This window comes from Heloderma suspectum, chromosome 4, assembly GCF_057233095.1.
Source record: "Heloderma suspectum isolate Gila_16-S chromosome 4, 16-S_ref, whole genome shotgun sequence".
Classification (NCBI taxonomy): domain Eukaryota; kingdom Metazoa; phylum Chordata; class Lepidosauria; order Squamata; family Helodermatidae; genus Heloderma; species Heloderma suspectum.
This window is the reverse complement of record NC_139461.1, coordinates 118290568-118362656: the sequence shown is the minus strand read 5'-3', so window position 1 is coordinate 118362656 and position 72089 is coordinate 118290568.

The window sequence follows — 72089 nt, the reverse complement described above, 5'->3', positions numbered from 1 at the left end:
CGGGCCCTCTAACTTTTCATGAGCTAAAGGGACACCTGTGAGCAAGGGGGATGATGTCATTTGTGATGCTACTGACAGAGATGCCCCAGAAGGGTGGACTGCCTCCCATGGTGATGCACTGCCCAGGCGAGCGTGTGAAGATGAGGTGTACGCCTCAATGGCACCCAGGCGGGCTGGACCCGGGGCCGCCGTGCTCGGGTCCCCTTCCAATAAAGGTGGATGATGTTGATTGCACTACTGAATGTAGCTCAGGTCGCCACCGACAGGGATGCCTCAGGAGGGTGGACCACCCCAGGCAGTGGTGTGCTGCCAAGGTGAGCCTACGAGACAAGGTGGAGACCAAAATGGCATCCAGACGTGCTGCAATGGGAAGCAATAGTAAACATTGTGTCAGCTGTTGTGTCTGATTGGGCTGCACTGCCGTGGCTTTGCTGGGCACAGCTGGGGGAGATCCCAGAAGTATGTACTGCGGCTTCCAGACGTGTGAGAATTGTTAGGGATGTACGAAAGTTACTTACCTTTCCGCGGATTATGTTTATGGGAGGGGGAGGCGTTCCGTCCCTCCTCCCAGAATCCTTGAAGGGGGAGAGGCGATCCGTTCCTCACCCCCGTAATCCTTGAACGGCCGGCTGTGCTCCGTGGTGGCTCCACGGAGCAGCCGGCCAGGCCCAGGACAGAGCTGTCCGCAGCTGGATTTCCGGCTGCAGAGGGCTCTGGGTAAAACAAAACAAAACCGCGTACGCAAATGGCGGTGGCTATGGCTGCCGCCATTTGCATTCCTTATTTTTGGCCGTCTTAGTCTACGTAAATATTTACATAGACTATGACGGCAAAAATAAAGGGGAACACAAATAGCGCCCGCTACGCTATTTGAGTTCCCCTTTATTTTCACTGTAATAGTCTACATAAATATTTACGTAGACTAAGACGGCCAAGAATAAGGAATACAAATGGCGGTGGCCGTAGCCGCCGCCATTTGCGTACGCGTGGTTTTTTTTTAACCCAGCCGTGATAGGCTACGTAAATCTTTATGTAGCCTATCATGTCTCTGTAAAAAAACCCCAAAAAACTCCAGACTGCAAATGGTGGCGGCAGCAGCCGGTCAGAAGACCAGCCGCCAAAGCCGCTGCCTCTGGAGCCACCACCGCCCGGAACATCCGCCCCAGGTAAGTATCGTCCTGGGGGGATCACGGGTGGGCGTGTGGGTGGCAGGCCATTCCACCACAGATTTTGGGGGGCTGAATGCACTGGCATTCAGCCTCGCCGAGATCCGTGGCGGAATTCTCTGGCATCCCTAGAATTGATGCCAGAACTGGGCCCTGATCAACCTCGGACTCAGAATCGTGCCGATGTTGAGGACCTCCGTGGGAATTGCGGAGCTTCCTAATGCTTCTCCTTTTCCGCCCACCCGCCCCTTCTCCAGGAGCATGATGTCCCCCCCAAAAAGGGAGGGGGGCCAAGACAGCTACAGGGGAAACTGCCCAGATGGGGAGAGACATTTCAGACCAGGACAGAACTGGCTGAGATTCGAGATCAGACAAGAGCAAGCACACACAATCCTCTGCTGGCTGGTGGAATGCAAGGCCCAAGATGCAGGCTGCCGACCCAGGCTCACAGGCTGGGAAGAGATGCCTATAGGGCTTACATGTATTTATACATTTATATCCCACCTTTCTTCTATCAAAAAACAGAACTCAAGGAGGCAACATGTGGTCCCCAGGTGGTAGGGATGGTGGAGAATTCTGCCACCGATTTCAGTGAGGCCGAATGCACTTGCATTCGGCCCCCTGAAATCCGTGGCAGAATGGCCTGCCCCCCCCACGGATTCCCCCCAGGACAAGACTTACCTGGGGCGGATGTTCCAGACGGCGGCGGCTCCAGCGGCAGCTTCGGCGGCGGCTGGTCTTTCAACCAGCTGCCGCGGCCACCATTTGCATTCTGGTCTTTGCCGTGATAGGCTACGTAAGTCTTTATGTAGCCTATCACGGCAAGCCAATCAAAAAAAAAAAAAAGTGTATGCAAAGGGCGGCAGCTACGGCGGCCGCCATTGCGTTCCTTGTTTTTCGCTGTTTTAGTCTACGTAAATATTCACGTAGACTATTACGGTGAAAACAAAGGGGAACGCAAATAGTGCCCAGTATGCTATTTGCGTTCCCCTTTTTTTTCACTGTAATAGTCTATGTAAATATTTACATAGACTAAAACGGCGAAAAATAAGGAACGCAAATGGCGGCCGCCGTAGCCACCGCCATTTGCGTACGCGGTTTTTTGTTTTTTGTTTTTACCCAGATGTGATAGACTACGTAAAGACTTACCTAGCCTATCACGGCTCCCTGACTGGACGCAAATGGCGGTCGCTACGGTGGCCACCATTTGTGTCTGCACCAGCCAGTCCGCAGCTGGAAATCTGGCTACGGATGGCCCTGGCCTGGCCAGCTGCTCCGTGGAGCCACCACAGAGCAGAACCGGCCATCGAGGATTCTGGGAGGGATGACCGGATCTCCTCTCCCCCCCATCGAGGATTCCAGGGGGAGGGGTGGAGCACCTCCCCCCCACCATGAACACAATCCGCGAAAAGGTAAGTGACTTTCAGACATCTCTACCAGGTGGTCTCCCCTTCATGCAGGGGCCAAGGCCAAACCTGCTTCGCTTCATAAGGTGGAGGCCACATGTGCCTTGAATATGCCCAGGGCTGATAAATGTCCAAGAGGCCCAGAAGCCCTTTTAAGGGGTACTGGCCAGTGATTGCCCCCACCCAACAGTACAACCTGTGGGCCAAGGGCCCGAAGAAAACTTGGTACAAGGAGAAAAGGTCCCTCTCCTCACCCCCCTATTGAGTAAGTACCACCATCCCCTCCCCGGCCTTTGGGAGGACTCCCCTGGACACACTCCGCCCAGCAGCAAGCCCAGGCAGCAGGGTAAACTCTGGCTTCAGCAGGCCCAGGGGCTGCAGCGTTGCAAGCCAGCAATGACCGGGACAGGCCGAATCCGTGCGCTGCATGGCCACAGCTTGAGGGCAAGCAGCAGATACGGGAGAGGGCGTGAGCGTGCACAAGGCACGGTGCACCCACGGACGGCCTGACAGGCGCCGCCTGGGCCTCCCGCAGCCAGCAACAGGGATGCAGCCCAGCACCACAACTGCCACTGGAGAAGGGAAGCGGCAGTGCACAGGGGCGAGGAGGGGGCGCAAGGAGGCACGCTGCCCCGGACAAGCGCACGCGCCCCCTGAGAGAGCATTGCATACCGGCGGCCGTGACAACAGGCCAGCCTGGCCTGGCTGCCGAACCAGCCGCGTCTATGGGGCAGACGGCGGCGTGAGGGAGCCCGCTCAACAGGCCCAGGGGAACAAAAAGGAGTGGGTGCACACGCGGCTCAGCACGACCATGGACAGCCCGATAGGCGCCACCCAGGCCAGCCGTGGCCGGCCACAGGAGCACAGCCTGACAGGCACTGCCTGGGCCGGCGGCAGCCAGCAATGGGGACACACCTGGCACCACAACTGCCACCAGGGAAGGCAAGCGGCAGCACACAAGGGCGAGGAGGGGCCGCGAGAAGGCACACCACCCCGGGCGAGCACATGTGCCCCCCGAGGGAGCGCTGCGAGCTGGCAGCCATGACAATGGCCTGGCCAGCTGCCATGCCCGCCATGACCCTGAGGCAGGCGGTGGTGCAGAGGAAGCCTGACCAACAGGCCCCGGACAGATGAAAAAAGGGGGGAGGTGGGCAAGGACGTCCCCTCGCCGACTCCTCCTCAGTCAACTCTCCCTCGCACTGGCAGCCGCAAGAGTGAAAGCGTTTCTGTTGGGAGGGGTGCAGAGCTTAAGAGGGCCCTGCCTCCCCCCCCCCGCTTGGTGGTGCCACTGAGGGATACCCAATGGCACAAAGCCACCCCTTCTCTCCCCACCCGCCCGCAACGCCCCCCCTTTTGCCAGACAAGCTGGCGCTGGGGTTAGGGCATTTCTTGGAGCCAGTGTAGAGGGATGGTGAGATGGAGACCTGAATATGAGAGTACAGCTCTTGTTCCCACTAGAGCACTGTTATATCTTCCTCCCTCCTCACACCATCTAGGCAATGCTTAAGTTAAAAATGTCAGGGAACAAGCTTACGTAAAATTTATAGACTGACTTCAGAACCCTTCCTCCAATAACAACAAAGAGTCTTGTGGTACCATAAAACAAGACTCTTAATTGTTTGTGTTACAATAGACTAACATGGCTACCTCCCTGGAAATTGTTACAATTAGGGATATGAGAACCCACTCCAGCACAGATTCTTTGGGTGCCTGCAGAAGCATGGCCCCCACTCGCCCCCCCCAGACCCATGCTCAGGCCTCCCACAAGCTCGGCGAGTTGCCCGGACTCACTGCGATCCCATCCGGTGAGCACCTGCCATTTTCCTGCCTTTGTTGTCAGCACAAAAAGGAAGTTTTAAAAAATGTGCATATTTAAATATGTGCAGTTTGGGGTCAGGAAAGCTTAATATGAGCAATATTAGAGCCATTATACCTCTAAAGGCAAAACTGAAGTACTTTGGCCACATCATGAGAAGACAGGATACCCTGGAGAAGATGCTGATGCTAGGGAAAGCGGAAGGCAAAAGGAAGAGGGGCCGACCAAGGGCAAGGTGGATGGATGGTATTCTGGAGGTGACGGACTCGACCTTGGGGGAGCTGGGGGTGGCGATGGCCAACAGCAAGCTCTGTCGTGGGCTGGTCCATGAAGTCACGAAGAGTCAGAAGTGACTGACCAAATAAACAACAATACTTCTAATATTGCACACATTAAGCATTCCTGGCCCCCAAACTGCATGTATTTAAATATGCACATTTTTAAAAACTTCCTTTTTGCACAGACAACAAAGGTGGGAAAATGGCAAGTGCTCACTGGACCAGTCGCTGTGAGTCCAGGAGGGTGCGAGCGGGGGGAGAGCAAGGGCAGTTTCTCGGTGGATGCAGTCCAGGGTCATGGGGGGGGTGATGGACTCCTGGACCCAGTCGGGCACCCGCAACATCCCTAGTTACAATAGAACTCTCCTTTCATATATGATTGTTGGCTGTGATTACTCCATGGTAAGGGAAAGGCACTGCATATGTCCATAGACACTCTTTTTATTAATACTATGCCGTTCAGCACTGAGCCATTGTATGGAAAAGACTTGTGGAGCTCTGCTACATTGCCAGTTGCCACATTTCATATTTAATTGCCAGTAGTGACAGGGCAACTGGATCTTTGTATCCCTACAATATTGTACAAGCACTCCTTGTTATTTAGCCTTATCCAGGAGTGACCCTGTTTTGCTAAACAGGTATCAGAAAATGTAAAGCAAAGATAAGAAGGGAACAAACAGAAGGTAAGGAGGAGAAGTCCTCTCTTTATCTACGTGTTGGGGAAACAGTGGTCTCTACCATTTGCATTGAAAAATGATCACTCAGAATTTGTCACATCAACATTAACATCCTTCAATCATGGCATCATTTTTACCCACTCACAGCTGACGCAGAAGGAAGCAAATGGATGGCAGTTGGTTTTGGACAAAAGAAAGTACTTCCTCCCACAACATGGAATGAACATATGGGATTTGCTGCCATAGGTTGTGGTGATGGTTACTGGTCTAGTTGACTCTTTTAAAAGGTTAGACACATTAATAGAGGATAGGTCTATCAATGGCTATTAGGCATAATAGTAAAGTGGAATGTCCATGCTCAGAGATAGTGGTATATCTCTGAATAGCCATGGGGGAAATCCTTCATGGCTACTTTGGGCTTCCAGGGCATCTGGCTGAAAATAGAAATGGAGACAGTCTTTGAATTTGGGGGGTCCACCATCATTTGAGAAGTCACACCTAATTTCTGTTCTTTCCCAGGTCATGGTCTCAGTCAGATGTGGTTCCAGTGCAAGGTGGAGGCTGGATTCTACCCAGGCAAAGTCCAATTTCCATTAAAGCAAAATAAATTCTCGAATATATTTTCTCAGGGCTGGGGCTCACCATCAGCAGTGGCAACAATACAACTTCTTTCTTTTTTTCCTAAGGTTTTGTTTTGTTTTGTTGTGGTGGCCGCCATTTTGCAGGCTGGTCACCATTTTGCATCCTGCACAATGCCCTGTACCTAGGGATGTACGAAATTTCTGCCACGGATCTTGGGGAGGCCGAATGCCAGCGCATTCAGCCCCCCGAAATCAGTGGCGGAATGGCCCGCCACCCCCTCACCCCCCCCCCAGGATGGGACTTACCTTGGGCGGATCTTCCTGGCGGTAGCGGCTCTGGCGGCGGCTCTGGCGGCGGCTCCGGCGGCAGTGCGGCGGCAGCAGCGGTGGCCGGTCTTCCGACCGGCTGCCGCCATCGCCATTTCCAGGTTTAAAAAAAAAACGTGACAGGCTACGTAAAGATTTACGTAGCCTATCATGGCTAGATTTTAAAAAGACACCATGATAGGCTACGTAAATGTTTACGTAGCCTATAACGGCTGACTTAAACAAAAAACAAAAAACGCACGTACGCAAATGGCGGCGGCCATGGCCGCCGCCATTTGAGTTCCTTATTTTGGCACCTCTTAGTCTACGTAAACATTTACATAGACTAAGATGGCGAAAATAAGGGGAACGCAAATAGCGTAGTGTCTATGCTATTTGCGTTCCCCTTATTTTCGCCGTCTTAGTCTACGTAAATGTTTACGTAGACTAAGAGGTGCCAAAATAAGGAACGCAAATGGCGGTGGCCATGGCCGCCACCATTTGCGTACGCGCATTTTTGTTTTTTTTAAAAAATCAGCCGTGATAGGCTACGTAAACATTTACGTAGCCTATCACGGCTGACTGCAGGGACGCAAACAGCAGCGGCTACAGCTAGCCAGTGGCCGGATGTCCGGCTGCTGGTGGAGCCGGCCGGCTGCTCCGCAGAATCACTGCGGAGCACAGCCAGCCAGCCAGGATTCCGGGGGGGGGGAGGAATGGAGCGCCTCGCCCTCCGGCGAGGATTCTGGGGGGAGGGACGGAATGCCTCCCCCCCAACCATCAACATAATCCCCGAAAGGTAAGTGATTTTCATACATCCCTACCTGTACCTAGCATCATTCTTGGGCATTGTGGGGGGAAAGTGGCAATTGCCACACAAAAAATCGTGGACAAGTTTTGGAGAAAATTCTGCAAAATAGCATTCTCTTTATGAGGAAGGAGGGGGCTGAGAAAAAAGAAAAAGCTCAGGAAAAAATGTCTTCAGAGAACTTTTGGCTCAGCTCTTCTAAGGAGTAAGTTTCATTGAACACAATAAAACATACTTTGGAGTAAATACGTATAGGGTTGAATTGTAAATGGACAGTGTGATGACTTATTTATTTATTATTTGAAACATTTCTTGGCTGCCTTTTGGGGCAGAAGCCCTCCCAAGACAGCTTGTAAAAATAAAAACAGTTAAAATATTAAAAGCAATACAAACATAAAAACAATAAAAACAACAATAAATGCCAACATAAAACTAGCAACAATTATCATGGCAGTAACAGCAACAACAGCAGTCATACCAAGAGAAGGCCATGGTAAAATAATATGTTTTTAAGGTCTTCTTTAAAGCCTACAATGACGGACTTACCCCAGGATATAGAAGGGCAGAATTGCGAAAATTCACTGCATTGTTTCCCATATTTTGGGGTTAGTTGGTTGCATGCTTCTCCAATGCACACCAACTACTCTAGTCTTGTGTGGCAACAATACATTTTATGCTGCCCCTTTGAGGACAAAAGGAGAGTTTATACTGTCTCTCTCCTCTTTGCATGAAGACAGCTGCTGTGAGCAGGATCCCAAGTTTATCCGCACTGGTTTATTCTTGCCATGGGCTTAAATGTAAACTTGTTAATGAACTGTAGTTCTGTATTTCACACACTACCTCCTCAGTTAGCATTTATGAGTTAGGCAGACAGCAAGAGAATGGCATATATTGCCATGCTGCAGATGTTGTGAAAGCAAAAGAATTTCTGGAGTAAGTCTTGAGGGAAAACAAAAACAGGCAGTTACAAGCCTGACAGATTTGAAAACAAACAAACAAACAAACAAACAAACAGAGAAAACCAAGTATGGTTACTATGAAGAACGAAAGTGAATCAAGGCTGACAGATCAAGTCCCAACATGAAACTTGATTTAATTCTAAATGGTCATGATGATCTGATCTGATATATCCTTTGTCTACAAAAGGGAAGGAAAAAGCAGAGAGAGAGAATGTATGTGAGGAGGATGGACATTTGTGTCCTGATGCAACTAGGGGCGTAGGCCTCTAGAAGCCCGCTTCTGTTCTAGTTTGCTATGGGGCTTCCAGGGGATTCTGGAGTACAGTGGTAGTACCGGCTGGAAAGGTTGGATGGGATGCCTAGGGATGGCACGGATGCCCAACTGGGTCTGCGAGTCCATCAGGCTCCCCCCCACCTACACTCCTGGACTGTGCCTGCTGAGCCTCTGGCCTCGCTCGCCCCCTCTCGCGCCCTCCCAGACATTCCCTGCACTGACCCTGGATCCTGTCCATGAGCGCCCGCCATTTTGCCAAGCTGATTTTTATGGAAAAAGATTGTTAAACGTGCCTATTTAAATATACACAAATTAGGGCTGGGAAAGCTTGATCTATGCAATATTAGAGGCATAAATGGCTCATTTATGCCTCTAATATTGCATAGATCAAGCTTTCCCAGCCTTAATTTGTGCATATTTAAATAGGCACATGTTTAATTACCTCCTGTTTTCCATAAAGATCAGCCCTTGTTTTATCATCATCCACAGCATGCCCTTGGTTCTTTTATCCTTACAACAACACTGTGAGGTAGGCTGGGCTGAGACAGTGACTGGCCCAATCTCACCTTTGTGGCTGAGTGGAGATTTGAATCCAGGTCTTCCCATTTTTTGTCTGCTCTCTCTCACATGCACATAAGTAACAGGGGAGTGGTGGGGTGGGTAGTCATGAAGTAAGTAACTAGAGGCCATGGTAACCTCTGTAGGACAGGGTGAGCAGAAAGTGGATGGTGACCTATGAGTAGATCTCTGAATGATACACAGTAGATCTGCAAATCTTTCTGACTCCTAATTGTTTAACAATAGCAACAAGAAAAAGGCTCCACCCCACCACTGAATTAGGCTGCTGAAATGAGGAAGGCTTGCGGGCAGGGAAGCAGGAGTGGATTTTTGTGTGAACGGACTGTGAACTCAGTTCTGATACTAAAAACAAATTCTTGGTCTGAGCCATGCGCACCATTTGTCTAGGTGTGTGTCTCCCTTGAGCCATTTTTTTGCACCTAATTCAACTTGACAAACCTTGAAGTTCTAGTAAAAAGCAACAAAAAAGTAGATTCTGGTAGGCGGAAGTCAACATACCCCTGGTGTAGGATCCATTTCCAGAATTAATTTAGAAGTTCCCCTAGTTCAATTGGAATTCAGGAGGAGTGAAATGCAGAATAGAGAAAATCCATGAAACGATGGAACCTTGGGGGGGGGGTGTATGTCGGGGGGGTCTATTAATCCATTGTTGTTGTTGCTTGTAGGAACTTACAGTTTAACAACACAGGGAGGGTATGGAGACCACATAAATGTTTTTTTAAGGTGGCAGAACTCAAGCTGATCAGGGTTGCCTATTTTTCTGGAATTTTTACTTCTGCGTATTTCATGAGCACATGATAAAGTTATAAACTATGACATTTAGCATTGTTGAAATGAGTTTATCACAATCATATGTACCCTTGAATAAAAAAGACAGCAATCTCAGAACTATTACCTGATAAGAGTAAAAATGATAGAACATCAATTGGACTTGACTTCTTGTTTTGCCTGATTTGGGGTGCGGGGTGCAGCCACCTTGGCAAATCTTAGGGGTCTCTCTTTCTCTCTCTTTCTCCCCCTCCCTCCCACACACACACTTCTGGGGTCTATAAAGAGGTGGGGAGGGAGCGGTGAAAGTAATGGAAGAGATTATGATGAGAAAATCAAAGTACATCTACTCAGGCTTTGTTTCAGTTGAAGACTAAAAAAATGTTAAGCCAAATGCATATGTGGAAGGACAACATTCCTGTAAATGCAGATTGGTACCCATTATTACCATGTAAACCAACAATAAAAACACCCCAAGCTATAGCTTACAAGGTGTATAATTCTTGATAGAAAACTGGTTTTTCCCAAAGCTGGATGCCAATTCATAGGATGGTCCAAATGTGCCCTCCAAAATGTGTTTTAGCCATCTGAAAATCACTCTTAATATTATGTTAAGAGTGGTATTAACCACGTTTCTAGTTGAAATTTAGTGACGGCTCCCAAACAATTTCTGAGCCAGCCATATCTACAGCCCCTCCCCAGTGAACCAGAGATGTCTGTTAACTTTCTTTGAAAAAATAAACAAGAAGGGACTCAGCAGTAAGTTTATGGAAGTGAAACACTCCTGTGGCTTCCAAGAGTTTCCTGGCCATTGAGAGAGTTTTTATTGTGCTGTTTGTGATGATGGAGAGGAAATGTACAACCACATAGTGTCTGGAAATTAAAAATAGCTCTATAAATGGATAAGACAAAGCTACTTATATCAAATAAATCCACTTTGAAAGCTGCAGGAAGAATATTACAATAAAATTTACAGACAAAACACTTCATTCGAGGTGAAAGTCATGATTCTTTGCTCAAAACGCCAGGTGCCAGTTTGCAGGAAATTATTTTAGAACATGAGGGGGTGGGAGAAATCTAATTTAATACTCAAGTTTCCAAAGTGTAAGGAGTTGTGCCTTGTTGCTCATCCAAATGTTAGATGCAAGGAAGAAATACCTGACAATTAATTGCTTCAGACATTCTCTAAGCTATCCTGGGAAAATATCATCATTTACCAGAAGATTGTGGAAATTAGGAAGAAATCTGATGATTGACCAAGAGTCCTGAGATTTATCAAAGAGCTTGAAATTTCGGGTGATGGTTGAAGGCTTTCAGGGCCCTTTTTAATATGTGTCTGGGAACACATATGCGGACCCTTTAAATATTACATAGGATGGGAGCCTTTTTACCATAAATAACTGTCACACCTCTGGAATAATGCTTATACAATGCAATCATAGGGATGGGGCCAATTTTGTTGGTCACCAACAACTCCCATGAAGCTAGGGTGACATTTAAAGAGGCTGTCATGTTCCCTTGCCTCCCCCTCCCCACTTCCTCATGCACACACACAAGAAGAGAGGCTTCAGTCTCATGTAGGGATGGCGGAGAATTCCGCCATGGATTTCAGTGAGGCCAAATGCACTGGCATTCAGCCCCCCAAAATCCATGGTGGAACGGCCTCCCACCCCCGCCCCCCCATGGAATCCCCCCGGGACGAAGGTTACCTGGGGCTCCGGTGGCGGCGGAGGCAGCGGTGGTGGTGGTGGAGGGGACAGCAGCTGGTCTTTCGACCGGCTGCCACAGCCACCATTTCCATCCTGCACTTTGCCGTGATAGGCTGTGTAAGTATTTACGTAGCCTATCATGGCAAGCAAAAGAAAGAAAGAAAATGCATAGCAAATGGCGGCGGCTACGGTGGCCGTCATTTGCGTTCCCTTTTTTTTGCTGTTTTAGCCTACGTAAATATTTACATAAGCAATTACAGTGGAAAAAAAGGAAACGCAAATAGCGTAGTGAGCGCTATTTGCATTCGTTCTTTTTCTTGCCGTAATAACTTACGTAAATATTTACATAGGCTAAAACGGCGGGGGGAAAAAAGGAATGCAAATGGCGCCCACTATGCTATTTGCATTCCCCTTTTTTTCCACCGTAATAGCTTACGTAAATATTTACGTAGGCTAAAACAGTGAAAAAAAGGGAACGCAAATGGCGGCCGCCGTAGCCACCGCCATTTGCGTATGTGGTTGTTGTTGTTTTTTCCGGAAGGATGCCCAGCGGCTGGATTTCCGGCTGCGGGCGGCCCCAGCTGGCGGCTCCGCGGAATCTCCGTGGAGCAGAGTCAGCCGGGTCAGAATTTCGGGGGGAGGTGCAGATCGCCTCCCCCCCACCGTGAATCGCCCCATCGAAAAGGTAAGTGACTTTCATACATCCCTAGTCTCATGCCTTTAATTCACCATCGACAGGTTCATTACAGATGCAAATACTCGAAGACTCTCAAGCTACAAAGGAATGGCAATATGGGATCCAAATGGGAGCTACAATGTTGCCAGCAGTTTGAAACACAACTTGCTGGCTAGAATAACTTAAGGAGGGATGCCTCACCCTTCCAGTGATGCTCCCCTACATCAACCCTCATGCATCGCCAATCAGAACGACCATCTGAGCTCCACCCCTAACTTTTCCCTCTTAGCTCTGTGCTGCAGCCTAGCATCCCTCAGGTCACACCCTGCGCTCTCCTCCACGCACTAGAGGAGGGAAAGAGGGGGGCTTCAGGCCCGGGGGGGGGCTTCAGCTAGCAACCTGAGAAGCATGCCTATCCATATTTGAACTCGCTCGGGAGATGCCTCCCCCAGTTCTGGCTGTTTCCCTTCTGAATCTGAACTGCTAACTATCTCCATATGCTCAGAATCAATTCTGACAGAACCTTAATGGAAAACATGAAAGATGTAATCCCAGTATGTGCATATACAGTGTTCCCACAAGGGATATTGTAGTTTGTGATGCATAGGTTTGGCCACTGACAAAAGCAGGGGTGGGCAATTTGTGGCCCTCCAGATGTTGAGGCCTACAACTCCCATGATCCTTCACCATTGGCTATGCTGGCTAGGGCTGATGGGAGTGGTACGCCAAAACATCTGGAGGACCACAAGTTCCTCAGGACTAAAGGCTTGTGGTGGTTCTTCAGATTTCCAAGTAAAGTAAACATCAGAATTTTGTGGAATTTCCATTGTTGCCACAATCCCACATTTCCCACTACAAAAAGTTCAATCCATTCCTGTTTTTTATTAGTGGATACATGTGTGAAACTTTTGCTGAAGTCTTTTAAAAACAACTACGGAATGTTGTCACAGGGCTTATACACATGCCCATTTATTTTAAATAATTTTGGGGGTTGAACATGCTATAATTTCCTCTAATGGCACTACCCTTTAATGTACACAGGTTTTTTTTAAAAAAATGGAACATTTTGTACTTTCTTGCTTATGTCTTATTCTTCTCCTTAAAGTGATTTTTTTTCTCTCCTTCTGATGAAGTTCCTCTTCTCATGAAGACATATCTATGTCTGTCATTCCATTTTCCAGCCAAGTAGAACTGACATTCTTCTCAAGCTAATTGATTTAGAGCCACTGAAGTAAATGACAGGAAAATTACTTTAATCCAAATATTTCATTTTAAACTGAACTGTGGCTCAAGCTCTTTACCTATTTATATTTTAGGGATAGTTCTCACAGAATCATTCCACCACTCAGCAAACTGCTCCCAGATTACAGCTGTGGTTGAAAGGGATGTAATGACAGCCAGCCCACACGGGGATATAATGACAGCCGGCCCACACAGCCAACTCCACCAACACAAGGAGAGAATAATGTTACACCCCACCCCCCAGTAAGAACTTCCATTAAGCTTGTAAAAACTCTTTTGCCTTCTGTTCAAATTCCTCAGATGTCTTGCCTGAGGAGAAACACCCCATTTTACTTTAAGTGCCTTTAAGGCCAGTGTTGGTGAACATCAGGCCCATGGGCCAAATCAGGCCCTCTTGGGGTCTAATTTGTCCCTACAGGGTTCCTCAGGGGGCAACACCCCCCTCCCCTGGCCCAATCCCCTTCCACTGACTCCATCCCAGTTTCCCAAGTCTCTGATTTGTTTGTGGTTTCCTAGCTTTTGCCCAGTTTTTCCTCCATTCTACAAGATTGAAGACCCTCTCCTAAGGCTTAGTAACGAGCAGTAAGAGCTTTAAGCTAAAATATGCTGGTATTTTTTTTTAATTTTGGCCCCACCCTGTTTGCCTTTGGCCCTGCCCCTTTTTGCCTTTGGCTCCACCCACCACTCGAAGGTGCCCTCCAACAGCGTCTCCAAAATTGAATTCAAGCACAGCCCTCAATTCAAGAGGGTTCCACACTTCTGTTTTTTGTTGTTGTTGTTCAGTCGTTCAGTCATGTCCGACTCTTCATGACCCCAAGGACCACAGCACGCCAGGCCTTCCTGTCCTGCGCTCTCTCCCTGAGCGTGCTCAAGTCCATATTCATTGCATCGGTGATGCTATCTAGCCATCTCATCCTCTGCCGTCCCCTTCTCCTTTTGCCTTCAATCTTTCCCAGCATCAGGGTCTTTTCCAGGGAGTTTTCTCTTCACATTAGGTGGCCAAAATATTTGAGCTTCAGCTTCAGTATCTGTCCTTCCAATGAGCACTCAGGGTTGATTTCCTTTAGGATTGACTGATTTGACCTCCTTGCAGTCCAGGGGACTCGTAAGAGTCTTCTCCAGCACCACAGTTTGAAGGCATCAATTCTTCGGCGCTCAGCCTTCCTTATAGTCCAGGCGGCAGCACAGCAGCGGTGGCAGAAGGTGCAGTGGTGCGGCGGCGGCAGTGGAAGGTGCAGCGGTGGGGGTGGTGGAAGGTGTGGCGGCAGGTGCGGCGGCGGGGGCAGGGATGGCGGGGGCGGCGGGGGCAGAGGCGGGGGTGGAGGGTACGGCGGTGGAAGGTGCGGCAGCAGGGGCAGCAGGGGCGGCGGCGGTGAGTCCAGAGGAAGGTGTGGCAGCTGGGGCGGCGGGGGCGGCAGGGGCGGCGGGGGCGGCAGGGGCGGCGGGGGCGGCAGGGGTGGTGGTGTCAGGGGCAGCGGTGGGGGTGGCAGTTGCGGCGACGGCGGGGGCAGCAGCAGTGGCGGGGGTGGGCGCGGCAGCAGCTGGTCTCCTGGCTGGGCGCAGCGTACGCAAATGGCGGCAGCTATGGCGGCCGCCATTTGCATTCGCTATTTTTAGCCGTTCTAGCCTACGTAAATATTTACATAGGCTAGAACAGCGAAAAATAGCGAACGCAAATGGCGGCCGCTGTAGCAGCCGCCATTTGCATACGCGTTTTTTTTTTACTTTGCCGTGATAGGCTACGTAAATATTTATGTAGCCTATCACAGTTAACTACAGGGACGCAAATGGCAGTAGCTACGGCCGCTGCCATTTGTGTCCCTTTTGCCCAGCGACCGGATGTCCGGCTGCGGGTGGAGCCAGCTGGCGGCTCCGCAGAATCCCCGCAGAGTGGAACTGGCCGGGCAAGACTCCGGGGGGAGGGACGGAGCACCTCTCCCCCTGTCGAGGATTCCAGGGGGAGGGACAGAGCACTTCCCCCCCACCACAAAGCAGATCCACGAAACAGTAAGTGACTTTCGTACATCCCCAGTTGTAGGTCTTCATAAAACCGAACAACCTCAACTTCTTCGGCCTCACCAGAATGGGTAGGCATCTCACTGAGAAATGTAACTAGTTGCTAGGGATGTCAGAGAATTCTGCCACGGATCTCAGTGAGGCCGAATGCCAGTGCATTCGGCCGCCTGAAATCTGTGGCGGAATGGCTTGCCACCCCCCCGCCCCCCTTTGGATCCGCCCCTGGGATGAGACTTAACTGGAGCGGATCTTCCGACCGGCTGCCGCCGCCGCCATTTCCAGGCTTGTGTGAGAAAAAAAAAAGACGTGATAGGCTATGTAAAGATTTACGTAGCCTATCATGGCTAGGTTTAAAAAAAAAAGAAAAAAAAGACGTGATAGGCTACATAAATCTTTACGTAGCCTATCATGGTTGGGGGTGGGGTTTAAAAAAAAATGCGCACGCAAATGGCGGCGGCTATGGCCGCCGCCATTTGCGTTCCTTCTTTTTACTGTCTTAATCTGCGTAAATATTTACATAGACTATGACAGCGAAAATAAAGGGGAATGCAAATAGCGTAGCAGGCACTATTTGCATCCACTTTTGATTCACCGTTTTAGCCTACATAAAAATTTATGTAGGCTAAAACGGTGAATGAAAAAGGGACGCAAATAGCGCCCACTATGCTATTTGCGTTCCCCTCGATTTTCACCGTCATAGTCTACGTAAATATTTATGTAGATTAAGACGGCCAAAAAGAAGGAATGCAAATGGCGGCAGCCATAGCCACCTCCATTTGTGTATGCGGTTGCTGTTGTTGTTGTTGTTTTTTACCCAGAGCCCTCCGCGGCTGGAAATCCGGCTGCGGACGGCTCTGGCCTGGCCTGGCCGGGCCGGACCTGGCCAGCTGCTCCGCAGAGCTGCCGTGGAGCACAGCCGGCCGTTCGAGGATTCCGGGGGGAGGAACGGAGTGCCTCCCCCCCCCAGCCAGGATTCCGGGGGGAGGGACGGAATGCCTCCCCCCCACCATCAACATAATCCACGAAAAGTAAGTCACTTTCGTACATCCCTACTAGTTGCACTGAATTTCTTTTGGCATCCTTGTTTCACTGGACCAGGAACCCTGAAGTTCACTTCGGATGGCAACTCTTACCAGTAGCTAGTTGACTTGTCATTATGTCTCCTATAACCTTGGAGGGCCTCAACATACAGCCCAGGTATCTGCTACCATTGCAGAAGCCTTAAGAGCTCTTCACAAAGCAGTGTTAGTACCTTGCAACTTCACTCTCTCCCTTGACAGGGGTTGACATAGGAACCTTTAATCTTTTCTGGACCCTGCATTCTGCAGTCCACTGAGGCTCTGGTAGGTGGCTTTTGTCTGGAGCAGTGTCACGGTTCACTGATGCCTCCACAGTTCACTCTGCAGTTCACTGATGCCATTAAACATGTCTGGTTTTGGCTTGCATTGCAGTGTGTTTTTAAAAAGTAATGATGTTACCAATACAAAATATCTGTTTGTCAACAGGATTTCTCTGTTCATAGAATCATAGAATAGTAGGGTTGGAAGGGGCCTACAAGACCTTCCCCCACTTCTCCCTCCCCATATTTTAGAGAGATTCTATATGTTCACAAATCATAATCCACTTAAACCATCTGATTTGCACTGCAGCCAACTTAAGCCCATGGAGATTTGCAACTACAAATGGGACTAAGCAGTATTATTCAGTACAAGTAGGCCTGTTTGAATGAACCATGGATTGCCTGACATTCTATCTGGGATTTAGGGATTAAGGCTAGTCCCTGTTTGACCTGCATCAATTAGTATGAAGTTGTTTACAATTTTTTTGTTGGCTGCTTGGCATTTTAGATAGTTGTTCAGCATGACGAGGAGAGACCCTGACACAGAGCAGTAACTACCTACACATTAATATAACACAGACCAGATCTTCAGGAAATATCAATAAGCCATATGCATTTTAAAATCATCTTTGTTTATGTATGTGTTTACTTAGAAATGTCATAAGTTGTTTTTCAATACCATGTTTCTTAAGGTGGAAAAGACAAATAAAAGCAAGTGCAATCTAAAACCACCCATAAAACCATAAAAAGGGATGGTAAGTACTAAACCAAAAGGTACATTAATCACGCGCACGCGCACACACACACACAAGATGTCCAAATAGATAAGTCATCATTTTAAAAGGTCAGGATCTTGGATCTGCTAAATCCCAGCAGGCAGTTTTTCCCAGAATTTGGGGACCATCCCAAAAACACCGCCTCTGCAAAGATAACCAACCTAAAGATGATGGAACTGGCAAACACTTATATTTGTTCAAGATCTGTGTGGAAAGAGGCACTCCCTCAGGTAGCCTATGGCCAGATCATGAAGGGCTTTAATGGGTAAGCACCATCACCTCAAATTTAGCCCAAAAGAAATAGGTAACCCGGGGAACTGATACAAAAATGGGTTTTAAATGTTTCCTGCAGGCAACACAAAATTGTTTTTGTGCTGCTTCACTGTAGGATTCTATGATGGGTAGATCTTAGACGTTATTGCTAATTTGGTTCTTCTTAGATAGTACCAGCTGGAGAGACTGCACATTTACATCTTTGGATTTTGTACCTAGTGCCCCCTGCTATGCCTGAGACAGAGTGCTCCATAGCTGTGAATTCCTTGCTGCCACACTGCCAACTATATTATAAAGCCTGACTATCTCTAAGGAGATTATTTTCTGTAGCAAAATATACTCTCCTGCCCCAGCCCACAGTGCTGTCTGGAGAACAGAGAGGATCCTAAGAACTTAGAAGATTCCTACTTTACATGCAGTTATTGATTACTTAGAAAGTCATTCATGAATTAAGTCTTTAGAAGTATTTGGTACCTAAGGACTTCCTCACTTGCTCAATATTGTACTCCTACATTTTTTCTCAGTACTCAGTTTGCAGGCAATGGTCTTCCCAGCTCTTCTTCACAAGGTTCATTCTTTACTATAGGCTATAGCCACTACAGAAAAAAAAAAATGTTGAATATAAAGCTATGTTTCTTTCTACCAATCCAAAGTTTGTAAATCCAAGTCGTTGGTGGTGGTGGTGATGTGTGTTTGAGCCTTTCTTTTGTGTGTGTGTGTGTGGTCTGAATTGATCTGATGTGTCTTTTTAAGGAGCTCGCCCAAGGCTACACAAAGTCTTGGTGTCAACCAGAATTAGACCTTGGAAATGTGTTGTGTTCAGTCTGTCACACCAAGCTGCTTCTCATACTGTTTTTCTGACTCTGTATGCCATGGGCCAGATTACAAATTGATCTTTAAAACCAATAAAAATCATAGAGACACTGGAAACCGAAATACCTTGCTTGTACAATGACTGGTCAAATCCATGACTTTTTCTTTTTTTTAGGCTTGAAGAATTGTTCACAAAGAACAACACCAACCCATTTCACCCTGTGCTTGCATGTGGCATTTGTAAAGTTAAAATAGTCATAGCTGTCACTAGTCTCAGTATGATCACCATATACAAAAACCACGTGAGACTATAAGCATTTTTTGGTTGGAGAGTACCTGCTACATATAAGGATGGCTTTACTTGTTACAGTAATAGCAGCAGTAACAAGCACATCCCAAATATATGCATTGAAAGATCACTAAATAAAAGAGTCTTTTCCTAAAGGCTTACAGGCTCAGAAGCAACATGGGCTATACAACATGTTGGACAGCAATATATATTTTTAATTATTTGTGACATTTATATCGCCCCTTCCCTCCAAGGAGTCCAAGCCAGCACACACAATCCTCCTCTCCATTTTATCCTCACAACAACCCTGTGAGATAGGTTAGGCTGAGAGTCAGTGACTGGTCCAAAGTCACCCAGTGAGCTGCATGGCTGAGTAAGGACTAAAATCTCAGGCTCCTGAGTCCCAGCCCAACACTCCACACTGGCGAGTTTGTAGTTTGGGGGTGAATCCACACAAACTGCCATTCTCTCTGAGCACAGTGAAACAGAGAGGCATACTTCTCCCACACCACACATGTGCTAAAATGTGTAATGTTATTGGAATGAATGTGAGTTTGAATTCTGGTGAGATGGAAGCACTGTGGGTAGGTGGGTCATGGGACCAGGACGTAGATCAGTTGCCTGCTCTTCTGGATGGAGATGTGCTCCCTTTGAAGGAACAGGTGTGTAGTTTGGGGTGCTCACAGATCCATCTTCACCGCTGGAGGATCAAGTGGCCTCAGTGCATAGCAGTGCCCTTTACCAGCTTCGGCTGGTACACCATCTATGGCTTTTCTGGGCTGTGATAGCTTGGCCACAGTGGTTCAGGCACTGGTAACCCCCAGCTTCGATTATTTTATGCACTCTGTGTGGGGCTACCCTTGGGCTTGGTCCAGAAGCTGCAGCTAGGGATGTTGAAGAAATCTGCTATGGAACCAAACAAGTTTGGATTTTCATGATTCTGACCCACAGATTCTGCAGCGAATGGCTTTTCCCCGTCAGACAGATTCCGCTGACTTGCGGACCGATTTTTCTAACTTTCCCGAAAGTTGTGCAAATTTTGTTGTAGAAAAATACACATTAAAAAAAAAAACGGCAAATATGCACCTTTCCTCCATAGGGTAAAGCGTGAAAATGCACATTTTGATGAATCTGTGCATTTTTGTGCATGCAAAAATGCAAAATTGTACATTTGCGTAAATTTGGGGAAAATCCGATTCCGCCGATGGGTGGAGGATGGAATGAAAGGCGCCTGACAATCCGCAAAACACAGACAAAACAGATTTCACACAGCCCTAGGTGCAGCTGGTGCAGACAGCAGAATGCAGCCACAGTGATGCTAACAGGGGCCTCTTCCTGACAGCATGTTACAGCTTTGCTCAAAGAGCTGCACTGGCTGTGACCAAGCTACTGGACCAAGTTTAAGGTTTTGTTGTTAACATACAAAGCCCTAAACAACTTGGGACCAGGTTACTTTAGGGATTGCTTTATCCCTTATCTCCCTCCCTGACCTTTGTGATCCTCAAAAGGAGCACTTTTGCTGGTGACTCAAGGTCTGGAAGTTCACCTTAGGGACTCTAGTAATAGAGCATTTAGAACTGTAGCTCCTGCCCTCTGGAACACATTTCCCAGGGACATCAGACAGGCACCAGTGGTTATTTTAGCATTATATTTTAGTCTGGATGTTGTCATTATATTCGCCACTTTGGGAAATGAATAAATAAATACCATTTAGCAGATGTGTCTCCATGGGTGTTCATATGGCATTTTGAGAAGAAGAGTTCATCTGTTTTACAGGGCCAGACTCATTGCATCTCACCATATTCGTTATGTCAAGCACCTATTTTTTCCACCCATGATTCTGGGCTACAAACAGCAATAGTGAACAGCAGTCATTTGATGTGTAAGACCACCTGAAGAAACAGTATCATTGCATATCATCTCATGAGAACAGTAGTATTATTTTTAGGGATGGATGGGTACCCCCCCGTCCAGGTTCTCCGGGTGCCCACCCAGCCACTGCCCCTCTTGTGCACACCCAGACCCACATTTGACCTCCCCGCCGCTCAGCAAGCCACCCACACTCACCTGGGCCCCGTTCTTGAGCTCCATGACTGTCATTTGGGTGGGGTGGCGATCACAAAAATGCGTATATTTAGATATATGCAAAATGGGACCATGGATAGAAAGATTAACAGTAATATATGCAAGGTAACAGTAAACGCCTGTAATTTCGCATATACGAGCTACTCATGGACCCATTTTGCGTATATCTAACTATGTGCATTTTCTCAATCGCCATTTTTGCTCAGCTGGCTTGCCAAGCAACTGGGGCAGGGGGTCGAGCAGGGGCAGAGGCTCAGTGATCATGGCTCGGTGGTGCAGGCGGGGGGTTTCTGCCATATTCCCAGATGGAATCAGATGCCCGCACCATCCCTAATTATTTTATTTCAATTTGTTTCATGGCCTATTCTAAAGGCTCAGGGGAAAGAAAGCATTTAAAGTTAGACTTCAGTCAATTGAAACATTGATTTTGGACTCCTGGCTCACATCCTTGCCTACGGGAGAATTATGCTGCCATTGTACAGAGAGAGAAAGAGAGATGAGAACAGGCAGAACAGAGCGCAAGAGGGTGCTTTTTTGTTATTGTTAAATGCCTTTGTTGTTGTCTGTACAACAGCACCTTGTTATTCAGTAGTATCTGCCATGTATCTGCTTGTGCCTGGAGAAGCGCATCCTTTCTGGATCTTTCTTGAAGTGTGCAGCCTGTAGGGGAAACATACGGCGCTTGGAAGCCACTGTCGTGGTATTGCATAAATAACTATGCACATTTCACAATTTTGATAGCACTGAAACTAGTAATAGCAGCACCAGGATAACTTCTAATTATCATAATTAAATAACAATAATGCTTTCCACTAAGTTTATGGATGCTACTTTGAGGGGGGGGGGGAAACATACATCAGGCCAATTTGGGTCTTTGAGTCCATGTTCAGTACCTGTGTTTATTGCTTCCTCCCTAAGTTCTGGGGTTTCAATCCCCACCCCACCCACAGTCCCTGTGAACTCTTGCCAGCCACTGCCTCTTCCGCTACCTGGTGCTCTCTCCTGTTTTCCTGGGGCTTCCTGGCCCTTACCATCTCACCACAGCATATTTCTCCCATATGATTACTGTTTGCATAAGCAACATAGCCACAAGGCCAATGTTTAGAAGGGCCATTTCTGTGGGGGGCAAACAGGGCAGCCCCTTGAGCAGCAAATTCTGGGGGCACCAAACACCCTTCTGAAGGTGGTGCTGGCAGCTGGGTGGTTGTGGTGGTGATGGCAGCAAGTGGCAGCACTCGGGGTCCTCCTAGCCAGTGCCAGGAGCTGCAGCTTCACCCCTCTCTGTTGGCAGGAGGACGATGCATGCAGTGCTGGTCCAATGCTTATTTCTGAAGGGTTCTCAGAGCATTGCCTTGCCCAGCACTCCAGACAGCCACCCTCGGCACTCTCCCACTGGGTTGGGGCTGTTTTTTAATGGAAGGAGTCAACCATAGTCAGATCAGACACAGAAAGGCTGTAGCTCAGTGGCAGAGCACACGTTTTGCATGCAGAAGGCCCCGGGTTCAATCCCTGGCATCTCCTGGTGGGTTTGGGAAAGACTCCTGCCTGAAACCTTGGAATGCTATTGCCAGTCAGTGTAGGCTATGCTGAGCTAAATGGGCCGGTGGTCTAACTTGGCAGAAGGCAGCTTCCCATGTCCCTGAGGTAGCCACTCATCATGCTCCTCTCACCATGCCTGGGATTCATTTTAAGCAGAAGAAAAGCTTCTGAATAGCAGCAGCAGCTTTTTCAAATAATAGTTGTGTGCTGACTACAAGAGCCTTCAGAACAGGAGCAGGAAGAAGAAGCAGCTCATCACACCTCTCTTCTTTTAAGGTTGACGGCACACTGTCCTTCCCATAGTTATGCCCATTGTTGTTGCAATGCCTGTATGATTGGATAATTGAGTTGTCTTCACTGGGGAAGCAATAAGATTAAAATTAAGACTATGAATCGGTAGTATTCAAAGCACCATAAGGGCATGTGCTGCTGGGTGGCAGTTGTTCTTAAACCATCACATGTAATATGTTGTAATTTGCAAAAATCCAGCCACTTTGTCTCAGGGTACCTTAAGCATTTTGTATAATCACCTTGGCAAATAATGCACATGCAGAAAGCACAGGGAATAGCCTTTGATATGTTGGTTTTCATTTACAAGTGTGATTTTGCAATGAGCTGAACTTTTGAAATGAGCTACCTATTAAATATTTACATTATTCTAACAGCCAGAAGAGCCACCTATTAAGACTGGGGCTGTTTTGAGCTGTAAATTGTGCAAACAGCAGTAGTCCTCTAGGACTTGCTGACTAAAAGATAGTCCAATAAAGCAGTGGTTCCTAGGGACACAGCAGTTCCTCTTTCACAGCCACCAGGGAGACAGAATTGTAGCCATTTCATATTCTCCACAGGAAAACCAAACCAAACTGGCATGTGTGTGTGTGTGTGTGTGTGCGCGCGCACGCGCGTGCATGCTTGCATGCGTGTGCGCACATGTCTCTCTCTCTCTCTCTGTCTCTCACCAGCAATTGTATTAGAGCTGCAAAAAAAGGAATATTGCATTTGAAAGTAAATTTGCAGTTTACTCGATGTTGATGTTGATCTCTCCCCCTTCTCCTGATACTTAGCTTAAAAAGCTTGCATTGATACTACATCTGGAGTTAAACCATGGGTGCCTCTTCAGTTCTTCAGTTCTCAGTTCTCTTTGACTAATTGTATGGAAAACGAGGAGAGAACTTATATCAAGGACAGGCAACTGGAGGCCCAGAGATCCATTCTAGCCTACAAACACCAGCCCTACTGTTAGGCAGAGGCAGGTGGCCACCTTGGGCAGCTGATTTTGGGTGTCATGAAAGAGCAGCAAATTATTATTGTTTTGTTTTTACTGCCAGAAAGGAGGAGAGGTGCATGTGGGATTTTGTACCTCAAGTGACAAAGTAACTTGACCAGCCTTGGGTACAATGCACCTTGACTTGGGCGTGGGATGGGGCAAGGCAATGCCATTTGTCTTGGGCTGACCCTGCATCTGTCCTCCAGCATAATGCCTGTTCCCAAGGAATGCTCCCCCTCCCCCAATACTCATATTTTTTCTGAGCTGAGAAATAGGCAAAGGGCTCTTTAAACCCTTCTGTCCCAGAGTGAGAAGCAAAAGAGGCTTTGGAAGAGCCTCACCTTTTTCTAAGGGGGGGGGGGCACCCCAGGCAACAATTGTTAAAGTTACAGGGTAGTTCTTATAAACTGTGGCTTCCCACTTACCTGGGAGCCTCCTTTGTGGAGTGTGTGGGCCGGGGGAGGGGGAGACAGAGAGGCCAGGATCCTCAGGTGTTTGCCATGACACTATGGGGGATTCTGGGCAGCCTTCTTGGTTCATCCCAGGGAGCCAGTCAGGACTCTGGATGGGGCTTCAAGGGCAAATGAGAAGGAGGACCTTCTTCATCGAGTTTGTCTCAGACCTATAAATGTAGGTCCGAGCTGCAGCTTCAGCATTGCCTTCACCAACTTCCTCACCCGCCCATTCCTAAGAATATAATTTCATCTTGCTATGAACATGAGTTAGCTGCCAGATAATGGGAAAGAATTTTTACCTGCATGCACAATTGGCATAAAATGTAGGATTTTTGCCTTTCTTGTAGCAAGATTATTAGTACTTGGAATCTAACTCATTGACATCATTTATCACATTTATACCATATTGTCTGGCAAGTGGTTTCATAGTTGTTCCAAACTGCAACTTCACAGGGCAGGCGTTGAAGACTGGATCGTTTGGGGGAAAACCAGATTGGGTTCCCTGCTCCCCATGGTGGGGATCCCCTTGAGGGACCTTGGGGAGGGGGCTTCAAGGCCTGGGTCAGCGCAGGGATGGACAAGCCTGCTGCTAGGGAAGGATTAGAAATTCATTTCAGATTATTTTTGATCAGGATTTACCCAGTTTTCATCTTCTGGACCAAACACGGACTTGGATGCACTCTACAGTTGAAGTCCATACATTTCTGAGCTTGCAATGTGATCTGAGGACCAAAAAAATTGTGTTTGACAGCATTTGAAAAACACACATAAAAAAGAATATTTTTGAAAAATGTGCACAGATATGCTTTCATCAATGGGAGAAGAATGCATACATTTCAAAGATGCGCACAACTGATGTGTACATTTGGAGAAATATGCATGCAAATCTGGGTGGATTTTCATGTGTAAAGGAAAAAAAAACCAACGCTCTCAATCTGATAGGGAGCTGGAACAAGCTTTAAGTTGGAATTTAGAGAACTTCAGCAAACTCGAGCTTTGCTGGTTCAAACATCCCTACCTGCTGTATCCCTGGAGTGCAAGAAATGCTCATGTAGTTTACACAGTGGTAGGTCTGACTCATGCTTACCCCTACCTGCACTCCTGGTGCATGGGCTAGGATGGTGGCTTGGCCACCACATGGACTGGCCAGTTAGTGGATCCATGCCCTTGGCTCCCCAATAAATCTATTCAAGCTGTAGCCCATAATGTTGTGGCCAGTTTTAATCCATTCAGGTCTGGGTATCCTTTGTTGCCCCCTTCCTTTCCTCAGAACCCAGCTTTGTGCTGCCTGCACAATGGACAGCTGGAATGGAAACAGTTTAGAGAGAGGAGGAGCCAGTTGATCTCTTAGCAGAGCCAATGGAATTGGCCTGCTTCCCATCTCTCCCTCTGCCTCAGTCTGATGTACATTTAATACAAGGGAGGGGCTATAGTTCAGTGGTAGCTCAGGGTTAGATCACATGCTTTACATGCAGAATGTCCCAGGTTCAATCCCCAGCATCTCCAGGTAGGGCTAGGAAAGAATCCTGTGTGAAACCCTGGAGAGACACTGCCAGTCAGTGCTGACAATACTAGGTTAGATGGACCAAGGGTCCAACTCAATACAAGGCAACTTGCTATGTTCCTAACAGCATTTGCTCACATCCATTTCTTGCTACCCTTGTTTCTCCTTCCTGTCCCTCTGTTGTTTTCCCTCTTGACTATTTTATATTGTCCTTAGGGGCAGGGACCTGTTCATTTTATTTTATTTTCCTTATGAAACTCTTAAAATAGCATGTACACTAATGTTACTGTATATATATAAAAAATCACAGTGCCAATAGAGACTTCAAGATTATATATTCCTGCTCTGAATGGTAAATCTTTTGACATCCTGTTAGATTGCTCTTCTAATTGCTTTGGGCGAAACAAGATGTGAAAGTGTGTAGTTATGAGGGCCTGTGTGCTGAACAAACTCCCAGAATCCTCTGCTACTAGCTGTTAGAACATGACAATTAGCATGGCCCTGGAGCTCTTTCCACTAAGCAAAAGAGGACAGTCCGTGCAGCACTGTGCATTGTCGCTACTGCATATTAATATGCGTGCTGAATTTGTGATTTAGAAACCTGTAAAACTTTAAATACTTTTAAGTAAACACTGCCACTTTTCTCCATGCTGTAATAAATCTTCTCAAATCACCGCCGTTGCTGGCTGTGGATGTTGTTTACTTGGCATGCTGAGGAATCCTTAAAATGAGGCTTCTATCTGACCCATTTTCATCTCCTTTTGATTGCTGATTTTTAACAAGGAGAACTCTCTGTACTGATCTGTGACCCCCTGTCGTTCTTTCTGTTGCATTTCTATAGCAGTTGGCAATTCTGTGGTGAAAGAAGGGTTACACGGAGTCCAAGTGTCCCGTGTAAGAAGACTTTAAGACTCGTTCTCACCTCATCACTGCCTTCAGTTGGGAAAGAGCCAAATTACTCACCATTATATTGAGCATCAGAGAGCACAGGGTAGCCATCAATCTTCCAAGAGCAGGTCTATTCAGCTACCCTTCGAGGCTGGTGCCAGTACTGGAACAAAATAGTATCTTAAAGCTCCAGCCAAATTTCTTTCAGTCTCCCTTTTATTGTCTTACACACACACACACTTTACAACTCTCACAGCTTTAATAGTGACAGCAGAAACTGCAAATTTGCATGTTAGGAGCACGGTTTTTGGTTAACAATTCTACATGAATGATGCCTTTTCCTTGGAACAATGAGACATGTTCTCGGTGTGCTCAAGATACAGACTTTGTTCTTTGGCAGAATAAGATTCAACAGTGTGGCACTCGGCGGGGCGGGCTGGGGAGGGGGAAACAACACACTTGCTGTTTCATTTTGCAGGGAAATATAGCACTCCACTGCTCCAAGCCGCTTGGTCCAGACTTTTGTCTGTGCATTAAGAGAGGCCGTAACTGTTAAGCAAATGAGACCCAGTAATCTGTGTGCTCTTTTTTGTACTCTTCCCCTCTAGTGCTCTCTCAAGACGGATTCATGCTTTATCTCCTGGCATGATTGCTGCAGGGATTTCAAACTGTGTTGCTGCTGAACTGTGTGATAGGCCAATTATGTGAAGTGGTGCCCACTTTATTTTTATCCAAGGCAAAGACTAATTCCCATCCTCCCCCTCCCACCCAAACCTTCCCACCCACTCACTGATACTCCCCCCAAACACCATCCTTCCTTCCCCCTTTCTTGACCGCTGCTGGTGCAACTGAAATAAATGGGAGGGACAGAGAAGGTCTTCTCCCCTCTACAAGTTCCTGCCAGTAGGTCTTGGGAAAACTACATTTCCCATGGGCTACTTGCACCTGGCACGTGGCATAGCAGAATGCCAAATACTGGAGGGAGGGAGGGAGGGAGGGAGGGAGGGGAAATGACTGCCCTCCCTCAGCTGGTCACTGCTGGAGCAGCAGAAGCAGCCAGGTGGATGAGACCGCTAGTTGCATGTAGGGATCGACAAACCTGCCCACTTCAGTTTCTCTCCATTTATCATTTTTCCAGTTTAAAATTCAGCTTGTCCTGACCTTCGAGAATTTTTCTGATCTTAAGTTTGGTTCATCTTGAAATACGAGATTTTTTAAAGTTTGCATGAAGATTCATGTACCTTTTCACTAATATAGGGATGGGTGGAATGCTTACTTCCGGGTCTGGGGGGGGGTGTCTGCGGGTGAGGGGGAGGCAATTCATCCCTCCACCCTGGAATCCTAGCCAGCCGGCTCCACTCCATAGCAATTCTGCTGGCTCCACTCCACAGCAGTTCCTCAGAGCTGCCGGCCAGCTCCAGAGCACCGGCGATACGGTCGCCATTGATTGCCATATCACTGGCTGGGTGGATTGACTGTGGTCGCAAATGGCATCCACTATGCCATTTGCATCTGTAAAGGTCTTAGTTTAAGCAAAATGCAGCCGTAAATGGCTGCATTTAGCTTAAACTAAGACCTTTACGGCAGCGAATGGCGTGGTGGATGTCATTTGTGTCCCTGCTTTTTCACATGATAGTGTTTGCATAGCCTATTGCATGAAAAAACAGGGATGCAAATGGCATAGTGGACACCATTTGCGTCCGCAGTCAATCCGCCCAGCCAACGATATGGCAATGGCAGCTGTATCGCTGGCGTTCTGGAGCCGGCCAGCGGGGAGGATCCGGCCGGCGAGAATTCCTCCAGGAGGAGGAGGTAAGTCTTCCAATCCTCCACGGACTCCAGGGGACTGAATTCTTTTGAATCCAGCCTCACTGGGGTCCATGGAGGATTTCTCCCCCATCCCTACCCTAATACAAACATTTCTGTTTGCAAATTTGGCCTTGTAGACACTTTTTTGGAAAGGAAATTTTCCTAATATAATGCATTTTTGAATTTTGTTTTCACTAATTACAAATTTTTGGCATGCACTTTTCCCTCCATTTTTTCTCCACTGGGAAACTCCATTCAATTTGAAGTGTGAATTTTGAACTATGAGTGAAATTAGATAAGTTCACATTCAAATGCGAACCACATACATTTCTCCCTCATCCCTAGTTATGTGAAGTGCTGTCATTTTCTAGTTGAAAAATATTCTGTTTAGTTATTTCTTGAACTGCAAATGGCACATTAATAATCACTTCAACTGCAATCTAATTTTGCCAGAGTAAGATGATAGTGATGACCATGTCATGGGATGACATCTGAGGAGTTCTGTGCAAACTATAGTTCTGAGCAAGCTCATCATAGTGAAAGGACTAGGCCTGTAAATATTAGATCTTCATATCAGTATAAAAATAGCTCCCTGCTCACTGGATTCATGTTGGGGAACAGTTTTGTCTGTCAGTCCTTGACAGCTGAACACAGCTGGCTGGCAAATAGTGGCAATAACTATGGGTGTACGAAACGCCACTTACCTGGCTCTGCTGGGGTCTGCAGGTGGGGGGAGGTGATCCATTCCTCCCCCCCAGAATCCTTGATGGGGGGGTAGCAATCCGGTCCTCCCTCCCGGTATCCTGCCCGGCTGGCTCCACTCTGCGGCCAGTCCGTGGAACTGCCGGCCAGGCCTGTCCGCAGCAGGGCCTCCATCCACTGCTGGGCTGCTGCAGACGCAAATGGCATCCTGCGTAGGGGACGCCATTTGCATCCCTATGCTAGGCCATGATAGGCTACGTAAATATTTACGTAGCCTATCACGGCTAAAGCGGGGACGCAAATGGCGTCCCCTATGCCATTTGCATCCCTACTTTAGCCATGATAGGCCACATAAATATTTATGTGGCCTATCACGGCTAAAACAGGGACGCAAATGGCGGCTGCTACGATGGCTGCCATTTGCGGCTGCAGCAGCCCAGAAAACAACTTGGAGCTGCTGCCGCCATCAGAGCCCCCGCCAGGTAGGTCTCTTCCAGGGATTTCGGGGGGGTGGCAGGGGGGTATTCCATTCCGCCACAGACTCTGCGGGGGCAGATTCTAAAGAATCCAGCCTCACTGGAGTCGGTGGCGGAATTCTCCAACATCCCTAGCAATAACTCACTGACTGATAAGCCAGGTTGTAAACCTGTCCAAGGCTAGGAAAGGGGGAGGGTTCAACAAATCTAAGATGGTGTGGCAGAGAGAAGCCCCTTTTCCACTCCAAAGTCTAAATACAGGTATCCACAAGCAAGGCTGAAGTTCAGGTTCAGGGTCAAGGCGGGGCTGATGAGATCCAGTGTGTGGAAATGACATTGTTCTACAGCAGCTTTGTCTCTTCCTGCTTCCTGCTTTTAATGGCAGTGTCCTGAAACAGCTGCTGGCAATCAGACCTCTGGGAGCCTCTCTGCCTTAAACATACAGAGGTTCACCTTCATTGCTCTTTTCCATGAAGCCGCCTTCGCTCTGCTGGGGTCAGTGGTAGGGATGGCGGAGAATTTCTCCCCGAAACTTCGGGGGGCCGAGTGCCAACGTGTTCGGCCCCCCGAACAAGTTTCGGGGAGAAATCCTCCGCACCCCCCCCGCACCCCGCACCCCCCCCCCGGGACGGGACTTACCTTCGCCGAATGTCCCTCCTGGCGGCGGGTCCGGCCAGCGGTTCGGCGGGTGTTCGAGCGGGGCGGGAGCGGCAGCCGGTCTTTTGACCGGCTGCCGCCGCCTCCATTGCAATAAAAGAAAAAAAAAAGCCCCCGTGATAGGCTACGTGACGATTAACGTAGCCTATCACGGCTAGATTTGCAAAGTCAGCCGTGATAGGCTACGTAAATCGTCACGTAGCCTATCACGGCTGACTTTGCAGATTTAGCCGTGATAGGCTACGTTAATCATCACGTAGCCTATCATGGGGGCGTTTAAAAAAAAAAAAAAACTTTCGAGTTCGCGGCCGGGCGACACGGGAAGCCTCCTCCCTGGCCTGAATTTCGGCCGGGGCGAGGCGGGAAGCCTCCCCCCCCCGGCCTGAACCTCACGGGGGGAGCAGCGAAGTGCCTCCCCCCCACCGCGAACAAGCTTCGACGAAAGGTAAGTGACTTTCGTCCACCCCTAGTCAGTGGAACCTTGCCCTCTGAATCCTCTGGAGAGGCTGCAGCCAGCATGGCTCCTCCACAGCGGGTGAGGAGGCTTTCTTGGGCTACTTCTGTGCTAGTCTCTTCCCCCAAGTCTGGGGCCTGCCATTCCTCTTCATCCTCAGAGGAGTCCGAGGGAGGCACTCTGTCCCAGTAAACCATCATAGGGGTCTGAGCTAGAAGCTGTCTTCTGCTTCTCATATGAAATGAGTAAGAAGTACATAAATTAAGGGTGCAATCCTATGCCCCCTAGACATTATCTGAGCGGCCTTAGGTCAGTGTGGATTTTCACCTCCAAGGCTGTAGACAGAGATACAACCTTGGAGGCCGACTTGGGCCTTCACCCTGCCCCCTCCCAGACACCACAGAAAGCTCAGTGGCTGCTTCTCTTCCAAGCTCAGTGTCACAACCTCAGATAAGGATGGAGAGAGGAAAATGAGGGGTGCTGCTCGTCAAGGAAGGAAGGAAGGAAGGAAGGGAGAAGGAGAGGCCAGCATCTACTATAAGCTGTGACCTCTCTAGCCCTGGTCCCGGCCCTGCCTACATGACTCCAACAGATGGGCTCAGAGGCCTGTTGAGTGGGAACATATGAAAAGGAGGATGGAGAGGCGAAAATTGCCTCCATTGCTCCTCCCATCTTGCCAGCGGCAGCAGTTTGGCAGTGCATAGGAATCTCATATGCCTCCAAGTTTGGAGGCTTCCTTCTAGAAGAACTAAAGAAGCAGCACTAGCTGATGTAATAAAGCAACTCCAAGGTGACTGCCCTACACTCAAGAAGTTCAGACAGTAACCACGTTTTCCGAAATACAAGAACCTAAGGAAGTTCTTGCAGTGAACTTTAGTTTGTGTGATGATAATTAAAATAATATGTAGAGTCAGGGTGAAAGGGCTCGTTCCTCAGCTCTATGGAAATTTCAGTTCTTGTGGGAAACACTACATGTGGTTCAAGCCAACTTTGCTCAAGGCACAACTGGAGAACGAGCAGTTTTCCAGGTGTGTTTACTCAGTGTGAAAGTAGGGGAGGACAAACCAGCAATGTTCAATATTACCAGGATTCTCTAGACGTCATCTCACTGCTTGCCTCATGCCCAATTTCTATTCGCATCTGTGATCACTGCTTGCTCTGCATGAATGGGAAAATAGCGCAAATCAAGCAGTGATTGAACAGGAAATTTGCCAAGTGTCCCCAAATTTGTGCAAATTTCTCCAAATTTGTGCAACTTTTCTCCATGGAATAAAGTGGGGCTGATTCAGTCCACAGAGGAAATGTGTGTGAATTAGGAAGTTTTTGCAAATTCTGAAATTTGCACAAATTGAACTGGGAATTGGGAATGAGATGAAAATGAGCACATGTTCGACAATTTACGAATACTTTCGGCAGACATGTGCTTGTGCTCGCATTTGGAGCTTTGAACAGGACATGCTCACATGTCTTGCAGTCAAAAGTGGAATCCTCATACATCCCTGCTTGAAACACATGGGTGCTGCTTCATAGGAGCAGTTAACTGCATGGTTAGGCATTTGTGTAGCAAGCATGGCAGCAAGCTAAGGACTGGGAATGCAGTCCCATAATCTTCTGCAGGAATGAGCATGAGATGTAGCAAACAGTTATGGTTTCGTTTTTTACTGCAGAGTTAATTATCTTGGCTGGGATAATACTATAGGGAAGTAGTGGGCATTAACCCTTTTCACCCCACTATGGTACCGATCTGGATCCCCCATGCCTGTAATTTATATTGCCAAAGAGGGCTCTATTTGCTTTAATGCAGGGGTGGGCAACTTATGGCCTGCCTCCAGATATTGCATTGCAATTCCCATGATCCCTTAACATGGGGCTGATGGGAGTTGCAGTCCAACAACATCTGGAGGGCTACAATTTGCACTCCCCTGCTTTAATGGATCACTATTTGGCAAGATAAATTGGAAGTGTGCATCCCCAATCAGGAGCTTAGTGGAGGGGGGGAGATACCTCCCATGCTGGGCTCCCAGTCTGAACTAGACCCCCTGTGCTTACTCTAGAGTAAAAGTTTTTTTTAAAGAAAGACATAGCTGCATGCTGTATCTCTCAACAGAGAGCTGTATCTCTAATGTGTGTTTTGTCTCTAAGACTGTGGGCTTTGTCAAACAGGAACCTGTTTCTTAGAACCAATGCAATGTTATTTCAATAGCTAACCCTGCCAATAACTGCTCCTGCAAAAGGTTTACTTTCTCTTCTTTCAATAAAAATATCACAAGTTACTATGGTTTTTCTCAAAGCAAAGACTCAGGTACATTTAATTTCACAGTGAACATTTCCACATTTGCTTGCCTATGACACCAAGTATTTCTCATTATCTACCTTCAAAAAGTTAAAAGACACAAGTGCCTTAAAAATATAATTGGTGGGGAGTGGGGGTAGAAATGCTGATGATTAAAATGCATAAGGGGCATGCAAAACAGTTGGCATAGCTTTCTCAGTGCATCTGGTGCATTATAACAATGTGCCTCCAGGGCTGAAAGCAGTATTCATAAATAGGTATGATTTGATTTTTAAAAAATATCCTATTTTTCCAGTCTAAGTTGAATGTAAAATTTCAAATTTGAATTTGCATTGTAAATATGAAATTTTGCCTTGGAATTCAAAATCTGAGTGCTTTGAAGTCTTGGCATCTCTTGGTTAATTTGGCATAAGCTGTCAGTCATCTGTACTGTCAAATTCTAAATACCTTTGCCTCATGCCAAACTGACACATATACTGTCAGAGTCTAAATAGTATTGCCTGCCATCCATACTGCCAAGTAAGAAATGCAATTGCATGTCAGTTCTCAAATACTACAATCAAAGTGTCAGTAAAATATCTAATATCACATGATATCAAATACAGATGCCTAATCACTGAGTACTGGGGAGACATTTGAACATGCACAGAAGCATTAGAGGGCTTTCACCATCAAAATTGTCAAAATTGTCAATTTTGAGAAGAATTTCCGGGGGTACATTCAATCCAGTGCTAGAGAATGCTGTCTTTTCAGTTTACACTCTTCCACTGACAAATAGCTAATGGATGGCCTTCATTCTTCCATGAACAAATAGGGTTAGGTGAATTTGTGAAGTGCATGGATATCTGAGGGAACCATTGCTCTATCATTTCTCTATCTAACTGCTTAGGAAAAGAGGGCAAAAGCAAATTTAATAGAATTCTAAAGAGCCTTGTGGCACCGTAAAGACTAACAAATTTATTCTGGCATAGGTTTTCATGGACTATAGTCCACTTCATCAGATGCATGACGTATAATAGAGAGTTTTAGGTTTACATGGTGGGGACAAGAACTGTACACAATGAGCAACAACTGCATTGCGAATGAATGCTGTGAATAATATGGCTATCATTCTCAGTACTTTTTGCATTTAATTTCCTTCTGGCCTCACTGTTTACAATTCTGCCCTCCCCCCACCACCATATGAATGATATATAAACTTGAAACTCTCCATAATACTCTGTGCATCACTTGAAGTGGGCTATCGTCCATGAAAGCTTATGCCACAATAAATTTGTTAGCCTTTGGCATTCTGTTTGTCTGAATCATATTATATAGCAATTTAAGGAGTTTCACCACTGATCTCCTGTGTCATAAGCCAAACAAGGAGTTTAAAAAAAAGTGTTCACTGACTGGCATCTTAGGAATTTTCATATATTTTGCTACAACAGATGTGACTTTTTAGATTAGCAGCAGCCTTTCAGGGACAAGCGCAGACTGGCACACACATAATGTCTCTAAAGCCAACCTATTTACACAGGAGAAAAATGTGCCATTCATCCATCTTGAAAAGGCCTTCTTTGGTGCACTGTGTATGTCTCGAAATATATTGCCAGCAAGCCAGTACTCCTCTGTGGGGAAACAAAGCAATGTCGGGGTATAACTGCTCCTGCAAGATGCAGTGACATGGATAACAAGAGAGAAGCCACTGAATTAAGGAGACTGGGGACATGCCAGAGAGTGGGCAAATTACAGAAAGGCTGCCTAGAGTGACAAATTCTGCTACCCCTGGTTCAACTGCAGTGTGCTTGTGTGAAGAGTGGGGATTTGTTTGTGGTTGCTATAGTGAAAAAATTGCTCAGGAGAGGTAACCTCCCCTCAAATTAGTTCTTAGCATTCAGATCCAAAGGGAAAGATTTCTGCTTTTCCTTCGTAACCCCCTCCTCCCATTCCCTGAGGTTACACTGAGGCATATTCTTTTAATATCATTGCCTACTGAGGACACTGGCAAGAGACTAGAGGAAGCAAGAATGAGCCTGGAAATGCCAGAGCCCAAAAAACAGGAGTGGGTAATTGGACGCAGAAGGAATGTTGTCAGTGAGGCAACTAATACAAAGATCTTTTAAAATAAGTTTTCTGGGTCTCAGTAGACATGCATGTGTGTTTCATTGAGTACACATGCTAGCAGCATCCAGGTCAATTAAGTTGGCAGGAGCTGCGGTAAAGAATATGCAACCAGTATTGTTGGAGAGTTGAGAGTTCATAGTTGAAGGAGAGTGCAGTGTGGGAAGTAGGAGACCCTTGAGATGGCTATTAAGATGGCAGTTGGAGTTACAGGAACTAGTGACTCTGGGCCTCCTCTGGAAATGAAGCGCTTGGGTTTCCTTCCTAAGAAACTGGTGTCTGTCCTTTGGTGGATGCCAGAGAACAGCTCTGAAACTCAATTACAACAGTTATAGATAATAACAGACTGAGCAGGCCACAGTCTTCTCCACTATGGTGAGATTAGGGATGTATGGATTTTGTGAAATCCATCCCATCTGGGTTTCATGGATTGTGAGGAGCTTTTTGTTCTGTTTCTTGCTCATTGGCAGGATCAAATTTTTCCAGTTTCCCAAGTTTGCACAAATTTGTATTTGTGCAAATTTGCACTTCTGAAAATGCACAAAATTAAAAACCATTAAAATATATTATACAAAGTGTAAAACCATGTACATAAAACATATAAACAGACAGCATGTACACAGACAGATATCTAAAACAATTCTAAGCAATCAGCCATAAGACAAATCCAGGACCTATGGATTCTATCCAGGATAGAAAATCTATCACATTTTCCATACAAAATAAGACCTGTTTGAAAGAGAGAGAACTCCTACTGCCTAATCGTAACTATGCGTAACATCCTGAATTTCTCCATTGATTTCTATAGGAATCAGTCACTTCCTCCCCAATAGACAAAACATTAACTCATTTGATTCTGTTGCAGATTTCTCTGACATCCCTAGATGAGATGTATTTCTATTTAAATTATAGCTAATTTTAAATGTGCATCAATACATTTAAATGTCCACATGTAAATGTTATGCACATTGCTGCCCTCTTTTGTCTTCTATTTGGGGTGATATATTTCTTCATTTTTTGGCAATGCATAACAGGCCATCCTATTCGTGGGTTATCTGTTGGGGGCTGCATGTTGGCAGTGAGAGGAGCAGAAGCCAGTGGTGGACAGGGTGGGTGTGTCACCCCTTTTCCCTTTCTGTGCTCTCTTTTCTGTCTCTGCCACTCTCTTTTCTTTCTCTTCCTCTTCCTTCCAATGCAGTAGGCTGCAGGGAACAGAGAGATCACTCTTGCCAGAAGTCTGAACTGGTCACATTCAGAGGGCTTTTGAAATTACTCTGAGGGCCTCATGAAATTAGGCCGAGGCCTGGAGGTTGTCCTACCTCTGCAGTAAGGGGAGGGGGTCATGTTCCTTTGGTTGCCAGTGCCACATAGCAGCAGCAGCAGCAGTCAGGTAGTATTTCCATGTTGGGCTAAATAATCAATACAACACCTGATTACTCACCCACGCTTTTGTTTACCATATCAGTCTTTAATGCAGGTGCTTGGAAGGACAAAAATGAAGTCAAAATGAGTTAGAGTATGACAGAGTAATAAGCGGTGGTTATGAAGCCAAAATGTCATAAAGGCTGGTGTGCCCATGCTATTGAGAGGACAGGATTCTTGTGCTCAGCACACCCTTCTCATCTCTGTGGTAATATTGGCCTTTTGTCTAATTCACCATAATCTTCCTATGTCCTTGTGGGGCCTCCTCTAGATTTCCTTTCACCTGAATGTTCCTTTAGATCAGATTTAAGGAAAGTAATACCTACACCTACTGCAGTTAAAGTAATTATCACACAGCGTGCTTCATTACATGTCAGTGCTGTCGAGAGTACAAAGAGATGTGTTATTAGGGTGTCCATGGCTCTGGAGCTGCTGGCATAAATGCCTATTGGAGAAGAATTATGGTGCATAAGGGAAACATGCAGAGTCAATGTTTTTAAAACTATTGAGCATTACAGGCTGTGTTTCTGTATTGTGCAGATGAATCTGTTGTCATATCCTACCACAGACTTGACCTGGACTTGACAGCCAGTTATCAGCAGTGATAACTAGTATTATCAGGTACATGACTTATGAATATAATTAGGCAAAACTGTGCTTTCAAAATGCATGCTAGGGGATGTTATGTCGTCTTCTCCTTACCTGAAAGAGCAAGAATGGTAGAAATTCACTGGCTGGATTACTGAGGTCTAGAAAGAAACAAATTTTGAGGTGTTTTCAACCGAGGGCAGGGGGGCGGGGAGAGAGAGAATCCTGCAGTAGGATTAGCTAAGATTTAAAATGCCTTCACTAAGCCAGGTTGAGCTCATGTAATTTGCATTCAGGATTTCTGTATTCAATTAACTCTTAAACCATTTGATTATCACTTGGGCCTTTTACTGATAAATGGAGTTCATTCACTGGAATGTGCTAATTAATTCTTTTGCATTCAGTGCTCTTAATGAAGAAGAGGAGACCAAGAAACTGCTATCTTAAGTCTGGCTGGACATCTGCACCACACATGGGTTTTGCAGAATAGAGCTCAGAGGCAAGGACATGGACTTGCTGCTGCTGCAGCCAGAAGCAGGAGATTATCTTTCTTCATAGGAGCCAGCCTTCATTTTCCAGAAGAAAACAAATATTATCTCAGGTCCCTTGACTGTTTGGAAGGATTTCACTTTCATTTCTCTTCCGCCAAACATCCTTTTATTTTTGGTCAAACTAAGCCTTTGCTGTTATGTTCCTAATTAAGTTAATGAGTGAAACATAATTGTGTTGCATAATTTGGTGACAAAAGATCCTATTGTGGCACTGGCTCTTCAATAATAAAGCAGTATCTTATGATGACTCCTTTAAAAACCAAGAATTGAGCCCAGATCAAATAGCAAGCAATGCCTCTGAATAGGGATGTACGAAAGTGACTTACCTTTCGCAGATTATGTTGATGGTGGGGGGGGAGGCGTTCCATCCCTCCCCCCAGAATCCTGGCCGGGGGGGAGGCATTCCGTTCCTCCCCCCCCCCGGAATCCTTGAATGGCCAGCTGTGCTCCGCGGCAGCTCCACGGAACAGCCGGCCAGGCCCGGCCTGGCCAGGCCAGAGCCGTCGGCAGCCAGATTTCTGGCCGCGGAGGGCTCTGTGTAAAAAACAAACAAACAATGCGTACGCAAATGGCGGTGGCTACGGCCGCCGCCATTTGCGTTCCTTCTTTTTGGCCATCTTAATCTACATAAATATTTACGTAGACTATGACAGCGAAAATCAAGGGGAACGTAAATAGCGTAACGGGCGCCATTTGCATCCCCTTTTGATTCCTCGTTTTAGCCTACGTAAAGATTTATGTAGGCTAAAACGGTGAATGAAAAAGGGACGCAAATACCACCCGCTACGCTATTTACGTTCCCCTTGATTTTCACCATCATAGTCTACATAAATATTTACGTAGATTAAGACGGCCAAAAAGAAGGAACGCAAATGGCGGCAGCCATAGCCGCCACCATTTGCGTACGCGTTTTTTTTTTAAACCCACCCCCAACCACGATAGGCTACGTAAAGATTTACGTAGCTTATCACGTCTTTTTTTTTTCTTTTTTTTAAACCTAGCCATGATAGGCTATGTAAATCTTTACGTAGCCTATCACGTCTTTTTTTTCTTTTTTCCCACAAGCCAGGAAATGGTGGCGGTGGTGGCAGCCGGTCGGAAGACTAGCCGCAGCCGGAGCTGCCACCGCAGCCACCGCCACCCAGAAGATCCGCCCCAGGTAAGTCTCATCCCGGGGGGGATCCGCAGGGGGCGAGGGGGTGGCAGGCCATTCCGCCACAGATTTCGGGAGGCCGAATGCACTGGCATTCAGCCTCACTGAGATCCATGGTGGAATTCTCTGACATCCCTACCTCTGAAGCCATTCCTCACGCATGCCTTGGAAACCTGAAAATGATAATGGTTTGATTTGCTTGGCATTACTATGCATGCTGGTGGAAATCTGCTATTTGCAGGAATAACAGAATAAGAAAACCTCTTATTTGCATCATGGTAGTTTAATTTATGGAGAAGGATATATTTTTTCATTCCCTTTTGTCTGTCACTTGCACCTGAGTTCAAGCAGTAAGAGTGCTCCTAACCAAGTTTACCACTGATAAGAATGAAATCTTTTTCAGGGAAAGAAAGAGAGCTTGATGATGACTTAAATGTAATCTCCCTTCCAAGACAACAATTGAAGTTCACATTTCTGAGCATTAATAAGTTTATGTAGCCTTAGAATTTTGGTATTGGTATCCCTGCTTGATTTCCCCTGGAACTATGAGGTAGAAAAGATGAGTAAGGCAATGATTTCTAATGGACTAGCTTAAACATTACTTGGTCTGGTGGTCCTTAATATTCCAGGGTTAATATGGAATATTTCGAGGGAAGTCTTCAAGAAATGGATTGAGACTGGTTCCAAATCTTGTGGCAAAACAGAGGAATGGTAAAAGGATGCAAGAATTCCTCAACTGCTGTTGTTTAGAATTTTCTGGGGGGAAATAGTAATTATAGCACATGCCCAAATGTATCCCTTTATTGAGAAGATAAGAATTTCTAGAAGCCATTCAACGAGAGAGCAAAGGGCTGTGTTTGACTTCTGAAATAGTGAAAAAAGCAGAGGGAGACATACCTATGGACAGAAGTTAGAACTTGTTTGGGGTAGCAGAAAATTTATGAGTGGTTTAGCTAGGTCTGTTTTGGGCCTTCTGGGCTGTTGGGTGAGTGGATAGTGAATGAGATACATATAAATATCTTTTTAAATAGGCTTTTGATAGCATATTCTGATTCTGAGATCACTGGCTATACTTCCTGGAAGATAGACTGTTGGCAAGGGATGGGTTGCACCTCACAAAGGATGGGAAGAATGTGTTTGGCCACAGCATGAAGAACTTCATCAGGAGGGCTTTAAACTGAATCCTATGGGGGAGGGAGACATAAAGGGGGGTAACAATGGAGGAAGGCACATGCACCACAACAGAGAGAGAATAGCACCCACTAATAGTCTTCAGAAGTATGTAGAAAGAAAGCCAGACTATATACCATGGTATATAGACCATTCAGTGTCTATATACTAATGCCCAGAGTGTGGGAAACAAACAGAATGAACTTCAACTCTTAATACAGGAGGGAAATTATGACTTGATAGGTGTAACTGAAATTTGGTGGGATGACTCCCATGACCGGAATACAGCAATTGAAGGATACAACTTGTTCAAAAAGAACAGGAGGAACAGAAGGGGAGGTGGAGTTGCACTATATGTTAAAAATACATATCTGTGCACAGAAATACAGGAGGATGAGCTTAATAGCCCCATCAATAGCAGCTGGGTTAAAATAAATAGAGCAAAGAATAAAAGGAACATATTGGCCTGAGTCTACTACCAGCCACCCAATCAAGGAGAAGATGAGGACGAAACTTTTGAAAAGCAAATAGCCAATGTTTCAAGGAAGCATGGTGTAATAATAATGGGGAACTTCAATTTCCCTGATATTTGTTGGGAGACAAATTCTGCAAAACATGGCCCCTCCAGGAAATTCCTGACTTGTGTGGCGGATAACTTCCTCCTACAGAAAGTGGAGGAAGGAACTAGAGGAGCGGTTATCTTTGACTTGATCCTAGGGATGGACAGAACACTTACCTTCCATTCTGTTCTGTTTCCGCTGGGGGGGGAGGCGCTCCGTCCCTCCCCCCAGAATCCTTGATGGGGGAGAAGCAATCCGGTCCTCCCCTCCGGAATCCTGCCCGGACGGCTCCACTCCTCAGCCAAGCCACAGAGCCGCTGGCTGGCTCCGGCCGCCCGCAGCCGGACATCCAGCCGCTGGGCAGCCCTGCAGGGACGCAAATGGCGGCTGTAGTAGCCGCTGCCATTTGCGTCCCTGCGTTAGCTGTGATAGGCTGTGTAAGTATTTACGTAGCCTATCACGGCTAGGGATGGACGAAAGTTCCTTACCTGGTCCCGCAGCTGTTTTCAGGGGGGGAGGCGCTCCGGTTCTCCCCCCGAAATTCTTGGCAGGTGGGGAGCTGCCCCACCCCTCCCGGCCGAAATTCTGGCTGGGGGGGAGGCGCCCCATCCCTCACCACCGAAATTCTGGCTGGGGGGGAGTGCCCCGTCTCCCCGGCCACGAAAGAAAAAAGTAAAGTGTAAAAAGAAAAAAAAACGTGATAGGCTACATAAAGATTTACATAGCCTATCATGGCTAGATTTTCAGAGTCAGCTGTGATAGGCTACATAAATCTTTACGTAGCCTATCATGGCTGACTTTGAAAATCTAGCCATGATAGGCTATGTAAATCTTTACGTAGCCTATCACGTGTTTTTTCTTTTTTTTTACACTTTACTTGGAAATGGCAGCGGCGGCAGCCGGTCGGAAGACCAGCCACCGCCGCCACAACGCCGCCGCAATGCCGCCGGGACCCGCCGCCGCGAGGGACGTTCGCGCGAGGTAAGTCCCATCCCGGGGGGTGTCGGAGAATTTCCCCACCAATTTTGGGGGGCCGAATGCATTGGCATTCAGCCTCCCGGAGATTCGTGGAGAAATTCTCCGACATCCCTAACACGGCTATGAAGAGGAAGCGAATGGCGGACACAGGACGGCCACCATTCGCAAAGCAGCGTGGACGGAAGCAGCTAAGTGCTCCGTTTCGCGCGCCTTTTGTGGGTTGGGGCAGTGGGGACTTCATCCCGCGCGCCTTTAATGGGTTGGGGGGGCGGGGGCTTCGTTCTGTGATGGATTTCAGGGGGCCAAATGCACTGTCATTCGGCCTCACCAAGATCCGTTGCGGAATTCTCTGACATCCCTACTTGATCCTAACCAACAAAGATGACTTGGTGGATAAAGTAGCAGTTACAGGAGCTCTGGGGGAAAGCGACAATATTATACTTGAGTTCATGGTTCTAAAGGAAGCAAAAGCCGAGTGTAGCCAAACCCGTATGCTAGATTTTAGGAAAGCTGATTTTAATAAACTCAGAACAATGATAAGTAAGGTCCCATGGCAAGTGACTCTAATGAGAAAAGGAGTCCAAGATGAGTGGGAGTTTTTTAAAAAGGAAATTCTCAAGGCACAATTACAAACAATTCCAACAAGAAAAAAAGGTGGAAGACAACAGAAGACTCTAATGTGGCTTCACAAAAACCTGAAAGATGACCTGAAAACAAAAAAGTACACATATAGGAAGTGGAAAGAAGGCCAAGTAACAAAGGAAGAGTACAGGCAGGTAGCACAGAATTGCAGGGATGGTGTCAGGAAGGCTAAAGCTGAGAATGAGCTGAGGTTAGTGAGAGATGCTAAAAACATCAAAAAGGCTTTCTTCAACTACGTGCATAGTAAAAGGCAGAGGAAAGAAATGGTTGTTCAGCTATTAAATAAGGATGGCAAAACGATAACAGATGACAAAGAAAAGGCAGAGGTGCTCACTTCCTACTTTGGCTCAGTCTTCTCCCAAAAGAGGGTCTATGACGCCCCTGGCAAAGGCAAAGTACAGGCTGAAGGGGCAGGATTGCAGCTTGAGATCGATAGGCATATGGTCAAGGAACACCTCATTACTTTGAATGAGTTCAAATTTCCAGGGCCAGATGAACTGCACCCTACAGTAATAAAGGAAATGGCAGAAGAACTCTCAGAACCACTACCTTTAAAACCACTATTATCTTTGAGAAATACTAGGGATGGCAGAGAATTCCGCCACATGTTCCCCCCAGAATCCGTGGAGGAACAGCCTCCTGCCCTCCCCTCCCCGCGGAATCCCCCTGGGATTGGCACTTACCTGGGGCGGATTCGGCAGCAGCGGCAGCTCCGGCGATGGCGGCGGTGGCTGGTCTCCTGGCCAGCCGCAGCAGGGCTGCTGCCACCGCCATTGCCGTCCTTGGACCGTGATAGGCTACGTAAGAATTTACGTAGCCTATCACGGCTAACCTAAAAAAAAAAAATGCAGCCTACGCAAATGGCGGCAGTTACGGCCGCCATTTGCATTCCCTATTTTTTGCCCATTTGTCTTACGTAAATATTTACGTAAGATAAAATAGCAAAAAAAGGGGGAATGCAAATAGTGTAGTGGACGCTATTTTTGCCATTCTAGCCTATGTAAATATTTACATAAGTAAATGTAAATATTTACATAGGCTAGAATGGCAAAAAATACAGGAACGCAAATAGCGTCCACTACTCTATTTGCTTTCCCCTTTTTTTTCACCGTTTTATCTTACGTAAATATTTACGTAAGATAAATCGGCAAAAAATAGGGAACGCAAATGGCGGCCCCCGTAGCCGCCGCCATTTGCGTATGCTGCATTTTTTTTTTTAGGTTAGCTGTGATAGGCTACATAAATTCTTACGTAGCCTATCACGGTTTTCTGGCTGGACGCAAATGACGGCCGCCACGGCGGCCGCCATTTGCGTCTGCACCAGGCCGTCCACGGCCGGAAATCTGGTTGCAGACCGGAACTGGCCGTCGAGGATTCCAGGGGGGAGGACCAAATCGCCTCCTCCCCCATCGAGGATTCTGCAGGGAGGGATGGAGCAAAGGTAAGTGAGTTTTGTACAACCCTAGAGAAATCATGGAGGATGAGTGACGTGCCAGATGACTGGAGGAGGGCTAATGTTGTTCCTATCTTCAAAAAGGGTAAAAAGGAGGAACCTGGGAACTACAGACCAGTTAGACTGACATCAATCCCTGGGAAAATTCTGGAGCAGATTATAAAGCAATCATTCTGTAAGCACCTTGATTACTCAAAGCCAACATGGCTTTGTTAAATCCTGCCAGACTAATCTGCTCTTATGTTTTGATCAGGTAACTGTGGGAACGCTGTGGACATAATATACCTCAACTTCAGCAAAGCTTTTGACAAAGTGCCCCATGGTATCCTGATTAGTAAACTAGCTTAAAAAGTGGGATAGATGAAACAATGATCAGGATCCACAGGTGGGTAAGAATTGGATTCAAACAGTGCTTATCAATGGGATTTTCTCATACTGGGGAGAGGAAACAAGCGGGATACTGCGGGGCTCAGTCCTGGGCCCAGTGCTCTTCAACATTTTTTATTAATGACTTGGAGGAGGAGGTGCAGGGAATGCTGATCATATTTGCCGATGACACAAAATTGGGTGGGATGGCTAATACCCTGGGAGACAGAAACAAAATTCAAAGTGATCTTGTTATGCTGGAGCGCTGGGGAGAAAACAACAGAATGAAATTTAACAGGGATAAATGCCAAGTTCTGAACCCAGGAAAAAGAAACCAAATGCACAGTTACAAGATGGACGATACTTGGCTCAACAATACTACAAGGAGAAGGATCTTGGAATTGTTGTAGATCAAAAGCTGAATATGAGCCAACAATGTGTGATGTGGCTGCAAAAAAGGCAAATGCTATTTGGGGCTGCATTAATAGAAGTATAGCTACCAAATCCCAGGAGGTACTAGTTCCCCTCTACTCAGCATGGGTTAGGCCTCATCTGGAGTACTGTGTCCAGTTCTGGGCACCACACTTTAAGAAGGATGCAGACAAGCTGGAGAGGGTTCAGAGGAGGGCAACAAAGATGATCAGGGACTGGAAACAAAGCCATATGAGGAGAGAGTGAAAGAACTGGGCATATTTAGCCTTGAGAAGAGAAGACTGAGGGGAGATATGGTAGCGCTCTTCAAGTACTTGAAAGGTTGTCACAGAGAGGAAGGCCAGGATCTCTTCTCAATCATCCCAGAGTGCAGGACACGGAATAATGGGCTCAAGTGACAGGAAGCCAGATTCTGGCTGAACATCAGGAAAAACTTCCTGACTGTTCGAGCAATATGACAATGGAACCAATTCCCTAGGGAGGTGGTGGGCTCTCCCACACTGGAGGCATTCAAGACGAGGCTGGACAGCCATCTGTCAGGGATGCTCTGACTTGGATTCCTGCATTGAGCAGGGGGTTGGACTCGATGGTCTTATAGGCCCCTTCCAACCCTAGTATTCTATGATTCTATGAATGTGCTTCCCTATTCCTGTTGATCTTCTGGGGTATGTGTTCAACTGTAACTGACTGTTGATCTTTTATTTATAATCTTGTAAACTGCCAATACTGAACATATTTGAATATTCTGATCCAAGAATGGAGATGGGTTTTGTGGCCATTACTTTATTTTTCTTACAGGACAGTTAGTTGTGGGGTGGAAGATTAAGAATATATACCATTTTTAAGATGCTTATGAGAACCTTTGTGATAAAAATGCATTTGGAAGAAGTGTAGTTTTTGTGTTTAGGATGCCAACCATATCTATATTCTATAATGAGAACTTTATGTGTTTGCAAGTGATATGCCAAGTGACATATCTGTACATTGGATTGTATACCATGATGCCCTTCCACTAAGAGAACAGCAACCATCAGTAGTACACATTCCCTCCTCCCCTCCCCAAATCTGCTTTGAAGCAGATTGTGTGTGGGGGGGGGGAGGCTGAGGTGGGGGAGGGAAAGTTCCATTTTGTGAACAAAAGTCTGCTTGTACAAATTTGGATATTGCCCATTGATTTATAAGGCATTTGTGACTATCAAGAGTGATTCAATATTGTTTTGTATGTTTGTTGCATATAGATAGCTTTTTGAGATAGCAAGGCTACACACACACACACACACACACACACCATCTATCACATGGGAACAGAATATTATGACGCTGCCTCTGGATCCAGTCTATCACTAATATCTCACCTAGAATATAATCTGTGGGCTGTTTTGTTGTTGTCTGAAAAGACCCAACTAATGCAATTTTCTGCATCAATGAGCAATCTTGTGTCTCAGTTACATCAGTTGAATTGTACAATATGGATGTATGTAAGTATTATTTAAAGCAAGGGTTTACTTGATTTTCATATAACAGTACAGACAATGCCAGTGATTTCCCATTCTGTTATTAACCAAAGACAATTCTCCGTAGCAGAACTTCAGGTTACAATTTATAGGTGTTCTGTCTTTGGCTGATGTGTTCCACATGTATAATATGACTTTTAGGCAAGCATGGAGAAGTTTCATTATAATGCAAATTAAACCTTCCATGGATGTCATTTGTGTCACCAGTATTGACAGGATATGGACATTCTGCTACCATATCATTTTTCAGTCTCTTTTGACCAAATTAAAAATTGGGTTGTGCCCATGAAGCTTAGCACATATATTATTATTTTTTAATAATTACAAGAGCTTGAATGTCCTAGAGAAAAAGTGAAATGTTAGGTCTGCCAAACCAGTAACAGTTAAGCACTTCTAGGTGACCCCTATTTCAGTGGGAGAAGACAAATGTTAAATTTGTCCTTAACATCTTCCCACTGAAATCAATGAGATTTAAATGTGCTCCAATTTTGACAGGGTTGGGCCTATAGTTTGCAGTCCCAAACTGCAATAATGTTTGGGTATTTTAGGATGATAGGGTATGATATGCATCTCAGTGATGCATATAATTATAATTACAGGGGGGAGGGGGGATTTTTCACCTTCTGAAAGTGAATGAGCCAGTTCAGATGTCCATTTTACCCCACATCTACAGTTGATGTACTGATACAGTTGAACAAGCTGTTCCAGGGTGAAAAGGTTCAGTGTGAACTACTATGGTTTGTATATATGTGATTGCTATTTCAGTTCATTGTTGAATGGCAAAATCTTAATACTGCCAAAGAAGTAACCACTGACAACAAGTCAAACTGTTGCAGAACTCAGAGTCAGAGAGACCACGGAGTGAAGGAAAAAGAGTTTCTTTATTTAATGCGCGGGCTTAAGGCTGGAATCATTTCCAAAGAGCCAGAAGCCCCGATTTACATCAGCACATTGTTTTTATAGACATTGTGACACATATGAAACGGCTCCTCCTCCCCCTCCCGTGTGGGGTTGCAGTCCTCAACATTTCCTCTCTTAGCACCATTGTTTATATCCCAGGAACTGGGTTGTAGGCCATGATAAACAAAGAACATAATATGCAAGAACATGATATCCACTATTCTGACCTTAGCCTTGCTAACTAGATAAGACATTCTTGTGTCTTGTCAGCTTACAAACATATATTTTAGAGAGCAAGAGCTCAGCAAGAACATGAAGCATGAAACTGCATGAGGCTACTTAGTCTGACCCCCGATATGGCTGCTACAAAACAAGCATCCTCTTAGAGTTTCTTAGAAGGGGATCTGCTCTATCATCTTGGCCAGAGTTCTAGCTTGTGGGATACCACAAGGACAGCTGTCTCTGCCTACAATCTAGGTGGGGGGGGACTTCTGGCCTTCCAGATGTTGGTGGTCTGCAACTCCCATGAGCTCTAGTCAGAATAGCTAATGGTGAGAGATGTTAAGAACTGTAGTCCTACAACATCTGAAGAGCGACACATTCTGCATTCCTGGTCTATACCTTTCATGTTAAACTTATAAGAGAGGTTGACATGGTGGCAGGAAGCCATGTTGGTATCTTGCTACAATTACTGCTATTTGACTTATGTTCCTTTCAGACAGTGGTGTTGAAACACTTTGAGCCCAGGGGGCTGAATTCAATTTTGGAGAAGTTCTTGGAGGCCACATTCAAGTGATGGATGGGACTGAAGGCAAAAAGGGGTAGGCAGGGCAAAAACAAAATTAGCGTATTTTAGCTTGAAGCTTCTCCTGCCAGTAAATAAGCCTTAGGAGAGCCATTTCAACCTTTCAGAATGGGAGAAACTGCTCAAAAGTTGGGAAGCCACCAAACAATCAGCAGTGATCTGGGGAAGCCCGGGGGGACCACAGGTGGGCCAGATTTGGCCCATAGGCCTGAGATTCAACACCCTGCTTTAAGAGTTCTTCAATTCACTGTGTGTCCGCAGACACTCTGTGGAGTCATGTCAGTAGGGTAGCCACTTATGAATTGCTCAAAAAGAGGGAATGCATCACTAAAAAAAGTATAAAAGAGGACACCAATTTGCATAATGTTTGCATATGCTAATTTATGTGTATAGATGCAAAATTAGAACTAATTATTATAATTTAAATAGAAATACAGTCAATTTCACTACAGTGCAGATGGCTGTGACCAGGTGACCTGTGTGCCTCACTGCTCAGTTTGTTGTTTGAGTGCTAATTGTTGATGGGCAACAGTTCTTATAGTTCATTATCTTTATTTCAACTGGAATTGGACAGGGCAACCTTCAAATAGAGGACACCTTCAAAATGAGGATGGTCTGCTGGCAGTACTTCAAATAGAGGACTGTCTGCTGTAAAAGAAGACACATGGTCACCTTATATACCAGGGAGGTGCAGCCAGTCATGATACATGTCTACTGTATGACCCCCCAGAGCGATCAGGTTGGATATATGTGTCCATTTAACAGCTGAAGACTCTGGTTTTAATCAGTGCTTTCAAAGTGAGTTGAACAGCATCTGTCAGTTCAAAACCTAGTACTTGTGCATAACATCAAGACCAGCCATACACTAGTTACGTACGGCAGTGTCTCCTAAAACTGTGAAATGGTTCTCTCTAGGGATGACAGAGAATTTCACCACGAATCTCGGGGAGGCTGAATGCCAGCGCATTTGGCCCCCCGACATCGGTGGTGGAACGGTCTGCCACCCCCCTGCCTCCCCCCCGGGATGGGACTTACCTTGGGTGCATCTTCCTGGCAGCAGCGGCGGCTCTGGCAGTGGTTCGGTGGCGGCTGCGGCAGCCGGTCTTCCGACCAGCTGCCGCCGCCTCCATTTCCAGTTAAAAAAAACCAAAACAAAACGTGATAGGCTACGTAAAGATTTACGTAGCCTATCACGGCTAGATTTTTTAAAAAACACCGTGATAGGCTACGTAAATATTTACGTAGCCTATCACGGCTGATTTTTTTAAAAAAACAATGCACATACGCAAAAGGCGGTGCCCATAGAAGACGGCGAAAATAAGGGGAACGCAAATAGCATAGCATCTACGCTATTTGCGTTCTCCTTATTTTCTCCGTCTTAGTCTACGTAAATGTTTACGTAGACTAAGATGTGCCAAAATAAAGAACGCAAATGGGCGCTGCCCATGGGCACCACCATTTGCGTACACGTGTTTTTTTTCTTTTAAATCAGCCGTGATAGGCTACGTAAACATTTACATAGCCTATCACGGCTGACTGCAGGGATGCAAACAGCGGCGGCTACAGCCGCCATTTGCGTCCCTGCTAGCCAGCGGCCGGATGTCCAGCCGCTGGCGGAGCCGGCCGACGGCTCCGCAGAATCCCTGCGGAGCGGAGCTGGCCGGCCAGAATTTGGGGGGGGGGAGGGACGGAGCGCCTCCCCCCCTGGCCAGAATTTTGGGGGGAGGGACGGAGCGCCTCCCCCCCACCTCGAATCAATTTTGCTAAAAGGTAAGTGACTTTCGTACATCCCTAGTTCTCTCAAAGGAGAATCAAAAGGGGTTGTTAAAGGTGAAGAACTTTCAGACTTCTGAGCATTTCATAATTACAGGTGATGTATGCTGGAATACTTCAGCACCAGATTTCTTTGACATGTTGGCGCTGTTGTGCTACTATAATAATTCAGATTGGACAATTTACTATAAATGCCTCCAACTGCCATGTTTGATTTTGAACTCTGGTATAGTTTATGTAAGTACTTCTGTACTCCGTTGCCATACTTCTTTTTTTAAAAAAGTTTGTGTGTGTGTGTTTAGTTAAAAATATATATTTTAAATGCTCTGTTGTTTGCCTTTCTATGAGACAGAGAGATTGAGAGAGAGGGAGAGGGAGAGGGGGGTGGGGGAGGGAGGAACTGAGTTGGAACAAGTTAATATTGTTGGGAGTCATGTTTGTAGCATGCTTTTAACCATGGTCCCAGCTACTTCTGGGCTAGGCTTGGATCTGCAGAGGCACCTCTTTACAACACCTATTTGTAAACTTCGCATGCCAATTCGGCTCAGTAGCTACTTCTCCAGTGTGTTTTTTTAAAAAAAATATTTATTTATTCATTTGAAATTATTTTTAGGTTATCTTTATTTTTAGAACCTTCTCAAGGCATCAAACAAAATAAAAACCACACAAAGTGGATACAGTAAAAATAAGGATATATTCAATTAAAAATCATGAAAACAGAGATTACCAATAAAATCAATAAAAACTGAACTTACTTATAAAACCAGCATCACAGAAAGACCAGCAAAAACTGATGGATCTTCAGAGCATTCCTAAAGACTTGCAAAGAAGGGGTCTGATGAACCCCTGATGGAAGCTTATTCCAGAGGCGAGGGCCACCACTGAGAAGACCCTCTCCCTTCTACACAGCAGCCTTGAACTCACCAGTATAAGGGAGTTTCCTATGTTCATAAGGGTGACCCACATAGTATGATCATCCCTATCCATCTTCATAAGAATGGTTTTTCAGCATTCCTTGGAATCATTTGGATTATATTGACTTACATTTCCTCCAGTGGTTGAAACAGGCCAATCTTGGATCAGCTAGTATTTTGTGACAAGTATCACATCTGTAATAAACAATGGGAAAGTCTTCTGCTCGCACTTGTTCTGGAGCTGTAGTTGCACTTTCTCTTCATAGCTTTGTGTGGCAGAGAAGAGTCTGTAGTGCTATATGTTCATATTACTTTCCAGGGATTTCAACTAATTGATGACAAAGTCTGTCAAGTCATGTTTGCAACCAGCATTATACTGGAGCATTGGGCATCCCCTGGATCTCTTAGCATCCTCTGCACATGCCCAGACCAGCACCATCATATCTGTTTTAGAAGAATCAAAATCTCCATACTGAGTCTAATCATTCGAGGACACCAAAACAAAACAAATGACCATGAGTAGCAAATCCAGTTCATCAATTTTATAAATTTTAAATTTTAAAATTTTATAGATTTAAACAGATAGACAGACAGACAGACAGATAGATTTTAAAATGTAAAACATTTTTGGTATAAAATATCAGCTTCAGTTACCATTTGAGGACATCTTCACTGATGACCTTACCTTTCTAATAAAAGTCAAATTTGCAACACGGAGAAATCCTTATGGATTTCTACCCCATAGTAGAAAGTGGGAGCTGTTAAACTTCTTGTGACAAGTAAAATCTGCATTTCACTGTTGTACAGCAGACGATGCAGGACTGGTAAATCTTTGTCTTCATGGCTTACCTTATTCCTGGCATGCTCTACAAGTTGCAAGGAAGGGTGACCCGATCTACCTGTATAACTCAAAGGTCTTACTTTGGACTTCAGTCTAAGCAAATAGGTAGCTATATTTGATACCACAGCTGGGCTGGCTCCCTTTGCTTTGTAGTGCTATTCTTCCAGGTTTCTGCACCAATTCCCCCTGCCTCTCCTAAGCCAAGTTATTAGGATTTTGCCATTACGTGGATACTCCTGTGCAATGGGGGTTATGCTGAAATTATAAAGTAGGAAGATGGCTCCCTGTCAAGAAAACATTACTGTAGATCCGTTTATGTGGCCAAGGCCATTTTACCAATTAGATAATAGAGGAACTGTTATTTGTTCTTCATTGTAGCTGGGAGTCATTAGTGTGGGGCCCAAGAATGTCTTTCTAAAGATTTGTTGAGACCATTCTGCACTGCACCTGAAGTTTGGCTGTGGAAGAGAATGCACCTGAGCCTGTGCAGAATATGTTTCTCCCAGCACTGAGTAACCACCTTAAAGCCACACATCCGGGATCAAAAGACCCTGCTTCCAGTTCTGAAGATGGAAGATTTCCAGTACACCTGGCACTAGAGCAGTAGCTCTGGTCTCTTGACCATGTGTTCATTTGAAGTCTGTGCTCACAGGTCTGACTTGACAAGAACAGAACCTGATAGCCAAATGCACGATATAAGAAGCGGTGGAAAAATGTCTGTGAGTTTTCCTCCCTATGTAACTCACAGTCACATAATGCAAGCATTAGTATCAGGAAAAGTGAATCCAAAGGGTCATTTTCACATCTTTGATGTTGCTGTTTTCAATCAGCAATAATGCAGATCAAACGCTTGCAGCATCAAAGGCAAAGACTGGTCTACCTTTTAGCAATTCAAAATTATGCAGATATAGCACCCATGACTTTTAGTAGTAAAAGTCTTTAGTAAAGAAATAAAATTGTGCAATGCCACAAGATAGCTACAGGGACTGATAGCTTCTTTTATTTATTTTTAAATTGATCAGCTACCTTTCTAACGTTACCATTTGATAGAACTCAGACTGAAATAGACAAATACTGGTGGAGTGAAAGATGCCTTTAAGACATTTAAGATCACTTTAAGATCAGAAAGAGAGGCCTTTCTCATTTTCCCACACATGAGAGCAGTCAGGTGAGAGCCTTCTCTGCAGTGGCCCACACCTTCGGAACAAGTTGCCGTCATGCTCCATCACTGCAGGCTTTTAAAAAGTCCTTGAAAATGTATTATTTTACTGTGGTCTTCTCTTGATATGACTGCTGTTGGTGGTGGTGGTGGTTTTATTGTCGGCTTTTATTGTTGTTTTATTGCTATTTTACTTTGTTTATGTTTTTTATCATTTTTAATATTTTAGCTGTTTTCATGATTTTATTGCTGTGAGCTGCCTTGGGAGAGCTTCTGCCCTGAAAGGTGGGCAAGAATTTTTTAAAATAAATAAAATAAAAATAAATAAATTTAATTATATCAAGGAGGTTGAAAGGCAGCCATGAAGTGGCTTTGATGTCTGCTGAAATATAATTACTTGTGGGTAGTAATTATTGTGTACCTACATGATTTAAGACTAAAATCTAGCAACTAAATTTAGCATATATTTAATCCTGTAGCTACAGATGTGTGGTGCTATCCTGTCCCCACATTTTTGCCAGTGTTCCCTAAACTCCTTTGACTATCCTCAAAAGTCCTCAGATGTTTTTCTTGAATAGGAACCTCCATATTCATTTTGAATTTTGATCTGGGCAAACTCCAGTAGCCATCTTGAGATGTGTAGATACAGTTTCCCAGAGAAATTTTCCTAGTCTTGACATCTTTGAAATCCATTAGATACTTCGCCTCTGAGTAGGAATCCCCAAATTGGCTTTGGATTTTGCTTTGGCAAAATTTCTGTGGCAACCCTAGTTGTAATAGATTCTAAAACAGTTAAGGTGCAATCCTGTCCTGTGAATCCATTCTAGGTTTCAGACAGAACCAGCCAGAACTCTAAAGGAGCTATCCAAAGTGCTTAACCCTATCCCCAGCACCTTAGTGGGTTCAGCACCTTAGATAGCTCCTTTAGAGTTCTGGTTGATTCTGATTGAAACCCAGAATAGATTCAGAGCCCCACTGAAATCAGAGCCAACAGCCTCCACTGCCCCAGACACATTCCCTTTCAAGCCACTGGTGTGAGCCTGGCAGGGCTTTGGATAAAGTGGTTCCTCTTCCTTTGCATCTCTTCCCCATCCCCACTCCACCACTCTACCCCAGTGCTTTGAATCTGTCAAGGAGACATTGGTTTTTGTCTCCAAACTCACTTGTATCTACAATTCAGAGAGCTTCGGCTATTGGGCGGTATAGAAATGAAATAAATAAATAAATACAGATAACCACCATAATTCCATTTTTTTTTTCATAATTTCAGGGAAGTAGTAGGCACCTAAATGGATCAAGTAAGTGAGCTTTGCACATACAGTTCAGAAATATTCATACACAATTTGCTAATTGATTTATAAACAGATAAGGGAATATTATTTGCCACATTTTGTAGCATACCTTTTCTCCTGGGAACTCTGAAGTGTACATGGGGCTTATATAATTTTATCCTCACATCAAACCTCTGAGGTAAGTTGAACTGAGATGAACAGTGAATAGACTATCGTTCAAGTGGAATTTTAATCCAGGTGTCCTAGATCAGATTATGATATTCTACCCACTACACTACCTTTGCTCTCCCAAAACTCATGTAAAATGGCAGGGAAATACAATGGGTTATATATCTAATGTTACTGAAACATTAGACCCACTGAAATGAATGGGACTTAAAGTAGACTAACACTGGATACAACATGATATAGGCAACAGAAGTAACATGTGTGAAGCGGAAATAATGTGCAAAGGACATTTTCATTTATTATATTATATTACAAGGGCCAAGCAAATATCACCCTTGACAACTTCAAGTATCAGATGTTTTGCATCCTAAATTGAAGCAGTTTCAATTTATTGTTGTAGAACCATATTTTGTTCAAGCATGACAATATCATTCAGGATTCTGAACTATTTAAACAGATTTTATAGTGGTGCCCATCTGTTACCCACATGCCATATTAAGCTTGCAATTTATTGTTATTATTTTGGATAATGTGCTAAGATTGTGCCCATTTTTCAACTGTATTGCATTTCTTATCCTCAGATGGGTGACACCTGTAGCTTCAATGCATACAAAATCAATAATCTAGGACACTGCAATTTCAGTGCTTTCAAACTGCTCAGAATAATTTCCCATTGATAAGGGCAACTCATTATATTAAAAATTAAGTCCCTTCCTTGAAAGAAAAGTGTATGAGTGAGAGTACAACCCATTTTATCTGATGTCTTAGAGGTAGGGATAGTAAAATCTGTTCTGCCTCCATTTCATGGATTGTCAGGTGCCTTTCATTCCATTGTTCATTCATTGATGGAATCAGATTATTTCCAATTTCTCGAATTTGTGCAAATTCACAGTTGCATGAATTCACAGTTGCATGAATCCTTCCCCAGAATGTGCATATCTCCCCCCCCCCAGGTGCATTTTCATGCTTTAACCTATGGGGGAAATGCACATTTTCAGCCAGTGTTTTTTATTTCACATATTTTTCCATTACTACATTTGTGTAAAATTCTAGAAAGTTTTTTTTTAATGGCCCACAAATCTACAGAATCTGTGCTACTCAGGAAAAGATGGTCCACTATGGAATCAGTTTTTCTGTTTTTGCATTTTAATGTTTAGTGTTTATGTTGCAATAGAATGTATGTTTTTAATTGTTAAGTTATTGACATTGTTGTAAGCTGCACTGAACTCCTTGGAGATAAGGTGGGGTATGTATGTATGTATGTATGTATGTATAAATAAATAAATAACAGTTCATTTGAATACTCATGTTTCATGTAAGGGGATGGACCAATTGCCAGTAAGTGTTCCTAGGACTAATTTTGAGGAGTTACATTTTGACTTCTACATTAAACATCTTCATTGTTTGGTTGCTTGGCCTCTTCTGGCAGGCTAATAAGCTTTGAATTGTTGTAGAACTAGTGCTGTGGTGAAGAATGAGCACAAGTTCCCTGTTTTTCATTGTACAATCATCTCTCTGGAAGCCTGCAGCCTCCTCAGCTTCCTACACTCCAATTAAAGCCCAGTTTATGGCACCATGAGGTAATTCCTCCCATGGGGCTTTTTCAGATCAGGATGTGCAGGCAACCTGGGAGGCTGGCTGTGATTAGGTAAGCTCAAAAATATCACAAAAATAAATGATAAAACATCCTGAATGAGGCAGAACAATGGAAGCCTCTTTCTGGGGGGAGAAAACTTTCTGGAAATTGGAGGACATATTTTGGCAGTGCACTAACCCCATCTCATCACTGGAGCTGGACACAACATTGCCCCCCACCTGTATTGCAGTGGATGCAAACTGGGGGCCAGCCTGCCAAAACAGTCAATGCTGTTGCAGCACAAAGACCCCCAAACCCCTTATCAAAAAAGAAAGAAGCTGTGCTCCAAGCCAATGGGGAACACTACCTGGGAGAAAATGTGGAGAATTTCTCCTCATCCTGGAGAAATTCAGCAAAATTGTCTCTCAGATTTCTCCACCCATAAGTAAGTGGAGAATTTCAAGAGGCCATTTGCACACAGCTCTATGTAGAACAGTGGTGGGGAAATGTCAACCTAATGAGTGTTAGTTGGCCCACAACTTATCCATGTGGGAGAGAGCCAGAGCTCAGTGGCGGGGCACATGCTTTGTGTACGAAGGCCCAAGTTTCAATCCCTAGCATCTCCGGATAGGGCAATCAGGGTAAAGACTGAGCTAAAAGGACCATTGGTCTGAGTTAATATAAGGCAGCTTCCTACATAATGCCCTTCAAGAAGCTAAAGTAGCCTTTCTGGACCCAGCAAACATGCTCACTGCTGGATGCAGGAAGGAAGGGAAAGGATCAGGTACACACAGACTATGTAGCCCATATGTTTCCCAGAAACCTTCTTCCCTTCCCCAGTCCCCAGAACAAGAAATGGGATTGTGTGGAACTTCCAATCCTTCAGCAGGGCTGTGGGTCAGCTGAAAGTGGCATGTGAATCAGGGAAGAAGGGCATTTCTTATATCTGAGATGAGAGCATCAATTATCTCTCATGAGACCACAAAGCAAATCAGGCTTGGCTATGCGATGAAATCACTGAGGGCAAACAAAGCCTATCAAGAGTGAGGGCAATGCTTCCATGCTTAGTGTTGACCCTTCACTGAATGGGCAAATATATTTGCCCTCTTTCAGGACAACTGACCCCCCCAAATGACCGAATGGAGGTTACTTTGGGTAATCCCTTTTAGCCTGGCACTACACATCATGCATCTGAACAACAAAACTACAACAGAACACCAGTGAATTGTGTACAGTAGCCTTAGTATCTTCCCAGAATTATTGTTTTTATTTTTCCCATATCTATGTCTGAGCAACAGCCATCATTTAAACTTATTTTGGGCCAAGTGGATATTGAATTTGAGTAATTTATTTGACACATCTCAGACGTAAGCTAAAGTGGTCTTGGCCAAAGATTTTGCCACGTCTTCAGAGTTAAGATGTTCTCCTGATGGAATACAGCAACCTTGTTATAAATCAGCTATGTAGAGCGAGTTGTAAAAATAGAAGCATAAAGTAATAGAAAGAAGGTGTTCTTTAAGCATTTAAAAATGGTGGACTTTACCATATTTTTGTGTCAGCCATGTTGAAATGTAGGCAGAATGTAGTGTTCTCTTCATTCCATCAAGTTTCTCATTCCATGTCAATAATTATTTGTGCCTCAGCCTTCCTACAAGTACCCCATCCCATGCACTTCGTGTGTGAAATTATCTAAGTCCCTCATAAATATTCTAACCCACTCTGTTTGGTCAGAGTTTTTCATTTTGCCACACAGAACAAGGTGGGACGACACTGTAGTGATAAGAAGGGAAAGTGTTGCACCATGAAGAAGGACACCTCCATCAACATACTTAGAATGCATGGAATATTGGGGTAGTCCTTGTTTGTTTGGGGGTTGTTCTTGTTTTTAGTAGTTTGTGCATTGGTACTTCTTACATGCCAGCATCTGATGGCTCTCTTAAATTCTGCCAAAATGGACACCCAGATCACTGCAAACTATCTTAGACACCTCCAGCATCTGCGGTGTGAAAAAGGGATAATTTCACTCTGTCAGAGATACAGCCCACAGTATCAATCATTAATTTAACATTGCAGCAAATACCTGAAAGCTGAACAGACTTTATGGTGATAATAAAGTGGCCAACCCAACATACAGAATGTGAGCACTCCAGAGTACCCCTCTAATACTAAAGTGATAATTGTACCTTTGCGCTCTTTTACGAGGCTGTAATCTAGCTCTGTGAGTGGATAAACGACAAGGCTGGAGGCTGAGTAGTTTATCTTGATGGAAGGAAGCAGATTATAGCCAAGTAAAATAACATGACAAGACTGCAGCTGCTGCTGTTCTGCTCCAAGTGCCTTTTCAAAGTCTTTAAGGCTGTAATCCTATAAACATGCTTACCTGGGAGTAAGTCCCATCAAATTCAGTGGATCTTCCTTCTGAGTAGATATTCATAGGATTGCACTGTAAAGGTTTGGGTTTTTTTCCATCTCCCCACTAAATAATTATACTTCCATTGTGAATTAGGACAACGCAGATCAGACAAACCAGCCAAATAATCACAAACACAGGTAGGCAAGGCACACATGAAAGGCAGCAGCCTCTGAAAAGGTAACTTGTCAGAAGTATGTTGGAGGTCTAGTACATGAATGTGAACTTAAGATGGATCCTATCACTTTGATAATAAAGTGATATAAAGTGTGATGTCAATCTTGCTATGCCCTGGAGTGGATGGAACAGTGTCCTTCAGTTGTTTTTCTCTGCTTTCTGCCATTCACTTGCACTAATTGCAGTCAATTTCACCTCAGCATTCTTACTTTCTTTTCTTTGCTATCCCCTTAAATGCTACCCCCTAAAATCCTCATTTTATCTACCTGCCTGCCATATCGTACAGTCTACACATCTGTCCCTTATTAATGAGGTGATTAGGCCTAATCAATGAGGCATTTACAGGTAAAAGGACTGTGGCTAATTCATTTCCACTCTTACAGCCAATTACAACCACACTGGATTAACAGTACTAGGGATGTCTGGATTTTGTGAAATCTGTCCCATGTGTGTTTCATGGGTTGTGCAGTGTTGTTCATTCTGACATCCATTCACAGACAAATTCTATTTTTTTCCCCTGTTGAGCAGAAAAATACATAAATAATTCCATAAGAGGGTTTGCAACCATTTACATTAGTATGTAATGTTTAGCGTATTGCCCCTCATGCCATTCAACTTTTCCCTGCATATATTTTCCAGGATGGCGTAAGTCTCAGCAGAAACACGTGTATTTTCCCTTGAATAAATTTGCGTAAAATTCGGGAAAGTTTTTTTAAAAAAAAAATTCCATGGACTCCACGTGACTTGAGGAAGCCAATCCACAATTAATTCTGCAGGTCAGATTCTGAATGAACTCATTTTAGTCCATCTTGAATTTCTCTAGCATCCCTAAGCAGTAGTGTATCACTAACATTCTGGAGGATCATAGAGAAGGATAAGAATTAGCAGAACAATGGAGGGTGTTTTAAATCATGCGGAGTGACTATATACAGGGGCAGGGACTGTGTTGCATTAAATAACATGGTGGGCAGATGTTCCACAGGAGCAATTTCTGTTTCCATGGTAGTACAATAATTAGGGATGGCAGAGAATTCCGCCACAGATCTCGGGGAGGCCGAATGCCAGTGCATTTGGCCCCCTGAAATCTGTGGCGGAATGGCCTGCCCCCCCTGCCCCCCCCACGGATCCCCCCGGGACGAGACTTACCTGGGGCAGATCTTCCGGGCGGCGGCAGCTCCAGCGGCAGCTGCGGCGGTGGCAGCAGCTGGTCTTCCAACTGGCTGCCACCGCCTCCATTTGCAGTTTGTTTGGTTTTTTGCACACACGTGATAGGCTACGTAGGTTTTTCCATAGCCTAAAGCGTCTGGGTAAAAAAAAAAAAAAAGGCGTACGCAAATGGCGGCAGCTATGGCTGCCGCCATTTGCTTTCCTTATTTTGGGCCGTCTTAGTCTACGTTAATAATTACATAGACTAAGACGGCAAAAATAAGGGGAACGCAAATAGTGTCCACTACGCTATTTGCGTTCCCCTTATTTTTGCCGTCTTAGTGTACGTAAATATTTACATAGATTAAGACGGCAAAAATAAGGAATGCAAATGGCGGCAGCCATAGCCACCACCATTTGCGTACGTGTTTTTTTTTTTCCCCCAGAGCCCTCCGCGGCTGGAAATCCGTCTGCGGACGGCTCTGGCCTGGCTGGGCCTTGCCGGCTGCTCCGTGGAGCTGCCGCAGAGCACATCCAGCAGCGGAGGATTCCGGGGGGGAGGAACAGAGTGCCTCCCCTCCGTCCAGGATTCCGGGGGGAGGGACGGAATGCCTCCCCCCCACACCATAAACATAATCTGCGAACAGAAAGTGATTTTCGTACATCCTTAACAATAATGAGGAAAGAGGAGGCTTTTATAGTTTGGTTGGGGTTTATTTGTCTTAAGTAGGGATATGCAAATCAGCAAAACTTGAACTTCTCAAGGTTCTCCAAATTAAATCGTGAAGCTCCTTTCAACTGGTGTCCCTATCAGATTGCAAGCTTTGCTTTTCCCCCCCTTTTTGCATGAAAAATCACACATATTTTCATGTGTCCTTTTCCCATCAATGTACCCATCAGTTGTGCATATATTTTAAATGTGTGCATTCTTCTCCCACTGAGTAAAGCATGTTTGTGCTCATTTTTCAAATGTGTGTTTGTTTGTCTGCTCTGCAAATCACACCACAAGCTTGGGAATATACGGACTTTGACCACAGATTGCATTTGGGTCTGTGTTCAGTTCCAGGAGATGCAAACTGAGTAGATCCTGTTCAAAATTGAACTGAAATCAATTTCTCATACATTCCTGGTATAAAGGCTGGAGGGGCGGGGGAGAAAGAGAGAGAGAGAGAGAGAGAGAGAGAGAGAAATGTCATCCTGCCAGAATAACTTTTGTTTTATCATCAGCTGCTTTTACGCTGCACAGCTTAGTCATCATTCTTAAAGCTACTGCTTGTGTTCTTTAATACATTTGAAAGGTGATGCCACTGACAGTCTTCTTTTTACCACATTCATTTAATTTCAGTTTATTCACAAACATGCACTATGTGAGACGAGCTAACAACTCATACAATTCTTGCAAGATCCAGTGATGAACAGCCTCCTAAGATAAGTGTGTCCTACACGCTGGGGAAAAAAGGAAGAGAAAAATGGTATTGCTTCCCTAGCTATAACTCCTCTCCTCAGGCTTGATAGTAAAAGACAAAATAAAAGACATTGCATAGCCACTCACCAATGGGTCGGCCAAATATGCAGGAAATGACTGGCTGTTCACCTGTAGCCATAAAACACACAGTGAAAGGTTTCTAGATGTCCTCTGAGTGATTCCCTGCAATGCACCGCACCTTTTTTATGTGAAGCATTTCAGTCAAGTAGCAGATGTCTTTTCGTTGCACTTTGCCCCCCATTAAGTAGAGCCAAAAATGGGGCTGTAATACATAAGAGTTTCCTTGGCAATCCACTAATAACTGTACCATGAGTAAAGTCCTGAATTACACTGTGCCTTTTAAAAAAAGACCTCACCCCATGTGCACACACCTGGTCAGACCACTGGAGGAATGAACAATTGGATAACGTGTGTGTCTGTATACTAGTGGAAGAGCATTTTTGCTCTACTGTGCCCATTTCTAGGGCAGAAAGTGAAATGGGAGGCAGGAAGACCAGTAATCAGTCTGGGGTGCTGAGAAGAACTGGGATCGAAGTCATGGACAGTCCAATATGGTGAGCCGAACCATGGGGCCAAGGATGCTTCAGCCACAGATGTGTTAAGAGGAAGGATACCCAGTCACATCCAGGCTCTGGAGCAAAAAAGTTGGACACAAGTTTTTCAGGATCATGGACCCAAGATCAGTGGGTTCAAGCAACTTGTTCCAATGACGTCCCAGTTCCAACTGATGCCTTATATCCCTCCAGGTCTGACTACCCCTTCCAGGCCCCATTCATCCCTTTGCTGAGGAGTTAAGATCTTTAAAGGACAATCCTTGGGCCTGGAGCTGAGTACTGTGTCATCTCCTCAATGCATCATGCCTCGTACTCTGAGTCCAGGGATCCTGGTACCAGGTATTCAGGCTATGTATCAGGGACTGGGCCTCTCTTCTCTGATGGAGGTATGGGTGGTTTTAGCCACCCATACCTCTATCAGAGAGGTCCCCCTCAGTGTCTGTGTCTCCTCAGTGTCTGAGTCTCTTCAGTGTCTCAGTCTTGGGTGGTGCTCAAGCCTGGGGTCATCACACCCTACCTTAGAAGTATGATCTCTTCGGTCCTTAACAAGCCCCTGGAATTGTCCTCTTTTTTTTCTGCTCTGAAAATTATGAAGATAAATCCGTACCAACAACTGTAATGCTGGTGCCCAGCCATCTCTGTGAGTCTGCATAACTTCCATAAGAATGGCTATTTTTCATAGATATTTACGTATTTTTTCCCCTTCCCTGAGACGTGCAATAATTACTTTCAGCCAAAACACTTCCTCCTCCTAGGGGCTTCCCAAAACAAGGCTGTCCTAGGTGTACCTGAGTATAAAAAGTAATCTGCAGAAATTGCAGGTGCAATTTGCACAAATTATTCAAATTGCGGCCAAAAATTGTGGCAGCAAGTTTGTGCAAATTTCTTTTTGTGCAATTTTTTTTAAAAAAAATCCCAGCTTGAGTCAGAAGAGGAGGAGTTGACAGAGGTTGGTGCTATTTGAATCCCCCAGCTGGGAACAGACTGGGTTCCTGACACTGAACCTGAGGCTAGAGGTCAAGCATCTGCAGAACCTGAATCAGGACTAACCCCAGACCCAATTCATCTGAGGATCAAGTATCTACTGTTCCACCACCGCTACTCAGTGGCATAGGGAGCACACCAGATGGGGGCCACAGAAAGCCATAGAACCATTCATCTCCAGGCTAGGGGATTGGCATTTTAAGAATTAGCCTTCAATTAAGGAGGGTGGAGCTTAGGAGGGTAGATGGTATTCAGGGACCCATAAGGCCTTAGCTCACTTCTAGCCTATATTTGGAGCAAGTTGATAGTGCTGCAGCCATTGGCCTCACTTGCTGTATTTGTGGATTCCTGCTATGACAGTTCAGAACATAATCTGGACTGAGTTATAAGGCCTCAGCAATCCTCAAGCTTTTGTTGGAGCAAGTTGCTTCCTTGGAGTTCTCTGAGGTTCTGCAGCTCTGGGCTGCTTTGCTAAGTGTCCCATTGCAATCAGTGAGCTTCTCCTTGAGGACTGTACAGAGGTCTTATTTCAGAAATCGACTGCAACGTTGAAATCCAATTTCAAGTTTGCGATTTTGAGGAGAGGGCTATTTTGACTAGTTTGGGAGTATGGTGGAAAACCAAATAACAATGTTGATTTATTTTTTTAAAGTATCCAGAATTAATGATCTAGCAACTGAAATTAAGTCCTAAGGCTAGTTGATGACATTACTAATTCAGACTTTAATATTTGGGCTCTTTGACATTTGCTATGTATTATTTGTGCCTCAACCTTCCTACAAGTACCCCATCCCATGCACTTTGTGTGTGAAATTATCTAAGTCCCTCATAAATATTCTAACCTACTCTGTTTGCTCAGAGTTTTTCATATTTTGTCACACAGAACAAGGTGGGATGACACTGTAGTGATAAGAAGGGAAAGTGTTGCACTGTGAAGGACACTTCCATCAACATAATTCTCTTCTGGAAGAGGAAAAAAAAAATAATTTTGGTTATTGTTCTAACAAGCAATTTTCTTGTGCATTGTTGCACATTTATGGCACATTGGTATTACAGTGTAACTTTAATTTTCATAGTGTTAGGGTGCTGCACTTTTTAGCTGCTTCAGTTTTCCTTTTGGAAGGGAAAGCAGTGTACAAACATGGAAATGAAATTTCAACAAAAGAAAATTGTGTGCTGATGGCTTTGACAAATTCATGGGGGATGTCCTTCAATGGTTACTAGTCATGATGGCTATATGCAATCTCCAAGATCCAGTGACACTCTGCCACTGGATGCCAATCACTGGAAAACAACAATAGGAGAGGGATACAGTCATCATGTCCTGCTTGTGGGCTTCCAAGAGGCATCTGGCTGGCTACTGAGGGAAAAAGGATGATGGACAAGAAGGATCTTCTTATACTTCTAGACTTGTAATTAATCACATTTGTGACATGAAGCATCTGTACTTTGTGAGTGGACTTGGCAGGATATAGAGCTCACAAAATTGCCAACAGTGCCAAGATTATGGTGCAGGTACATACACACCTCAGATTTAAATTAGCTTATACATTTCCTGTGTCCCAGTAGGGTTAATGACATGAGCAGTGAGTTTCATGAGATATGGAGGTGCATCCCATAGTTCTATCATTTCCACAATTGGACAATCAATGCCTTTTTATTGCACTGACATTTTCTTGGACCTACCCAAGATCTCTTTCTTAATCAGTACTTGCTAATTAAGAACCTGACAGCATTTAAGTAATGTCGGGGTTACTTTTCCAGTACATACCACTTTGCATCAAATTGAATTTCATCTATCATTTCATCATCCATCCTTCTAGTATCATAATTGTCTCCGAAAAACTCCTCACAAGCAGTGATCTTAAATTATTGGCCTCATTCAGTAATTTTACTGATTCATTGTTCACTTCTTTTTGTAGCCAAGCAATGAGCAAAAATTTGAAAGTACAGATTCAAATGCTGGGAGCACCCTGCTACTCATTTTGCTCTATGGGGAGAGTTGGATACCATAGCTTTGTTGTGAGGAAATGGTGGGGCTCACTTGGCCCCCAACACCAAGTGCAGATGGCTATGAGTGGTGGCACCTGAGAATGATGTCATTGTGGTTCACCAGCTGCTGTCAAGCAGGCCCAATCTACTGGGATAAGTTGCAGCTGTGGCCAGTGAGGAAGAGAGAAGTGGGGCCAGCAGATGATGTGGAACCATTTAAATGGGCCCACAGAGTTCAAGAGGAGAGGAGGGATCTGAGAGAGGTGGTGGTAAGAAAGCCAGAGGTAGGGATGTGCAAAGCAGGAAACTTGAGCTCTCTGAAGTTCTCCAAATTCCATCTTGAAGCTCATTCCAACTCGAGCCAATATCCTATTGTGAGCTTTGTTTTGTTTTTTGCACAAAAATCTCTCTGTATTTTCATGTGCACTATTTTTCCAAATGTACACATCACTTGTACACATCTTGGAAATATACACATTCTTCTCCCATTGATTGAAGTGTACTTGTGAGCATTTTTCAAAAGTACACATTTTTATGTGCATTTTTCAAATGTACATATGCTGTTGAATGCATGTTTTGGTGTCCATGAATCACACTGCAAGCTTGGAAATGTATGGATATCGACTGCAAATTGTATCTGAGCCTCTTTTTGACCTGGAAGCTGCAAACTGGGTAAATCTTGATTAAAAACAAACTGAAAAATGAATTTCTCATACATCTCTAGCCAGATGTAGATTGTGAGTGAGAGCCAGAGGAAAAGTTTGGGAAAGAGTGAAGGAAGGAATGTGCCTAGAAAGAGTCATAGTAGGGGGCTAGGTAACCCTGTTCCCAGGAAGGCAGCTAGAGTTTGTAAGCCCCATGAGAAGTTGTGACCATCCCCCACCCCACATCCTCTCAGTCGTCCAAGTCAGCCAGAGACCAGCTCAGCATTGGCAACAAGGCTTTTTATTGGAGGCCACCACCACCCCACACCCCAGATTGGGTAACTGGGAACTTGCCCACTGAGAGAGATTTATGCAGAATATGTAGGTAGCCTAGCCCAACCTCAGGAGCTTCCAGACCTTTTCTTCCTTACAGAGTACATAGTGGGGAAGTTAGGGATGTAAGAGAATTTCTCCACGAATCTCGGGGAGGCCGAATGCCAGCGCATTCGGCCCCCGGAAATTGGTGGAGAAACGGTCTGCCCCCCCGCCCCCCCGGGACGGGACTTACCTTGTGCGAATGTCCCTAGCAGCGGCGGCTCCAGCGGTGGGGCGGCGGGGCGGCGGGGTGGCGGCAGCGGCAGCCAGTCTTCTGACCGGCTGCCGCCACCGCCATCTCCAAGTTAAAAAAAACACAAAACGTGATAGGCTACGTAAAGACTTACGTAGCCTATCACAGCTAGATTTTTAAAAAACACCGTGATGCTACGTAAATGTTTACGTAGCCTATCACGGCTGAGTGAAAAAAACAAAACCGCGCATACACAAATGGCGGCGGCCATGGGCGCCGCCATTGCATTCCTTATTTTGGCACGTGTAGTCTATGTAAACATTTACGTAGACTACGGCGAAAATAAGGGGAACGCAAATAGTGTTCCCCTTATTTTCGCCATAGTCTATGTAAATGTTTACGTAGACTACACGTGTCAAAATAAGGAACGCAAATGGCGGCGCCCATGGGCGCCGCCATTTGCATACGCATTGTTTTTTGTGTTTTTTTCACTCAGCCGTGATAGGCTACGTAAACATTTGCGTAGCCTATCACGGCTGACTTCAGGGACGCAAACAGCGGCGGCTACGGCCACCGCCATTTGCGTCCCGGCAGTACAGGATTCGCGGCCGGAGGGATGGGGCGCCTCCCCCCCCAGCCAGAATTTCAGGGGGGAGGGACGGAGCACCTCCCCCACACCGCGAATCAACTTTCGGGTTCAGGTAAGTGACTTTCGTACATCCCTAGGGGAAGTTGACCCTATCTCTAAGTGCCAGCGAACCCTCCCCAAAGGGACGTAGAGCTTCTACAAATATAAATGGTGAAGGCGAAAGCCCAGGAGAGGCTTTCCACAGAAAAGCAGGATGAACAGGCCTCTGAGAAGGGGTTGTGACTTCCCCAAGAGGGCTATGTTTAAGAGGAACTTGGGACTTAACCTGTAAGCCTGCTGAAGGGCAGTAGTAGCCAGGGCATTATTCTGTAAAAAGGTTCTGTTGTGAAGACCAAACCAAAACGAGTGATTTAAGTACTGTAAGTGGTATTCAATAAACAACTACTTCCCTCTGTTATTGTTACCTGTTTGATGAGAGAGGATGGTCTTGATGTCCTGTTGCCATGGGATTGGACCACACTCACTCACATTGCAGCCCTCTGTGACCATTTAGAAGAAGAGCAGAATATTATTCAAATTTTAGGGTGAGAAAAATGTTCTTGATCCAAGATGTGCTATTGCAGAGACAGGAGAATAAGCCTAGGGATGTGCAAACACATCCAGCTTGGGTTCTCTGGGTGCCTGCTGAAGTGCCGTCCCCACTCACTCACCCCTCCCCCGGACCCACACTCAACCCCCCAAGAGCTTGGCGAGTCATCTACACTCACCCTGGGCCCTTCCAGGGAGCATCCGCCATTTTGCCACTTTTTATGGAAAAAAGGAGCTTAAAAATGTGAGTATTTAAATATGTGTAGTTTGAGGCCAGGAAACCTTAATATGCACAGTATTAGAGGCATTATGCCTCTAACATTGCACATATTAAACTTTCTCAGTCCCCAAACTGCACATATTTAAATATGTGCATTTTTAAGTTCCCTTTTTTCCATAAAAACAAGGTGGCAAAATGGCAGGTGCTCACCAGACGGGTCGCTGTGAGTCTGGGAGGGCACAAGTGGGTGTGAGTGAGCGCAGGGGCTCGGTGGGTGTGGGTGGGGAGGGCCTGATGGACTCCCAGACCCAGTCGGGCATCTGCAACATCCCTAAATAAGTCAGGCATCCATTTAATATGACCCTCATTGTGCTCTTACAGTTTCAACCCAACACGGAGTACATGGTATTGTTAGGAGGGTGCCACCATGCAAGAGTGGTGAGACTTGAACTAGACTTCAGATGTGAACATGCCATGTTATTAGTCAGAAAAAAATATGCTATTAGTGACTCTGGAGGTGATTATATTAATTGTGTATATGTGGAATCCCTCTCCTCCATTTAGGAACACTTTTAATGACCATGCTCCACCAAAAACTAACCGTTTATGGTCTTTGTGAGACTAACCCTCTGATTCTAAACACATCTGCTGCCAAGAAAGGTCCTTTGGATCATAGCCCAAGGCTTTCAAGGAAGTTGTCATCTAGCTGTTTGTTTCCATAGAATGGATATATCATAACCAAACACATCAAGGATTTGGATGTAATACCAGAAAGGCACAATGTGATGATTAATCTCCAGTGTCAACAGATAAAAGCTACATTTCTACTCTTAAATGTATTTGGCACACACTTCTTCCTTTTTTACCATTTCAGTCCTTAATTAAGTCAATTCCTTTTAACATTTTTTATAAAGGCAATAAATCCTCACGTTGTCAATGGAAAGTAGCTGAGCCTAACAAAAATGCTGCACCGACGCAAAGCCTTTATTCCTCCCTGACCAATGTTTCTTCGTTATTCATATTCTTTCCATTTCAAATGTGCTGTATTTTGCCTCATGTTCTGCCTTGTCAAAGTCTATCATGTCGATCATGTTACATGTTATGCAATGTAGATACTCTCACTTGGCAAATTTTTATGACTGCCATTTTATATTTCATGACAGTTGCCTCTGTGATGAGTTTGGAAGAACTAAGAGTTTGAGGAGAGCCTGAATCATAGGCCAATGATGAGGTAAAGAACCAAAATGTTAAGAGTAAAGCAACCATCCTTATTTCTTCTGACATTTCTCCATTAATGAGCACAAAATTCACAACTCCAAGTTCTGTAAACCTCATCCGAGATGTGTCAGCAAAAGCCAATGCTATATAAAAACCCTGAAACTAGAATAATTAAGCAGTCTCAATGCCAATTAATTTTCATCTTCAAACCATTGCTTACACTTCTTTCTCTTCAGAATTTTTTCCCTGCTTACCTTTGGCCTACATCTCAGTGACGTAGAAAACCTGTGTCTGGGCTGTACTGCTTGAGAGCATGTGGTGGCTGGATGCTCTTCCATACAAAATATTCCCTCCACATAGAAAACTTTAGTCCTGGGAAATGGTTCCTCTAGCCTAGGTTTTGCCCCAACATACTTCTTTTGTTTGTGTAGGAATCTCTCTCTCTCTCTCTCTCTCTCTCTCTCTCTCTCGTTCTCTCTCGTTCTCTCTCACTCTGGTGGGAGAATTTCATCATACGAAGCCACCCACTGCTCTGAAGTGGTAAAGCCCAAACATAGTTCACTTCAGTGAAAACTAGGCTTTGAGTAATTTAGATTTCCACTTGCCACCCCAAAAACATGCAAAGAAGAATAGAATGAAGAAGGCAAGGCTAAAAAATCTGATGAAATATGTGTTACTTATTTTTTTTTTAATGGTGTTAAAGTAATACAAGGACATTTGATTTTTTAAAAATAATTTTAGTTACCGGTAATATTGCCAATTTTGTGCTGTCTTTTTTCTCCATCTTCCTAACAGATAATGCAGTGGGAACATAGTAATTTATTATCAGGTTTAATTATTTGTTTTATCTGCTCCCTTTATCTTCTTTTTTTTCCTTCTAAAAGGTGAGCTTCTGTTTCATCTGGAGCCCTTTGTGGAAATATTTTATAAAGCCGTCAAATAGCAGCTTGTGTTTTCAGGAGTAATAATTTAGATTAAATGAGTTGTATTTCCCTCCTGCAACAGCATGCACTTGAAACTTTGCCATGGTGGCAATGATATGGCAGCCAATCACTGATAGACATAATTAAGGCTGTGCACTGTCTCATCATAAAACCCGAATAACGAGGTGAAGTGGGCTTATTTGGAACAAAATCCTCATGATATGAGGTGGGTCAGAGCAGTACTGAGGCACCCCAGGGTGAAGCGCCCCGCCCGAAGTGCCTCCTACGCCTCATATATTTGGAGCTAGGGATGTCAGAGAATTCCACCATGGATCTCGGTGAGGCCGAATGCCAGTGCATTCGGCCCCCCGAAATCTGTGGTGGAATGGCCTGCCCCCCCGCCCCCCCCCCCGCAGATCCCCCCCTGGGACGAGACTTACCTGGGGCGGATGTTCCGGGTGGCGGCGGCTCCGGTGGCGGCTTTGGCGGCGGTGGTGGCTGGTCTTCCAACCGGCTGCCGCCGCCGCCATTTGCAGTCTTGTCGTTTGAGGGTTTTTTGTTTTTTTTTACAGAGACGTGATAGGCTACGTAAAGACTGACGTAGCCTATCACATCCCTGTTTTAAAAAAAAAGTGTACGCAAATGGCAGCGGCTACAGCCACCGCCATTTGCGTTCCTTATTTTTCACCATCTTAATCTACGTAAATATTTATGTAGACTATTATGGCAAAAATAAAGGGGAACGCAAATAGTGTAGTGGGTGCTATTTGCATCCCTTTTTGATTCGGCGTTTTAGCCTACGTAAATATTTACGTAGAATAAGACGGGAAAAATAAGGAACGCAAATGGCGGTGGCCGTAGCCGCCACCATTTGCATATGCTTTTTTTGTTTGTTTGTTTTTACCCAGAGCCCTCTGCGGCCGGAAATCCGGCTGTGGACGGCCCTGGCCTTGGCCTGGCCGGCTGCTCCGCGGAGCCGCCGCAGAGCACAGCCGGCCGTCGAGGATTCCAGGGGGGAGGACCAGATCGCCTCCCCCCCCGTCAAGCATTCTGGGGGGAGGGATGGAACGCCTCCCCCCCCACCATGAACATAATCCGTGGAAAGGTAAGTGACTTTTGTACATCCCTAGTGTTGGCAAGGGCAGAGGTGGGCAGGGTGGTGCTATGAGTAGCAGCACCGTTAGGCAAGTTGTCTGTCCCCTAGTCCAGATAGTGTGTCCCAGTGCAGCAGGGCAGCAGAGCATGGAGGCCAGTTGCAGCGCTTGGAGGTCACTGTTCATAGAGGCTGGCATGGGCAGGTGGAGTAGTCACACTTCTGCTCAAGGCGGAGCAGCATCTCCTTCTGTAGTGGAAGAGGGGAGCCCGCTTATGGACATTAGGTCAGAGGTGTCTGACGTCCTCAGTGTGGTGGAGGGCGAAGAGGAGGAGATGCTCCAGGGTGTGTTGGAGGAGGAGCAGCAGGCACAGGCTCCAGCCCCCGACCCCTCTTCATTGTCCCCCTGTTCATGTGGTGCCCTCCCAGAGTCAAGGCAGGCAGTCTGCCTCTCCCCCTCCCCCAAAACATCAGGGCAGCATTGTGTGGGACCACTTTGAGTTGGGAGTGGATCCCAGCACTGCCATGGGCTGCCACTGCAAGGCGACTCTGAGCAGGGGAAAACATCCAGGGCACTACAGCACCAGCAGCCTGCTCCTGCACTTAAGGAGGCAGCACCAATCATTCTTGCTTGGGGAAGAGGCCCCCACATCCCAGCAGGCTGGCAGCAGGGGCAAGCATAAGGCTGATAGTGCCTCCAGAATTCCTGCAAGCTTTCCATCTCTCACCCCCAAGAGGTTTAGGCAGGCCACCATTGAGGAGATTGGGTGGGGAAAGTATGGGTCCACCAGGTGGAGGCTTCCAGCACCCGACCAGATCACCAGCTGCATTGGTGAGATGGTGGCGTTGGACAACCAGCCATTCTGCTTTGTCAAAAATGTGGGGCTCAAGAGGTTGATGGTCCTGGTGGTGCCCTACTACAAGCTGCCATGTTGCACCACCATTAGCAGGTGGATGGTGCCCTCCCTGTACCAGGCATGCCAGGAGAAAGTGGTGGACCTTCTGCACCAGGCAGAGTCACAGATGGTGCACTTCACCTCGGACATTTGGTCCAGTGAGGGCACAGCGCACACTTACTTGTCCCTGAAGGCTCACTGGTGGGCAGCCTCAGGGTCAGTAGCGGCCACCAGTCCTGGGACTGGCAGGAAGGATGGGTATTGCTGGGCCCTCCTTCAAGCACAAGTCATGGACCAGCCCCACATGGCAGCAGAGATAATGGAGGCCATGAACCATGTGGTAGAGGGGTGGTTGGCCAGTCACCAACTCACCTGCAGATACATGGTCATGGATGGAGGGGCCAACATGGTGAAGGCTGTGCATGATGGCAGATTTAAGGGCATCTGCTGCATTGCTCTTATCTTCAACCTGACTGTGAGGACTGCCATTGGAATGGGCAGCAGCAAGGACTATCCTACCTCATTGTCTGGTATCCATAACCTGTTGGAGAGTTGCAGGAAGGTGGCTGGTCGCTTCCACCACAGCATCAAGAGCAGTAGGCTACTGAGGAAGAAGCAGGCGGTGGGGCTCCTGCAGCACAGGCTGGTGTAGGATGTGCCAACATGGTGGAACTCCTCCTACCTCATGCTTGAGTGTATTTCGGAGCAACAGCATACTGTCCATGAGGTGTGAAGGGTAGGGGACATTGGCATCCAGGCACCCCACGCAGTGGGATGCCATGTCCTAGTTCATGTTGGTCCTAAAGCCATTCCTTGAGGCCATCAAGACCCTGAGCACCAGCACTGCCCTCCACAGCCAGGTGATCCCTGTGGCCTGGCATCTCCAGAAGCAGATGGGTGAGTTCCTGGAGACTGGGGATCCCGTCACAGGCAGGCACTTCCTCCCAGACATTTGGTAAGTGGTGGCAAGGCTGAGGGATGGCCTAGTTCAATGAGTAAAGCACCTGTACATGAGAGGATGTACATGTTGGCCACCATGTGCAATCTGCGCTTTTGTGGGGACCACTCCCGAATGCTATGGCTGGAAAAAACTGGTGGGGCAAATGAGGGGGGAATGGGCAAAGAGGCTGGGGCAGGTGCAGGAGGGGCAGGTGCAGGAGGAGGAGGAGACTGCAAGACTGTTCCCCATCCCTTCCAGCAGCATCAGTCCCAGCAGGACCACAGGCCAGGGCTTATGGGCTAGGGCAGTGCAGTGCAGTCAGCAGTTGAGGGGAGAGGCACACAACCTGTTCACCAGGATGACAATGCAGCGTCTCTGCAGCATTATCTGGCAGACCCTCTGGAGGACTGGACCATGGACC